The sequence below is a fragment of the Panicum hallii genome, chromosome 2 (genome assembly GCF_002211085.1).
Source record: "Panicum hallii strain FIL2 chromosome 2, PHallii_v3.1, whole genome shotgun sequence".
NCBI classification, from domain to species: Eukaryota; Viridiplantae; Streptophyta; class Magnoliopsida; order Poales; family Poaceae; genus Panicum; species Panicum hallii.
In genome coordinates this window covers 39,017,365-39,087,051 of record NC_038043.1, presented here as the reverse complement: position 1 = coordinate 39,087,051, position 69,687 = coordinate 39,017,365, and the positions used below count along the sequence as shown (strand labels likewise).

At 43.0% G+C, this 69,687-nt stretch overlaps 7 protein-coding genes, 1 long non-coding RNA gene and 2 pseudogenes across 14 annotated transcripts; 7 read left to right on the top strand and 3 right to left on the bottom strand.

Moving 5' to 3' along the window:
* Positions 1-15,993: 15,993 nt before the first annotated feature.
* On the bottom strand, positions 15,994-16,662 carry LOC112883090 (signal peptidase complex catalytic subunit SEC11C-like; the record flags this gene model as incomplete). Its single annotated transcript, XM_025948320.1, has 1 exon — positions 15,994-16,662. A coding segment is annotated over one exon (444 nt), but the record flags the coding sequence as incomplete, so codon positions are not given.
* A 54-nt stretch (positions 16,663-16,716) lies between these two features.
* On the bottom strand, positions 16,717-28,949 carry LOC112883088 (disease resistance protein RGA2-like). Of its 4 annotated transcripts, none has more exons than XM_025948316.1 (9): positions 28,510-28,949; positions 26,977-28,140; positions 24,504-25,763; positions 22,650-22,722; positions 20,997-21,328; positions 20,769-20,904; positions 18,347-18,483; positions 18,143-18,260; positions 16,717-17,460 (listed from the first exon to the last, which is right to left on the bottom strand). In XM_025948316.1, exons 1-9 carry the CDS (start codon positions 28,807-28,809, stop codon positions 17,009-17,011), a joined length of 3,972 nt encoding a protein of 1,323 aa, XP_025804101.1. In that variant the 5' UTR covers positions 28,810-28,949; the 3' UTR covers positions 16,717-17,008. The 4 variants fall into 4 exon arrangements, with proteins under 4 accessions (XP_025804101.1, XP_025804103.1, XP_025804102.1 ...); XM_025948318.1 differs by having other exon boundaries at positions 26,977-28,096; positions 28,510-28,646; XM_025948317.1 differs by having other exon boundaries at positions 26,977-28,121; positions 28,510-28,640.
* Positions 24,004-24,771, top strand: LOC112883091. Its single transcript, XR_003226755.1, has 2 exons — positions 24,004-24,130; positions 24,570-24,771. It is a non-coding gene; the product is annotated as an uncharacterized LOC112883091 (long non-coding RNA).
* An 829-nt stretch (positions 28,950-29,778) lies between the features above and the next one.
* LOC112879873 (putative disease resistance protein RGA1) lies at positions 29,779-36,047 on the top strand. 3 transcript variants are annotated; one of them, XM_025944295.1, is made up of 5 exons: positions 29,779-30,170; positions 31,120-32,376; positions 32,993-34,348; positions 34,436-34,601; positions 35,482-36,047. In XM_025944295.1, exons 1-5 carry the CDS (start codon positions 29,856-29,858, stop codon positions 35,688-35,690), a joined length of 3,303 nt encoding a protein of 1,100 aa, XP_025800080.1. In that variant the 5' UTR covers positions 29,779-29,855; the 3' UTR covers positions 35,691-36,047. The 3 variants fall into 3 exon arrangements, with proteins under 3 accessions (XP_025800080.1, XP_025800081.1, XP_025800082.1); XM_025944296.1 differs by having other exon boundaries at positions 29,780-30,170; positions 31,231-32,376; XM_025944297.1 differs by having other exon boundaries at positions 29,979-30,170; positions 31,224-32,376.
* Positions 36,048-36,208: 161 nt separating this feature from the next.
* Positions 36,209-38,939, top strand: LOC112879874. Its single transcript, XM_025944298.1, has 7 exons — positions 36,209-36,384; positions 36,537-36,675; positions 36,750-36,926; positions 37,157-37,279; positions 38,092-38,235; positions 38,322-38,776; positions 38,864-38,939. The coding sequence occupies exons 2-7, from the start codon at positions 36,553-36,555 to the stop codon at positions 38,865-38,867; spliced, it is 1,026 nt and encodes a 341-aa protein (XP_025800083.1). The 5' UTR covers positions 36,209-36,384; positions 36,537-36,552; the 3' UTR covers positions 38,868-38,939.
* A 530-nt stretch (positions 38,940-39,469) lies between these two features.
* Positions 39,470-40,576, top strand: LOC112881020 (WAS/WASL-interacting protein family member 3-like). Its single transcript, XM_025945731.1, has one exon. It carries the CDS (start codon positions 39,470-39,472, stop codon positions 40,574-40,576), a length of 1,107 nt encoding a protein of 368 aa, XP_025801516.1.
* A 1,160-nt stretch (positions 40,577-41,736) lies between these two features.
* Positions 41,737-45,056, top strand: LOC112881872 (putative glucose-6-phosphate 1-epimerase). The gene is made up of 10 exons (XM_025946771.1): positions 41,737-41,903; positions 42,007-42,123; positions 42,629-42,742; positions 42,822-42,873; positions 43,260-43,397; positions 43,534-43,632; positions 43,866-43,963; positions 44,327-44,434; positions 44,503-44,584; positions 44,707-45,056. The coding sequence occupies exons 1-10, from the start codon at positions 41,815-41,817 to the stop codon at positions 44,770-44,772; spliced, it is 963 nt and encodes a 320-aa protein (XP_025802556.1). The 5' UTR covers positions 41,737-41,814; the 3' UTR covers positions 44,773-45,056.
* Positions 45,057-45,265: 209 nt separating this feature from the next.
* On the bottom strand, positions 45,266-48,033 carry LOC112881870 (bifunctional protein FolD 2-like). Of its 2 annotated transcripts, none has more exons than XM_025946769.1 (5): positions 47,692-48,030; positions 46,762-47,081; positions 46,288-46,524; positions 46,033-46,200; positions 45,266-45,569 (listed from the first exon to the last, which is right to left on the bottom strand). In XM_025946769.1, exons 1-5 carry the CDS (start codon positions 47,960-47,962, stop codon positions 45,396-45,398), a joined length of 1,170 nt encoding a protein of 389 aa, XP_025802554.1. In that variant the 5' UTR covers positions 47,963-48,030; the 3' UTR covers positions 45,266-45,395. The 2 variants fall into 2 exon arrangements, with proteins under 2 accessions (XP_025802554.1, XP_025802555.1); XM_025946770.1 differs by having other exon boundaries at positions 45,434-45,569; positions 45,993-46,200; positions 47,692-48,033.
* A 7,318-nt stretch (positions 48,034-55,351) lies between these two features.
* Positions 55,352-61,888, top strand: LOC112881019 (annotated as a pseudogene).
* A 4,225-nt stretch (positions 61,889-66,113) lies between these two features.
* Positions 66,114-69,687, top strand: part of LOC112882272 — a 4,417-nt pseudogene continuing 843 nt past the window's right edge.

Below are 69,687 nucleotides of genomic sequence, written 5' to 3'. Positions count from 1 at the left end.
GTGTGATTGGACTTGCTGAGTACGTTTGTACTCACCCCGTTCTTACTTTACAGTGGAGGATCCCGACTACAACCCCGAGAACGACGAGTAGGGTCCCGTCCTGCACCCAGTCTTGCCTGTGGGTGAGGTCACCGTTGGAGCTCCGCATGGCGCAAGACTCTGATGATCCTTTGTTCGTAGCTAGTGTAGTTGTGTGGGTTCTGGTTGTAATCCTCGCGATAGTGGCGCTTCACTGCCCATTACCGCGTAGAGTTGTACGGTGATGTACCATCTGTTGTAATAAAAGTGTTATCAGCCTCCTGGGACTGATAAAGTGACACTTTTAAGTCTTCCCTGATGGGGGGACGCTTCAGGTGGTATCAGAGCCGTAGGCTGGCCGTGGGACGTGACCCTAGGAGCGAGACCACTTTTTAGGCCCTAGAACTTGTCCCGGTTTAGAAACTTTCTGCACAAACGCTCACCACTGATCTTTGCCTTGTTCCAGATGGCTGGCAATGGATGGGTTAGCGGAATCTGCCACGCAGAGCCCGGCCTCCCCAAGTTACTATTGCTCAGCCTGGAACGCGTTGGGGTTATGGAAACACCGGAGTACGCCTACCGAGAATACATCTCCGGTGGCACCCTTCGGTGCGACACGATGATTTTTGTGGAGAGAAGCACCCGCTATCCTGATGTGGACCCTTGGTTCATCTCCACCACTGGCTTCCGTTTCCCCGACACCTATCGAAAGGCCGCTCGTAAAGCCCTGCGACGACTGCGTGTGCTCTACAAGCACCACCTTCAGCGGACCCCTATGGGATTTTTCCCACCCGCTGAAAGAAGAGGGCGCACTTGGATTGCCCGAATGAGGGGACTTGGACGAGAAGAAGAAGACCTGGAAGACACGGTTTCCCACCTGTCCATCTACCTCACTGGCTTAGATGCACTCTGCAACGAGCAGGCGGCACAACTGAAGAAATTAATCCATGGAGTTGAAAAGATAACCCAGGAGCTGGAGGAACAACGGACAAGAGCTGCAACCGCCGAGTATTCCTTAGCCGCCCTCCAAGCCCAGATGCAAGAATACGAGACCCGCAACGGAATAGGTGGGTGGATCGAAAAAGAAGAAGAAGAACCCATGGAGACCCATTGGGACAAGGGTACTCAGACCGAAAACGAGATGGATCGGTTCCTTCCAATAAAGAAGCGCTCTATCAGGACCGAGGAAGAATCTCCATGATAGGATTAGCACCCCTAGCAAAAACCCTACCCTAATGATCACGTATCCATGAAAACTGTACCACCCTTGTTGTAATAATAAATATCATCTGCTCGCTTTTGCATCTGCACCAGATTGTTTACCCCGTTTCTGTTTCAGATGGCTGAGGAAGGATGGACCCAGGGCGATTGCCAAGCCGCACCTGGATTCCCCAGCCTCTTGATCAACACCCTGGAGGACCTTGGCGTTACGGAGCGCCCAAGGTACTACAGCCGAGAGTACGAGCACCATGGTACCCTCCGCTGCAGGGTGATCCTGGTCATCGCCAGGAGCAACCGCTACCCCGACATCCAGCCCTGGCGCGCGACCGCCACAGGGTTTAGACACCAAGACACCTACCCCTTGGCCATCAGAAAAGCACTCCGCTACTTGTGCCGGATTTTTGAAGAACACCTCGCCCCTACACCAGCGAAGTTCTTTCCGCCGGCCATCAGAACCCCAGTCTGGGAAGCACGCATGAGAAACCTGGAGCGACGTCGCCACGAAGAAGGCCCCCTGTACCAAGTGGCTACTTACCTAGCTGCCCTGGACCAACTCTTTGACGAGCAAGCCAACCTTCTGAGGGAGCAGACTCACCGAGCCGAGCAAGCAGAGCTCGCGGTGAGGATGCAGCAGATCCGAGCCGCCCATGCCGAGGCAAGAGCCGCAGCCGCGGTCAGTAGCGAAGCAGTCGCCCAAGAGAGCCTTAGGCAGGCCCGAGACCGGCGTATGCAAGATTGGACCCAAAGTGGAACACCAGTCCCGGCGATAGAGGAAGACCATGTTTTGCTCGGGACACCCGTCATAGGGTGGGGATCACTCTTTGGGAGCACACGAGCCCCACCTGAGAATCCTGAAAGTTCTGCTGCCGCCGACGAAGGAGATGCTGCAATGCAGCCCCTGACCGATGGGGACCCAGAAGACGGCGAGCGAGAACCTCTCACCCTGTCCGCCCCGGAAGAAGACACACCACGCAAGTAGAGTGACCAACGCCATCACAGTAATGCCCTCCCCAGCCTTTCTGCTTACGCCGTACCCTTAAGACAAGACCCTGGATGAGTAGCACGAGGCCTAGCCTTACCCTAAGTTGTACCCCCTCGCAGTAATAAAATGGTTCGTAATTGTTGTTTGTGATGTTGTGTACTGGTTTGTTGTGTGCTGATTATTTATACGAATACAGGCAGAAGGTAGATTCTGCCCTATATACGAATTAAACAACTTAAACATCACAACCCTGATCAACAGGTGACCCCCCGGAACGTTGCGAGGGCCTCCCGCGGCCGGAACCCGTAGCCGCTAGTGTCGGAGCACACCCCGTTGAACAAGATCTTCCCCAAGGAGAGCAAGAAGTAAGCCAGAACCGAGGGGGAAGTCAAGAAGGAGAACAACTACCACCACCCCCACCCCTCGGAGACCTGGCACAAATTATCCATAACCAGACCCTCATACTGGAGACTCTGGCGAACGCCCTCATTAACCGGCAGCCGCGAGGGCAGAGTATGAACGACAAGCTGACGGCCTTCCTAAGGACCAAGCCACCTACCTTCGCCGGATCCTGCAACCCGTTGGATGCTGACGACTGGTTGCGAGTAATTCAGAGGAAGCTCGAACCATTCGAATGCCAGGACCGGGATAAAGTCCTACTGGCAGCCCACCAGCTCACCGGAACGGCATTATCCTGGTGGGAAAACTATTGTGCTGCAGCCGAAGATGCCTCTACCATCACCTGGGGAGAATTTGTAAGGGAGTTCCGCCGCTACCACATCCCTTCGGCCACTATGAAGCGCAAGGCGGATGAATTCCGCGCACTACAACAAGGGAGCATGACGGTGGAAGAATACACCCACCGGTTTATAGAATTGGCCCGATACGCGCCGGAGGAGGTGAACGACGACGATAAAAAGCAAGACATGTTCAAGAAGGGGTTAAGCCCAGAGCTCCGGACCTTGCTTACTCCCCAGATCTATCCGGACTTCAACACCCTGATGAACAAGGCCATCCTCACAGAAAGGGCCAAGGCCGAAGAAAGAAAGGACAACAAACGCAAGTTGTTGGAAAGTAAGGCTCGCCAACAAGACCGTTTCCAGAAGCCGAGAAATTCTAGCTATACTGCACCAGGAACTCAGGCCCCAATGCAGTATAGAACTCAGTCCCAGGTGACAGGATCACAGGCCCCGCCTAGAAGCCAGAATACCTCGAGGGCCCCGCAAAGCAATGCAAGTCAGGCCACCCCCGACAACAACAATGTTAGGGCTTGTTTCAACTGCCGAGAGACAGGGCACTTCATCGCCAATTGCCCCTACGCCAAGAATAAACCGGCAACGTCGACTTTCTCCAACACGGTGAACGGGCCCAGACCAGCCCTGACCGGTGCCAACCGAGTGCCCGTCCGCAACAACGACAACAGCCAGCAAGTGAAGCAGCAATCATTTGGACGAGCCCGCGTCAATCACATCGACGCGCAGGAGGCTCAAGAAGCTCAGGGCGTAGTGCTCGGTGAGTACCTAGTCAACTCAGCTCTGGCGACAGTATTATTTGATTCCGGAGCATCACACTCGTTTATATCCTCGAGCTATGTGGAGAAACATAAAATACCTACAGTACTACTAAAGACACCCCTATTGACCCGGACGCCTGGAGGCGACATCAATTGCCAATTAGGTTGTTCACGGGTAAGGATCAACTTAAGTGGGGTAGACTTTCTAGCAGATTTGGTAGTACTTAAGCCTGGGGGAATAGACGTGATCCTTGGGATGGATTGGTTAAGCCGACACAATGGTCTCATAGGCTGTACCGACAAAGTGGTACACTTAACAAACCACGAAGGAGTACAAGTGGTCTGCCGTACCCGGGATAGTAAGTTTGATCCAATGGTGTTTAGCGTGGAAGCCAAGCCCTTAGAAGGAGTGCCGGTAGTAAGCGAATACCCAGATGTATTCCCCGAAGAGCTTCCCGGTATGCCGCCAGATAGGGATATAGAATTCGTCATAGACCTTATCCCCGGAACATCCCCCATAGCCAAGAGACCCTATAGAATGGCGGCCCCTGAATTGACAGAATTAAAGAAGCAACTAGAAGAACTGCAGAGGATTGGCTTCATCAGACCAAGCTCGTCGCCATGGGGAGCCCCAGTGCTGTTTGTCAAGAAGAAAGATGGGAGTATGAGGTTGTGCGTGGACTACCGAGCACTGAACGAGGTTACCATTAAGAACAAGTACCCTCTTCCCAGGATTGATGACCTGTTCGATCAGCTAAAGGGAGCCAAGTACTTTTCCAAGATCGATCTAAGGTCAGGATACTTCCAGCTCAAGATTAGAAAAAGTGACATCCCTAAAACAGCTTTTGTCACCCGCTACGGGCAGTTTGAGTTCACCGTAATGTCCTTCGGACTAACCAATGCACCTGCTTACTTTATGAACCTCATGAACAAGGTGTTTATGGACGAGCTGGATAAGTTTGTCGTAGTCTTTATCGACGACATACTTATTTACTCCAAGAGTGTTCAAGAACATGAACAACATCTGCGGGTAGTGTTGGAAAAATTAAGGATACATAAACTATATGCAAAATTCAGCAAGTGTGAATTCTGGCTGGAGAAAGTAGCTTTCCTTGGTCACATTCTGACCGCGGAAGGAGTAGCAGTGGACCCAGAGAAGGTTGAAGCCGTATCCAATTGGCAGCAACCGACTAACGTTAGTGAGATCAGAAGTTTTCTTGGATTAGCCGGATACTATCGGAGATTTATTGAAGGATTCTCTAAGATAGCCCGACCCATGACGGAACTTCTTAAGAAGGAGAAAAAGTTCGCTTGGACAGAATCCTGTGAGAGGAGTTTTCAAGAATTGAAGCGAAGACTGACAACCGCCCCAGTGCTGACCCTACCGGACATTCATCGGGACTTTGTCATTTATTGTGACGCATCCCGACAAGGATTAGGGTGCGTACTGATGCAAGACGGGAAAGTCGTTGCATATGCCTCCCGCCAACTCAGGACTCATGAGCAGAACTATCCGACTCATGATTTGGAACTAGCAGCCGTAGTGCATGCCCTTAAGATTTGGAGACACTACCTGATCGGAAATAAGTGTGAGGTTTACACCGACCACAAGAGTCTAAAGTACATCTTTACTCAGCCAGATTTAAATTTGAGGCAGAGAAGATGGTTGGAGTTGGTCAAGGACTATAATCTGGAAATTCAGTATCACCCCGGAAAGGCGAACGTGGTAGCCGATGCCTTAAGTCGGAAATCCTATGGGCCCACGAATGACCATCTGCAAGAGGAAATGGCACGATTAAATGTGCACATTATACCTCAAGGTTCCAGCCAAGTGCTAAACGTCCAATCAGCATTAGAGGATAAGATTAGAGAAGCCCAAAGCTCGGATCAAGAGTTAGTAAAAATTCGCAAACAAACTGGAGAAAACAAAGCACCGGGCTTCAGAGTGGACGATAAGGGAACATTATGGTACGAGGATAGGATTTGTGTACCCCAGGATGGAGATTTCCGGCAATTGATCATGGACGAAGCCCATAACTCGGCCTACTCTATCCACCCAGGATCCACCAAAATGCATATGGACATAAAGCAAAAATATTGGTGGAATGGAATGAAAGCGGATATTGCACGATTTGTGGCTCATTGTGATACTTGCCAAAGGATCAAGGCCGAGCATCAGAAACCGGCAGGATTATTGCAACCCTTGCCTATTCCGGTGTGGAAGTGGGATGAGATAGGAATGGACTTCGTAGTGGGACTGCCCAGAACACAGAAAGGACACGATTCCATATGGGTAATAGTGGATCGACTCACTAAAACGGCACACTTCATACCCGTACGAACCACTTACGGCGGGGAAAAGTTGGCAAAGCTTTACGTGGAAAATATAGTAAAGTTACACGGAGTGCCTAGCAGAATTGTCTCAGACAGAGGGACTCAATTCACCTCTAGGTTTTGGAAAAGCCTACATAAAGCCATGGGCACTAAGTTGGATTTTAGCTCCGCATACCACCCACAGACGGATGGTCAAACCGAGAGAGTGAATCAGATCATGGAAGATATGCTGAGAGCATGTGTCCTGACCTATGGAAATGATTGGGAACAGAGTCTGCCTTATGCAGAATTTTCATACAACAATAGTTACCAAGCCAGCCTGGGCATGTCGCCATTCGAAGCTCTCTATGGGAGAAAGTGCAAAACTCCCTTAATGTGGTCGGAAGTTGGGGAACGTGCGCTAGTAGGGCCCGCACTTATAAAAGAAGCAGAAGAAAAAGTAGCGGAAATCCGCGAGAAATTGAAAGCAGCTCAGTCCCGACAAAAGAGCTATGCAGACAAGAAGAGGCGGGAAATAAGTTTCAATCCGGGAGATTTTGTTTATCTCAAAGTCTCACCCATTCGGGGAACACGAAGGTTTCAAGTACAAGGAAAGTTAGCCCCTCGATACATTGGACCGTATCAAGTCCTAAAGAAAGTCGGAGCCGTGGCGTACCGACTCGAGTTACCAGAAGAAATGTCAGATATACACCCGGTATTTCATATCTCGCAATTAAGAAGGTGTCTAAGAGTGCCCGAGGGAGAACATGTGCCGGTGGAAACAATAGACCTGCAGCCGGATTTGCGATATCAGGAAGTGCCGGTCAAGATTCTAGATACTGTCACTAAGAGGACCAGAAACTCTGAGGTGCGGATATGCAGGGTTCAATGGAGCCGACACGGAATAGAAGAAGCAACCTGGGAACGCGAGGAAGCGCTAAAGAAGGAGTTTCCCCATCTATTCAAGAATCAGCCGAATCTCGAGGACGAGATTCATTTAAGTGGGGTAGGTTTGTGACGTCCCGAAAATTTCGAATTTAAATAACGCGTTAAGGTGCCCTGACCGAAAAATTTACCCGTCGTAAAATCCTGACTCCCTCCGTTTCACCGCCTCACGCACGCCGTCACATTCCCCGCCCTGTGCCGCACAGCGCCCGGCCTTCCCCACGCGCACCGCCTCGACTCTCGCCACTACGTCACGACAACCGCGCGCGACCGCTCCCCGCGATCAACGCCGACGCAACCCCCCCTCGCGCTGCGCGCCTTCCCGCGCGTGGCCGACCGGCCGCGGTCGCCGCCGCGACCGGCGCCGGCACCTCTCCCTCCCTCTCTCTCTTTTCCCTCTCTTCTCCCTATTTCTCTTCCTTTTTCTTTTTCTTTTCCCTCCCCTTTCCCTTTTTCCTTCTTTTCTTTTCCCTCCCTTTCCTCTTCTTCTTCCCTCCTTCCTGTTTTCCCTTTCCCCTGCTCCCGAGCACAGTGGCCGCGCGCCGGCCCTGTGCGTCGCGCCCGCGCTACCCTGGCCGTGCCGCGTGCACGCGCCCGCCCCCGCCTGCTCGCGTGCCCCGCGTGCCCGCGCCCCGCGCCGCGCCGCTCGCCGCCGCGCCCTGGCCCCGGACCCGCGACACGCCGCGCCGCTCGCGCCCTGCACCCGCGCGTGCCGCGCCGCTCGTCGTCGCCGCGTCCTGCCCGCGCACGCGCCGTCGCTTCCCGTCCCGCACCCGCGCTGCACGCCACGTCGCGACGGCCGCAAGCGGCCGGGACGCCATTAATGGCGCCCGCACCGCCCGCCGGCCGCCTCATTTCCCCCACCTCACCGCCCCTCCCCTCGGCCTATAAATAGGCCGCCCGCGTGGCTCACCACCACCACGACCACCTCCACCACCCGGCCCCTCGCATTCCCCAGCTCGGCGCCGCCCCCACGGACGCCTCTGCCCGCCGCCGCAAGCCCCCGTGGGCAGCCCCCCTCGCTGCAGCCCGAGCCAAGGTGAGGCCGGGGATGGGTTCCCCGCGCCCCCTCCCTCTTTTCCCCCACCCCCGGACCGCCGCCGTGCCCTGCCGGCCGGGATTGGGCCGCCGGCGCCCCCCCCCAATCCCTCCTCTGTTTCTGTCACGGGGGAGGAGAGGAGGAAGAAACCATTTTGCCCAAAACCCCCCTGCTGTTTTTCTGTTTTCCAAAGAAAACCCCCCCCTCTAAGAGTACCCTTATCCGTTCCCGTTTTACAAATGAAACCTCGCCTGTTTTGTATTTCAATTCAAACCCTCCAATGCATACATCTAGATATACTTGACAACCTTTTAGCATGCCTAGAATATTTTTAAGATTCGCAAATAGATCCCTACTCTTTTCTGATATTTACGAACAAGCCCTCGAACCCCCGTTTGAGCCCGGAAACCACCTTTAGCGCGTCATTTTATGTGCGAAACGACCTCCGATTGACCCGAAACTGTACCACGCCCTTTCTAGTATAGTTTTAGCCATGCCATTAAGAAACCACCCAGAGATATTGCCCCTAACTCCGTAACTAAATTATTTCCGATTCAAGCCTATCGGTAAAAGCTTTTAGTTCTTTCGCTTGATTGTGTGTCTGTTTGTTTGCGTCGTAGGACACGGAGTAAACGACGAGGTTCCCGACCGCGACCAGGCAACTGAGGACCAGTACTGCGACCCCGAACCCGAAGGACAGTGCTTCGATCAGGACTTCCCGCAAGGGTTTGACGATGGCAAGTTCAATTCCGCCCTTTGATGCATATTTCTGTCCTAGTTTTTATAAACACGACCCAATGGCCTGTTTTATAAAATTGCATTGTTTTGCGTGCTGGAAACCCGGTAGGATAGCCACCCTTGCTTGAAATAACCATACTTTGACCGCCTGATTTATAAAGAAAATGCGTGTGTGTGGGAAGGGATACAATGGGGTTTTGAAAAGCGAGTTAGATGAGATGGATGGCATTTCTGTGTGAATTGCCGCTGATGTGCTCGTACCTGTGTGGTTGAGCGTGGATGGGAGATATCCATCTTGTCACCCCTAAGGACCGAGTTGATGTGACATCTCACCTAGCTTCTCGTAGTGCGAACCACTTGACCGTTGTATGGGCAACGGCTTGGCTCAACCCCACTAGTTAGTCTGATAGCCATCAGGAGAGCTGGGAGCAACGGGTGATCAAGGAGACGGGATAAGCTCTGTGTGACTTATGCCCCGGTTAAACCTCGGTGTAGGTCGAATGACCCCTTGATAGATCCCGTGATGGCTAGTCAGGTCTAGCTACGGTGGGTAAGGGCTTCGATGGGATCTGCACCGGCACTCAGGTGTTCGTGCTGTGGTACCCCACCTGTGGGTAAAGTTGCACACCTCTGCAGAGTTGAAATCTATTCGAATAGCCGTGCCCACGGTACTGGGCAAGTTACGGTGTGGTCACATAACTAGTGTTTCTCTCTGGGAATGGTTGATCCAGTGTGAGTTGTTTGGAAAGTATCCGGCAGTGGTGCCGAGTGCTACGGCGGACGGGGAGTCTGGTAGCAGTTTTAAACTAGATCCTGTGTGGATCAACACCGTGTGCCCCTCGATGCTTAACGACTTGTTTTTTGAAAAATGTTTTAAAACGAACCTTTGCATAAAGTCGAGTTTTCCGCAAATGAACCATAACCTTATCCTTGGATTATCCTGTGCATGTAATTCTGTGATAACCCCTCCGTGGGTGTGATTGGACTTGCTGAGTACGTTTGTACTCACCCCGTTCTTACTTTACAGTGGAGGATCCCGACTACAACCCCGAGAACGATGAGTAGGGTCCCGTCCTGCACCCAGTCTTGCCTGTGGGTGAGGTCACCGTTGGAGCTCCGCATGGCGCAAGACTCTGATGATCCTTTGTTCGTAGCTAGTGTAGTTGTGTGGGTTCTGGTTGTAATCCTCGCGATAGTGGCGCTTCACTGCCCATTACCGCGTAGAGTTGTACGGTGATGTACCATCTGTTGTAATAAAAGTGTTATCAGCCTCCTGGGACTGATAAAGTGACACTTTTAAGTCTTCCCTGATGGGGGGACGCTTCAGTTACATAGTTAAAAATGATGTGCCGATTTCATGGAATATCATATATGCCGATTTGTATGTTTTCAGCATGTCTACTGATTACAAAGGTTTTACTCTAGACGAACAAATCCTGAGAGAAAAACATTTGACCCTTCAGATATTTAAATTAGATAGATTACTTATTGTATCAGCACCCTAAAGACTTAATTTTTAATTTGAGACTCTTTCAAGTCTTTTTATGCATTTACAAGTTTCCAAATTTTAATGTTACAAATTGTGTTGTTGTAAAATTGTATGACATTCAATTAAGAATTCAATATTTGAACATTTAGTTCCTTCTATTGAAATTTTTTAAAATTTTCAAAAATTTAAATAAGTACTTTTATATTTTTTTCACCTTTTAGACTTAGCAGATATTTGTGTCATTGTCCTATTCCTTGGTGTTCTACCTGCACTATTCCCTCTTGTATGTCCCGACCTTCTAGGTTTTATCTTGAGAATAGAATTCTTTATAAGCAATTTCATATTAAAATTTAAAAACACCAATATTATTAAAATTGAAGGGATATGAGGCGGGCTACGCTAACGAGAAACAAAAATGTTCACCGCATAAATCAGGAAAACTGCTGTTATAGATTACGGAATTACCACTAGATGCGCGGGTGCGGAACTTCTGTAGGGTGTCGGGATAGTGCAGTCGGTCGCTGCAGTGCAGTTGCAAGACCTCCTCAGGTGCGGCTCGTTCTCATGCAGCAGATGTAGCATCTCCAAGGTATCCACAGGTACGGGGAAGAAGCATCGCACTCCGGACCGCTAGGACCGCGAGGGCAACCGTGGGCGCGGGCGTGGGAGGCGGCTGCCAACAGGCGTGGAATTAGGGTTGGTCCCTCCATGCACCTCCACCCCTTCTTTTATAGGCACCCACTAATGGGCTTGCTAACTGAGGCCCATTAGTGCACCTAACCCAGTCTAATTCGGATCATATCCTCATCAGGCTTCCAGCCCCTTAAGTGTGTGACCCTATGGGCTCACGCGCGAATAGACATGGCCCGAGTACTCCTACTCGACCAATAGTTGACAGCGGCCTCTAGCAAGACGTCTCAACTGCTATGAGCGCGCAAAGATCATATCAGACGAGCCATCACAATCTCATATACATGTTATTCCCTTTGCCTCACGATATTTGGTCTAGCTCCAAGCTGACCTCTCTTTCTCGATGCCGTGATCCGGAATCCTTGGTTAACGCTTAACCCTAGCACGGCCATACATTTCTTGATCTGATCACTCAAGGGTTTAGAGATATCTCTCTCAAGCAGAGAGGAGCAAATCCCATCTTAATTGACCATATCTCACAACATGCTTCTTGATAAACCCGAGAACCACATTTATGACTACCCAGTTACGGAGTAGCATTTAATATCTTCTAAGTAGGTCGGTTCACATCTTAAGTACATGTGACAATCTTAGGTCTAAGCACACAGCGTACACATTGTGTAATGAGAAATCATCGAGTTGGGTCGATCGAGCCTCATGTCATACATGCGCCCAGATTATTAGTTTGACATCTCCATATCTATGACTTGTGAAATACAGTCATCAACTAATACATGTGCTAGTCTAATATTTATGTGTGTCCATACATGAACTCCGACTAGGAACAACTTTAGAACAGCCATACAAGTAAAGAGTCTCACAAACAATTCATATAATTGCCAATCAATACAAGTTGCCTTTCATGGATATTCAATGAGCACATAATACATCATGGATACAACAATATATGATCATCTCTATGATTACCTCTAGGGTATATTTCTAACAATCTCCCACTTGCACTAGAGTCTAATCTAGATGATATCTAATACCTGTAGCTCTTGTGTGCGCTTCATGCTTAGGCTGTGGAAGAGGCTTTGTCAAAGGATCAGCAGCATTCAAATCCGTGTGTATCTTGCATATCTTGATCTCACCCCGTCTGACGAACTCCTGTATGAGGTGAAACTTCTGCAGTACATGTTTGTTCTTCTGGTGATTCCTTGGCTCCTTAGCTTGTGCTATTGCCCTATTGTTGTCACAGTAGAGGTTCAACGGGATGGACGCATTCGGAAATACACAAGCTCAATGAGAAACTTCCTCATCCAAACACCTTCCTTTGCAGCTTTCGAAGCTGCAATGTGCTCGGCTTCCATTGCAGAATCAGCCACAGTATCCTGACTGGAACTTTTCTAACTTATAGCACCACCATTCAACGTGAACACAAATCCTGATTGCGACTTTGAATCATCTTTATCGATTTAGAAGCTAGCATCAGTGTAACCCGTTATAGTGAGGTCCTCCTCACCTCTATAGACTAGGAACACATCTTTAGTCCTTCTGAAGTACTTAAGAATGTTTTTCACCGTTGTCCAGTGACTTTCACCTGGATCAAACTGGTACCTGCTCGTAGCACTTAGAGCAAATGAGACATCTGGGCATGTACTTATCATCGCGTACATGATAGATCCAATTGCCGAAGCGTATGCAACCTTACTCATGCGATCCAGCTCATCAGTCGTCGAAGGACACTGAGTCTTGCTGAGATGTATACCGTGTGACATAGGCAAGAACCCTTTCTTTGATTGTTCCATGCTGAAATGTTTCAACACCTTGTCAATGTAAATATCTTGGCTTAATCCAATAAGCCTTCTTGATCTATCTCTATAGATTCTTAAGCCTAGAATGTATGCGCCTTCCCCTAAGTTCTTCATAGAAAAACTATTTGTCAGTGAAGTGTTTACGGATTCCAGCATAGGAATATCATTCTCAATCAGCAATATGTCATCTATATACAGGATCAGAAATGCAACAGAGCTCCCACTTTTCTTCTTGTAAACACAAACTTATTCTTCATTCTGAAGAAAACCAAACCCTTTGACTACTTCATCAAAACGAATATTCCAACTCCGAGATGCTTGTTTCAACCCATAAGTGGATTTCTGAAGTTTGCATACCTTTCCAGCATTGGTCGGATTGACAAAACCTTCGGGCTATATCATATATACGTCCTCATCCAGGTTTCCGTTCAGGAAAGCTATTTTGACATCCATCCGCCATATCTCATAATCGAAATACGTGGCTATTGCTAGAATGATCCGAGTAAATTTAAACATCGCTACAGGAGAGAATGTCTCGTCGTAGTCAACTCCTTGAACTTGTCTAAACCCTTTTGCGACAAGTCGAGCCTTATAGATGTGAACATTTCCATTCATATTTTTCTTCTTCTTATAGATCCATTTGCACTCTATGGCTTTAACACCATTAGGCGGGTCAACCAAGTTCCAAACTTGATTGTCTTCCATGGAGTATATCTCGGATCTCATAGCACTTTGCCATTTCTCGGAATCTGGGTCCATCATCGCTTCTGCATATGTCGCAGGCTCATCACTGCCCAACAATAATATCTCACGCGCTGCGCAGAACCTTGCCGACCTTCGTGGCTGCGGTGGTGCTTCTCTTGCCACGGGTATCTCAACTTGTTCTACTACATTAGCATCACTTGTTGAATCTTGCCTGATTGGCTCATCTTGAACCTCTTCAAGATACACCTTTTGTTCACTTTTCTCCTTCTTGAGAAACTCTTTCTCTAAGAAAACACCATTCTGAGCAACAAACACTTTGCCCTCTGATCGGTTGTAGAAGTAATACCCTAAAATTTTCTTTGGATATCCCACAAATATGCTCTTATCCGATTTGGGAGTTAGCTTATCCGACTGAAGTAGCTTGACAAAAACTTCATGTCCCCAAATTTTCAGAAAAGACAAACTGGGAGTCTTCCCAGTCCATATCTCATATGGTGTCTTAACTACGGATTTAGACGGTAACCTGTTTAGCGTGAAAGTTGCTGTTTCTAGAGCGTAACCCCAAAACGATGGCGGTAGGTCCGACTGGCTCATCATCGACCGAACCATGTCCAAAAAAGTTTGATTATATCGCTCAAACACACCATTTCTCTGAGGTGTTCCAGGCGGCGTGAGTTGTGGAACAATTCCACAACTCTTTAGATGATTGCTAAACTCATAACTCAAATACTCGCCTCCTCGATCAGATCGCAAGGCCTTAATTTTCTTGCCACGTTGATTTTCAACCTCATTCTGAAATTCTTGAACTTTTCAAAGATTTCAGACTTATGCTTCATCAAATAGATATAGCTATATCTACTCAAATCATCAGTGAAAGTTATGAAGTATTGGAATCCTCCTCTAGCCGTCGTGCTCATTGGTCCGCACACATCAGTATATATGAGTTCCAGCAAGTCCGATGCTCTCTCTGGAAAACTTGTGAATGGTGTCTTGGTCATCTTGCCTAGCAAACAAGCTTCGCATGTCTCCTATGATTCAAAATCAAACGAAGTTAAAAGCCCATCCGAATGGAGCTTCTTCATGCGCTTCTCATTTATATAACCCAAACGACAATGCCACATATAGGTAGGACTCAAATTATTAGGCCGAAGCCTTTTAACACTTACGTTAAAGATAGGTGAATCATCAAGATTTAAAACAAACAACCCATTCTTAATAGGCGCAGAAGCCACAAGCATATCATTCTTAGAGATCATACAATCATTATATTTTCACTTGCAAACGAATAACCATCCATCATCAAACATGAAGAAGATATAATGTTTCGACTCAAACTAGGAATAAAATAACAATTATTCAACTCCATAATAAAACCAATAACATTTACTCCAAAAATCGCCCTTTGTGCACTAGGGTTCCATCCCAATTTATAGGGAGATACAAGGGACTTTTTACATGATCACATTACCCTCACTCATCTAATAAATTCAAACAATATGATGTACAAAATGATCAAAAAGGTAAATGTATACAATTTTGTTTCTTCGTTCAAAGTCACGTAGAACATGCCTCCTTCCTCTAAACTTTCCAAGAGACAATCTTTGGTCAATAATTTTGGGATTTCCATATGAAGCTTTATATCCTTCCCGGTCATTCGACTCCTCGCATGGTGAAGTCTAATGGGAAGTTATCTCTATCTTTTTTTTTGTTCTCATCCTCCCTCTCCTAACCTTCAAAAACCAAGTTCATCCTCGTATACTATCAAACACAAAAGAAATCTAATTCCTTTGTTGAAGGTCCAATGAAAGTTCATCGAAGGCCGACATTAGTTTCAAAAGAGTCCACTCTATCAGCGCTGTATTTTCAACCCCTAACCTTGTGTGCTTTAGGTTTTGCAATAAATTTTTGGAAGTGACAATCCTTTTTGGCGAATCCATACATGCTCTAAATCAAATATGTTCATAATCTTTACTTAACCACCTGATGGTTTTGAACAAATCACATTGTTGTAGAGTCATTCAAAATGCAAGTATTCAGTATATTCAAATACTACCTTATTGCTACATTTTTCTCTATTCACGGCTATTTGGTTTTTCTTACTATTCATGAGAAACATTCATTCCTACCTTTGAATTCTTCAATCTATGAACCACATGATTCTTCTTGTGATTTTGTTTCCATCAGTTAATCATACAATCTACCTCTTACCATTCATTTTTTGGGATGTTAGTAAATTCTCATGGCAACACATGGGGAACTCCACTAATCTTTTTGGGAACCGTTTTTTCAACTAGTAATTCTATTATATTGGTATAATGCATAGGTGAAAGCAAGTGTTAACAACATTAATGTCACACTGTCAAAGGAATAATCGATGACATGGTTATATTAGGGGAGTATGTTTCTATGCTTCATCAACTACAATTATGGTGATTATAGGATTCGTGCTCCCTTCAGTACTACTGCTTATATTTCAAACATTCAATGCATTTTATGAAGTTTCTATCCTACAATCTAAATATCTCATACTTTAAGTGATTGGCCTAGAACTTTAGATATCTTAGTCATGACTCTTTAGCCTCGTTGGCCTAAAAGATATATATATTTAGAAAAATCAAAATGGGATGGAGGAAGTATATAGTTTACAAGGTCATCCAATCAATCTACAAACCCTAATCAGCACATGATTTCTTTTCCCCGCTTGAAATTTACACACGTTATATATTCTAGAATAAATACAATTTCAAGTGGCCACAACCGGATCATTGTTGAGTTGCAGAATCATCAGGTCACTTCCGTCAGCATCAGTTAAAGAAGTGCAGTAACTAGCACTCCCAGTCCCAGAACTCCAACGACGACTTTGCGAACTACTGGCTTCTCGTCAATGGCAACGCTCGGCCAGCCAGCGTTAGGCAAGTACCCGACCGCCTTCGCCATGACATGGTGACGGTGCAGCCACGACCCGCGGTACAAGAACTCAGAATCATCGACGCCATTGTTGTCCCCTTTCGTCAGGATGTCGACGCCGCCGCCGCCGTCCTGGCGCTCGCGGACCTCGATGACGCGGTGGACGACCGGGACGTCGCCGTGAGCCGGCTTGAACAGAACCACGTCGCCTGCTCGGATGGGGTTGCCGCCGCCTTCACCGCGGTGTAGGCCATCAGTGCGTGCGCCAGCAGCACGCCGAGCAGGATGAGCTGGGACAGGGTTGGCATAAAGCTCTGTATCGATGCTTAGCTTCTTCAGAAGAATTCAGTAGTTTTTGTTATCGGCCAGCCCCATAGCTGGTTAGCTCACAGTGGAATATGATATGCTGTGCGTATTGGATTCATACGCCGGGCATCGATCGCAGAACCGTTTTCTGTTCATCTCTTGCTTGCTTCGTTGGCATTAGTGTTGAGATCGATTGAGCCTGTCCTACTGGAAGGCTCGTCACATGAAAACCCTGTTCTTCAGTGCAATCATCAGATTCTAAATTGGATGGTGAGCCGACCATTATGTGCACCCCCAAAAGTAAATGTCTCGTAGAATTGCTTGAATTTATGCTTTGCCGGCAGTCAGTTTGATTGCCTTTGCCTGCATGTACGAACATTTGAATTTATGTATGAACATGCCTGGTTGTTTGAGCCGAGCTGCCTTTTAACCACCGGGAAATTCCCTTGTTCTTGCTGGCCGATGCGGGTTCCCCCCTTGTCTTTCCTTTCGAACCATAACTGAGGGATGTCTTCTTCTCGGTGTTCTTGGCATCCTGTAGCTGTTCTAGGACCTCGACCACCTGCTCCATGGAAGGCCTTTGCATGGGATCAACAGAGAGGCATCGGGATGCTAGTTTTGCAGCCTTCTCGGCCCCGGGAAGCGAATAATGCACCCCCAGACTAGAATCCACGATGCTCCTGATCCGGGGCTTCCTTTTTTCAAGGTATGGCCTGGCCCAATTTACTAGGTTCATTTGATGTAACAGCCGGTTAGTGTTCCATGCACGTTTTCCTGACAGCAATTCTAGGAGTACAACTCCAAAACTGAAGACGTCGCTCTTGGCGGTAACATGACCTTCACAATGTGAAAGAAAATCAGATTAAATGAACAAACTAAATCCAAGATGCTTCGGGCTTAGTAGGAGCAACTCCAATAATAACCTCTCTAAATGCTAAATAGGAGTTGCCTCAATTTCTCAAAAGGCTTCTAAATTTGCTTCAACTCCAGCAATAGCTCTCAATTTTAATTTATAATAAAGAGCGCTTTAAAGCCTTATAGGAATGGATGCTGGAGGAGGAAATTTGGAGACCTTCCTAAAATAGAGGGTCTATAGTAGAGGATCTGCTGGAGTGCATCTTCTTAGTTTAACCCTCTAAATTTGAGATAGAGAGAGGGTTTGCTAGAGTTGCTCTATCTTTTATTTTCCGAGTAGCTTAGACCAGTCTCGGTGCATAGTTTCATGGTGATAAAACTCCTCTCACATCCCATAAAACTCCCTCCTTCTCTCTCCTCACCATGATAGCAAAATTGATGATGTGGCATAGAATTTCATGCCATAAAACTCTCCATGAAACTCTATTAAACTGGTCTTAGTGTGTTATCTCAATTAATTCTGAAATTAAGCTGACACACGTTATGCGGAACGAATAAGTTCTAGCAAGAAACCGTAGTGTGTTTATTTTGCAAGCCTCAATATAGTAAGCCTAGATACGAGCCTACGAAGACTGAGCTAGGAAGGAAGTAGAATACATAGTACCTGTCGTAACATATTCCGGGAGGGTGTACCTACTCACAGCTCTCTTGGAGACATGGCTCTCGTCTCTGATCCACCCATGCTTCACCAGCCCAAAATGAGAAATCTTGGCATCATAATTCTGATGAAACGATCCAACTATCAGTTCAAACAATTTTATTATTTGGTCAGTCCAAAGGGGCAAAAATATGGAAGACTGCATACTACCGCGTCCAGAAGGACATTAGTGGCCTTGAAGTCAGGGAGAATGATTTCAGCATCCTGACTGTGGAGAAATTTGAGCCCCTCTGCCGTTCCAAGGGCAATTTTCATCCGGGTGTTCCAAGGAAGCGTCTCAAAACGACCTGCGCATTGAAGTATATTAGAATAGTTCATGTCCGATATAAATATATAAAAAAAAACTTGGCTGGCGGGGAAGGACTGCCCTTTGTGGTATTACAACTGACTGGGAAGGAACAAGTAACACCCATGATGCGTGATGGTCAAAATACATTTTCTTTATGTGGGGATGCGTAGGATCCTAGAATGTTTGACCATACACTTTGAATGCTTTTCTCTCTCCGTTCGGTTCTTGAGTTTATAGGGTGCATCCTTAGATAAGTTGTAAGGCTAATCACAATGGGGGTTTCATGGTGAGTTTCACGGCATTAATTACCATGACACATCAACATTTTTGATGATGTGGCACTGATTTAATGAGGGAATAGAAGGAACCAGTTTCATCCCCATGACACTCTGCTCACTCGTTTCCAAGACGTTGGAAATAGCGTGAAACAACCACTGTGACCGCCGTTGTTTCATGGGGATCCTGTTTCATGGGAAATGGTGTGAAACGACCAATAGATCAACTAGCATTTATTTACACTGGTTAGCTTTGGAAACAGTGAAATGAAACTCTCCATTGTGACATAGTGTTTCATTCATCCCCCAAGCTGACTTGGCATTCTTGGAAACAGTGATATGAAACTCCCCATTGTGATTAGCCTAACAAACACTACTACAAAAGTGATTTATAGAAATGCCCTATTTTTTTTAGGGGCGGGTTCACACAAAAGAACAGGTTACTGTAGCAATTGACCCGCTCCTGAAAACACCTTTTTCAGGGATAGGTGATGGTGTCACCCGCACCTGGAAATGAACTTTTAGGGGCGGGTGGGGACGTCACCTGCCACTGAAAATGATCCCCATTTTCAAGGGCGGGTAACACCCCCACCCGCCCCAACAAATGATTTTAAAATTTATTCCGAAAACTCGTTCAACTCATAAAAATATAGCAAAGCATATAAAAAAGGTTTTTTTGATGAAACTTGTACCATAAGATAATTATGACTTATAGAAAAGGAAAAAATATATATACCAAGCACATTTCAATATAATGATTAAAGAGTGTGAAAATCTCAAAGATATAGCTTGGTGTATCTAAATTTAAATTCGATCCGGAAATTAACATTCAAATCAGTGAATTTTTTGGCGGGCACAATATTCTCAGGGGCAGGTCATACCCTAACCCGCCCCTGTAAACAGCATTTGTAGGTGCAAGAAGTAGGGACGGGTTTCACGCCAGCCCCTACAAATGATGTTTTACCTGTCCTAGAAACATTTTATGTAGTAGTGAAAAATTTGTGGAGGTGGAGTTTGCTTTTGCTTAATGAACTTTTGTGTGGTTCTACTTTGTAAGATGTTTCTTTTCCCTTAAGTGAAATCTTGTCTTATTATTTAAGTTAGATCGTTTATGTTGCTTTCGCATGTTCTATTTTTATCTCCTTCATTGCAGTCTTTTTAATCATGTGCGTTTTTCTTAGCATAGTGTAGTAATCTTCTAGAATGTGATACATAACCTTAACCAAGCTGGTCAAGTAAATTCCTGAACCTTGGTTTCACCCTATAAGCTTGCAACGTAACCTAGGTCAACCATGACCAACTGGACTCGCAACCACAACTACCCCTGGTAGGGGGACCCAAACTAACCATAGGTGCTACCAGCCGCTATGCCACTATTTTTTGTTTGCCACAACAAGGTCTTGTTTTTATCAATAGGAATTGAACCCTAGTCATTGTCTCCTTAACTAGAGAGCTTACCGCTACACTACAAGAGTGATATCCGATATCTAGTGAAACTTCAAAAACACTTCAAGTTTGGTAACAAATGTTCTAGACAAAACTATAGACAGTCTACAGAAGCACATTTCAATCTTGACTTTAATTTTAATGCTAAAAGAGACAAAATAGAAAGTTTGCACCGACTTCTTCTCTCCCCTTGTTTGAGAAAGGACCGAAGTCCCAGCCTTTGCTTGAAGGCATGCCAGGACCGGGGTTCAAGCCCCGGCCAGCTGGCTCCCAGCTCTCAGACCGAGCTGCAAGCTCATCTGCACCCCCCCCCCTCCCCCCGTTTCATCTTCCTTTGGATTCAAGTGTCGTGATCTTTTAGAAAAAAGGAAAAGTTCAAGATTAAATTTAAACTGTGTTGACTGTTAAAAAAAGCTTTTCAGCACTTTTCATGTCAGTTTATTGCCAAAAAACCAAAAGGTTTTTTTACATTTCTTTTGATTTTGTGGTTTCTGTATGATATTTGACTTGTTTAAATATGCAATGAATTTCAGTAGCATGGGACCAAAGTTCATAGGCTTACTCCTGAATAGATGATCGTCCAAACTCCCACAGGACATGAATTCATAGACGAGTAGACGTTGTTCGTCTTCAAGGCAGTACCCGATGATCTTTACAAGGCGTGGATGTGACAGCTGTGCAATGTACTTAACTTTAGCCTGTGGAATCAGACGATCGAATATAGCATGTCAAACAATGCGAATCTGACATAAACCTTGAAGAACTTTATAAATAAATCAATGCTACTAACCAGCCACTCTTGATGATCCATGTAATAAGCATTCTCATTGAGCTTCTTGACAGCAACGACCATCCCTGTGCCTTCTTTAGCTGGGGCAAGCGTAGTCTCATCAATCCACCCCTTATATGTCGCCCCTAAACTACCCTCACCTAGCATAGTTTGTGGGCTGAAGTTTCTCGTGGCCATCTTCAGCTCATTAAAAGTGAAGGCCTTAACATTCACCGACTCCAGAATCTCATCCTTACTCCGTGGGTAGAGTAGCGTGGATACTGCAGGACCATGGCTACTGGAGGTGCGTGGATTGAAAATCGCATTCCAACCTGCGAGCTTGGAGCTTTCCCCTAAACAGTATCCCAAGACCGTTAATTTACGGATACTTTCCCATCATGTTTTAGCCGGATTAAGTAGCTGCTCCTATTACTTTATTTGATTTCCATAACATAAAGTACATGCAAAAGCTCAAATGTCACATGAGTGTGAATTTTCATATTAGCTTAGAAATTAAATTAAACTTTCACAGGATAGTTAATAACATTGAAAAGAAATGCAGAGATTAGCTAAAAACTAGCATCAATATTTGAACTTTCCAATCTATCTGATTTTAATATCACACGATAACTAATATCAATAGGAAATCAGACAAAGTTCGATGTATACTAGCATTTATTAGTAACCTTGCTCTAATACACTTGAAAATGAAAGACCCATTCTTTACGCATGAAAAAGCATCCAATAGGACAAGTAATAGCAGAGATAGTCTTTTTAAATATGTACAAACTACAAAGTCAGGAAGCCCAAAGTATATATTTTTTATTAAAATAAACCCAACATTCTCAACATGAGTTGCAATGTCAATGCACATGGTATTGTTTTAAGCTAAATCTTTCTTTGTGAATCTGCATATCCAGTCCAGAGAAACAGAGTAGGAATCCCATGCCAAATCATGATTTTATGAGGCATAATTATCAATCAAACCCCGGCATGTCCCTTGTAAAGCTGCCAGGCTGGCGATAAATACGCATATTCAAAACTTGCTTACAGCTTCCACATGGAACGTGTCTAAATACAAATAGTACATCTTTTACACTTTCGTTTTCACCTCGTGTAAGTTGGTTTATGCACGCATGTTCCACGTGGGAGAGCTCCTAAGCAGATTTTGGATGCATGGCATTACATTCTAGGAGCCAATTGACCAAAATGTAACTGAACTAAATCAAATAAAGATTATCTTCTCACTGATTACCAAAGTGCATGTAAAATGTCAAATATTTCACAAATTTTGTATTGTAAAGCTAAAAAGTAAGAATATTCACAATCATAACCATAAAAATGGAAATCTGCGCTAGTGGGAAGGCATCAGCCATCAGACTATGGGCGTGGTTGTGATGGATTTGAATCATGCAACGCTTGAGTTGATTACTTCTTGGTTTTACCCAACAAAAATCGAAACAAATTCCCAAAGTGTATATGAAAAATTCTGAAATTACCAATTACCCTAAAATCTTGGTGGGCCCACAGAAAAAATTCTTATCAGATTTTTATCAATATCTTTTATGCTATGTAGTCAGCTTGATTGTTTAAAGGGTATTACATTTATCATCTAAAACCAATATAAAATAGAGTATATGCACAGAAATGTATGAGCAAAATTAGAACAAGTACCAGCTGAGGAGTCGGGGCAAAAAGAAGCATGTCCACCTGAAGATGCAAATGAATCCTCAACCTCAATGATCTCCTGGAAAAGTCATATTGTTAGGAATGTACATGAATGATTTCCACACAACTACTAGTCTTGAGAAAATTTATCTGTTGGGAAAGAGTTTTGATCCTTCTCATTTCAGTATCGATCATCTTGAAATAAGATTTGTTGTGACCACCTAAATCACAGTACATTGCTTTTTTTTTTGTCAAGCATGTGGTATTCATGTGGATATGAAATACATCTATAGATCGTTGGGTTGACACATTTAAAATTACAGCACCAAGAATAAAAGCATTTATATAAAAATAAATATGTACTATCATGTATCATCTACCGTAAGCTGTATCAATTCTAACCTTTACATTATCTCAACTCCGAAGGCTTAATATATGATGGTGTTATATCCAAGATTTTCATTTCCCTAGAAGAGTAGTATTAGATAGATATGAAAAAAGGTCATACAATGCATCGTTACTATCGTATTTATTGATTCATAGGCCAGACAATTAATTGTTTTGGTGTTTGTGTCTATGACAGTGGACAATAGTATGAATATGATTTCTAATCATAAATATCGAGCCCAAGTTGTATATCTATTAAGAAATAGGTATTGTTTTAGCCTTTTTTACAAAACAGTTAATGTTTTGCAGTTTTTAGGCCATTCTCAGTGGCCAGTTCCTATTTCTAGATGTCACATTACCTAGAATGGGATGAGTCTATGAATGAAATAAATCTCTACGATGCAAAGATTTTGTTTCACGGTTTCATATGCTTACCATAGCTTTTAAGCATTGCATGGTGTTGTGAATTGCAACATTCTTAGTGGAGTTTCACTCGGTTTCCGACATGTGGGGATGAGATGAAATGCTCTCAAAGTAGTTTCATTCGATTTCCAATATGTTGGAAACAGTATACACATGATTTAATCTAGATGAAAGCATATGTTTGGTTGTGACAGAGCGGGATGGGATGGAGCAATCCCACTTCATCCTACGTTTGGTTTTTGGAACATGAGGCAGGTCCATGCCTATAAGGGAATACACCCTCTAGTTGCTGGATGCACCCATCCCCTCCAGAATGAACCGATGGGGGCGTACCACTTCGTCCCTGTCACGCGCCTTCTCCCTCCATCGCGAGCTGTGACGGAGGGGAGGGGAGCGGCGGTTGGCATAGCTCGGCGAGCCGCGGGCGGAGGGGAGTGGGCCGGCGAGCCGTGGGCGGAGGGTAGGGGAGCAGCTGTCCCGCAGATCGGCGAGCCGCCGGGCTGAGGGGAGCCATGGCTGGCGGAGACCGGCGGAGGGGGGTGGGGTGGGGGGGGTGGTGAAGCGGGCCGGCGAGCCGCTCGGGCGGAAGGTGAGGAGGATGCAGTGGAGAAGATAAGGCTGGGAAAAAAAGGAAAGAAAGGGAAATCGAGCAGCTATCATTCTCGATCAAACACAAGGTATGACGACTACATCCCTAAAAACTGAGATGGGGTCATCCCACCTCACCTTACAACCAAACACATATTGCTAACTAACTTCTTTATCATTTCACCAGTTTTGTTGATATGCCAACTTGTTTAATGATAATGAAATTCCCACAGTCCTGCTGAGAATGTCCTTAGATAACTTTAGCCTACTTCCACCTTTTCTATTGTTCCTCATGCATGTTTGAACTGAGGGAAGCTTTAGAGAGTATTAATTGAGGGTGATAACACCCATCAACCAGCCACAATATCAGTGGTAGAGATAGAGGGGCAAATTGTGAAAGAGTTTGTACGAATAAACAAGAAAAACTTATAGCATGAGTTTTTGGAAAGAAATAAAGCGAACCTTACTATCATTGATGGAATCATCAGCATACACATCCTGTGTACCCTCATTTATTTCTTCATGCAGATTCACCTCCTGGAGATTCGTCGGGTATAGGAAGGTTTGCATTGGCATCAGATTTGCCCCCTCTGGAGCATAAAGAGATTCTCCTGTTTTTACTATGTTTCTGATTTGAAAGGACTGCTTGCCAAGATTTGTGGACCACTGAATGTGCTGGGATGTGTAATTTTCAATATTAGAATCGTCAGTCAAGAGCAATTTAAGATTAGGCATATTCTGTATAATGCTTGAAAATGCTGCAGCTGCGTCTGATGACACTGGTAAACGATATCCAGTGATGTCCAACGTGTGGAGCCTCTCCAGCTTGCTAAGATAGTTGGGCAGCTCAAGGAGAACCTGTGCCAGGTTCAGATACTGCAAATTTACAAGACCTATAATAGACTCTGGCAACTGATGAAGCTCAGAGCAACCTGATAAGTTCAAGAACCGAAGAGAAACAAGTTTGCCGAAAGATTCTGGTAGAATCTCCAGTCTAGAACAACCTGACAGGTTTAGATCCTCTAAGTTTGTTAGGTCAGCAAATAAATGAGGAAACTGTTGAAGCTCAGTGAAACCTGACAGATCCAAGGTTCGAAGTTTATGGAGTCCACAAAGATATTCTAGTACTTTATTACTAACTCCAGGACAGTGTGAAAGGTTAAGATATTGTAGTCTTTTGAGATCACCAAGTGTTGGAGGCAAGTTTTGAAGTTTGTCACATCCTTGTAGGTTCAGATATGTTAACTTCTGATAAGAACCAACAAATGCGGGTAACTCCTCAAGAGATGACTCTGAGAGATCCAGGACCTCAAGTTTTTGTAAACTACTCATCTGATCCAGTACTGCACGGATCTTCGATCCAGAGCAATCGAGGTACCTCAGGTGTTTCAAATAGCAAATGGAACCTGGCAGTTCCACAATATGACAACTGGCAAGATCTAAGACACGTAAGTGGTTCAGTTTCGAGAACGCATCTGCACGAAGCTTCGATGCCGAACTGTTTTTGAATGATACTGCTCTTGCCTTGGTGAGCAACTCTTTCAGGGATGTTGTTTGTCCAGTGTCATTCATCGCAAGCACATAGTTGTAACTGATCTTTTCAGCTGAAGGGCTAATTGACAGGTTGCCACCATCCAAAATTATGAGATCATTACCAGCAACATATTTTGCAAATGCATGCACCATGCTGTGCACTTGGAGTGCCATAGTACTTCGAGAAGCCTGACAAACATACAAAACAGAATATTAATCGCTAGTATGCTAAAATAAACTGCCTGTTTAATCTGGATTAACTATTGACTGTTTAATATGAGAGACTTCTGTTTTAAAATAAACAAACCCATCCTTCAGAGCCGTATTGACGGGGAAATTAAACCCTTTCTTTTTGTATGTGTGGTTGCAACTAAGGCAAGCTAAACAGGATCCGGCACATATTGCACCAATATTTGACGTGCATGCCGCAGATGATTAGTGCCCTAGTTGCTGCAAAAATTTCCCACTCTTTTATGAGCCTCAATTAGATTAGCTTACAGACCAACACAAAGTTTCTTCCTGCTGAAAAAACAAAGTTCACAAGATCTTGTTTGCCAACAAACACTGAAACGTGCATAAGAAAAGGTACAATTGCAAATAAAGAAAAGTATTTTATAAATAAATTCCCATGAGTTTAGCATAACAGACAATGGAAACTCTAGAATTTGCATGTTCCAATCACTTGTAAATTGTAATGCAAATAAATGGAGCTAAATAATGTGATTTCCTCATAGTTACACATGTTGCAGAGGACTTTAGATCATCTACTTAATAATTTCCATCTTTAAAAGAAATATATTCTTAGAGCACATCACTTTTTGCTTATTCAAAATGTTCAGCCAAAACACCACGTGCGCAATCAAGACCAACACTGAAAATGACCTGTAAGTTAAGCAATTTAATAATGTGTTAGTCCTTTTAAACCAAGGTGATTGTACTAGGAGCACAATCATGATGAAAACTAACATACTTTTGCTTACGCATGCAGGTAAACTCTTGACATGGATTCATCATTTGATTTAAAATTTATACTTCTAATATTCTGAGGAGTATATTGCTGCCATCATTTCTTCACTCTAGTTCAAGGAAGTAAAGTCAAAGAAAGAGTAAAAACACAACCACACACAAAAGGTTACTTATTATGAGAGCAAATTGCACAAACTACGAGCATTTGAGTAACTTCATAAGTTAATATTGTTCTTGCTTCCTTCTTTCACTTCTTGCTACCACCAGGACAATACAACTTGTGGCTCTTTGTGATAAAATGCACTATACTTTTAGTTTGGTGTTACAATTAATGGCCGGTAGTTTGTGCAGTTCCTTCAATAAATGTATAATAAACAGTAATTAGCAGAAGAAAATATTTAATATTATGTTGGCAAATTTAATTTGGGTAACTTACAGATGGCATATCTTGAATTTGCAGGAAATATATGGATAAAAGTTCCTCAATGTACATCTCTCCCTGAACATTAGTAGGTAGCGTCCCATGTTTGGACCCAACCATGTCTAGTGCCACCCACTGCTGGATAAGTTTCTCCTTATCAATTATAGATCCTCTAGGGAAGATGGACAAGTAAGAAAAGCATAACTTCAATGCCGATGGCATATCATAATACATTTCGCCGAATGGTGCGAGCACTTCAACCCGATCGGAAAATGTGCTTCCTAATTCCCATATTTCCTTGCCACTTGCCCATAACCAGGCACCCTCATCCTTGTTACGCACCAATGAACCAAGAGAATATGCTACTGCTGGTAAGCCTTCACACTCCTTCACAATTTGCTTTCCAATTTCAATGAGATTTGTGTTTCCATCTCCATTATCAAATGCACTTTGAGAAAATATTTTCCAGCAATCAGCTTCAGATAAAGGACCCAGCTTATATGGTGGAATAGTGTGCAATAACTCTGCAGTTGTTTCACAGGAAGTGGTCACGATGATCTTGATGCACATCCTTTTACCCCCTAACATATCCTTTAACTCGGCTAGTTGGTTTTCATCTGTGCTAAACAAGCCATCCAACACAATCAAACAGCGCTTGTCATGAAGAAACTCTCGGAGGTGTTTCTTTATAGAGTGAAGATTGTTTCGAGTTTGATCATTTGCGGTAACTTCCGAAATGATAATTTCTTCTGTTTGGTTAACACGTGAGATTATACCACTAGCAATTTCGTTAAGATCAAACTTCCTCCTGCTCAAATCGATCCAGATACGTAGATCAAAATTCCACCCTTCTCCAGCCTGGTCATAAAAAATTAATCTTGCTAGAGTCGTCTTGCCCAAACCCGCAAGGCCAACAATAGGAATGATGGTTAGATTATCTCCATCATTCTTCAAGAGCAAAGTTTTTATAATTTCTTTGTCATTATCCCTTCCGATAGTGGCAGTTCCGTCAAACACTGGCTCCTTGCTAGATGGCTTGTGATCGCATAAACAGGGCTGCATTAAACTGTACATGACAGAATCTTTCACCGATAGATCTAACTTCCTTCTGAGCACCTTCATCATTTGTTCTCCACTATGATGCATCAAAAAGGGAATTGCTGAACACAATGATTTTGCCTGGAAAATTTACAGTGAAACTGTCGCACAGAGAGATCCATTTTCTGCTACTTATTATCATAAATTCTAACAGAAGTTCTAAAATTATGATATAGATATACTAAGAGAAATGTGGTGTCAGAGTTGCAATAGCTCATCATTGATCATGCATAGGCATAGAAGGATGTTTTAGCATCAACAGAAGTCTATTATGAAAATCGATCTCCAACAAAGTTATTTTTGGAAAAGACTGCTTCGTTGCAATAAAGGGAAAACAATATAGAAGACTGAATAATACTAATATGCTACGCTCTCACTTAAAAAGTTATGCAGAATTAATTCCTAGTGAAAGTAGCATCTCGATTTCTTCTGAAAATGAGTTTATCATACCCTTGCTATCCAGGATCCGCTCTTGGGAGATCTGACGATGCCACAAGGGTCTTCGAACTCATCCAGGAGATCTTCCATATCATAGGCGATCTGCTTGATGTCCCTCATCCAATCCTGCGCCTCCGCAGGCATCTTGAAATACAGCCTCTCCAGGCTTCCCAGCACATCTTGCAACCTCGACATAGTGCGGCCCACATGAGCCACGTCATCAAATTTGCTTGATGGCAGCTCCAAACGGCGAGCATCGCTCGAGGCCAGCCGGCGCAGGAGTCGGTCAACGACGGCACCAGCGGTGGCCATAAGGCATGACGGTCTCGAGTTGTTTTTCTTTCTAGGCCTGGAGGGGATGGCGTTTTTCCTTTTGATGGAGAGGACGGTGATTCTGATGCTTGGTTGGAGGCCACACGAATAAAGACGAAGACGAAGACGAAGACGAAGACTGCTTCATTTGTATCCTTCTACGCACGCCGTGAGAACGGCACCTTACCTACCACCGCCGTGAGCACGACACCTTACCTACCACCGCCGTGAGCACCAGGGCACATGGACAAGCGACAACTGCGCCAAGTGGAATTGAAGCAGCTTTGCTATAAAAAATGCAGTACTCCTTGCGATCACAAATAACCATTTTTATTTTAGTTACATTGCAGTCACACACATTTAAACTTCGAATGATAATATCACCTTAGTATTTTAAATGAATTTTAAGAACAGTATCGCTATATTTATCTTTAAAACTATACTAGTAAAATACACGTTCGGCATGTATGTGGTTTCAAAATAAATCTAAAGAAACAAAGATTTATATTTATACATTAATGAACTGCCGATGCTATGACGAACTGGGGCAGCGAACCCGGAGAGGAGCAGCTTTTTTGCATTGCCAAAATTAGCTGTCAGTCAAATGGAAATTTTCAAAGCATGGGCAAAATTTGGCTTACTATAAATCAAACATGCCGGCCAAATCCATAAACCAACCAACCTTGGAGAAGAGCTCAATCTTGCTAGAGATAAAGGAGAGGGGAGTGAATCTTACTAGAGTTGGATTACAAGTATAGGGTATATAGCTGTTCTAAAGAGGTATTAATAGTTAAACTATAGGATTAAAGATAGCACATTTCTATACCATACATTTCATTTTGCAAAAAAAAAGAAATTAAGTTTTTTTATAATGAAACAAAAGTGGACACGAAGACTTGGATAAGTCAAAGTCAAGAAGCCAATCACTGTTAGCCCCATCCCAGCTGTCTTCCACATTTCCAGCAACTCCGCTCTTGCTCCTCATTCATCACTTTCTCATATACTGTCCTCCTCTCTGCCCACGGCCAACGGGGCCAGGTCCAGCCATGGTTGGCCCCGAGATGCTCGTGGCCGCGGCGGTGAACCAGGTCGCCCGGAAGATCAACGAGGTCATCGGCGCGGCGCAGGGCGAGGTGAAGCTGTGCTGCAGCTTCAGCGACGACCTCGAGAGCATCAAGGACACCCTGCAGTACCTGGAAGGCCTGCTGAAGAACGCGGAGAACAACTCATTTGGGAGCGAGAGGGCGAACCTGCGGCACTGGCTCGGCCAGATCAAGTGCCTGGCTTACGACATCGAAGACATCGTTGATGGGTACTACTCGTCCAAGGAGCAATATGAGGGAAGCAGCTACGCTCAGAAGGTAAAACGACTTCCCCTCTTTTCGTTTTCTTCCTAACTATGTAGGCAATTTCTGCTGTAATTCCGACTAAATGCAATGAAATACTTCTATGGGTAAAGAAGATAGAGTTATCCTTTTGAGAAGTAGACCCTTTTTCCCTCAAAAAAAGAAGTAGACGACTCTTCATTATTCGCATTTGATTTTGGGATCTAAATGCATACACCAGTACATTGATTGATACTTGCCACCGAACCATCGATAGGGACACTTGGGGTTGCAATCAACACTAATGCAGTTCTGTAGTTTGACTTATTATTTAGAGAATGTCCTGAAGTTAGATTTACAGAATTATTTGCTATACTGCTCAACATTGTGATTGGGAATATAGTACTATTTGGTACATTTTTAAAGAATGCTACACCAGTAACCACGCATGCCACACAGTACCTACGGCTGAAATTCAGTTGTACAGCTCCAGTTAATTTGCATTTATAACACGGCCCTTTGTGTTATATATAATTAAGAAGAAATTTATAATCAATTATACAAGTCAAATTTTTAGCCCATTTTGTAGATTTCCATTAGTCAAGGACGACAATTACAGCGGTTTGATGCTCATTTGCCATTTGGCTACAGGAATTTTGTTGGTTGTTTTGTTTTTCTCCTCACTTATTGACCTGCTGTGGTAGTTTGGCCTGCAGACTCTTCCTAATTTGATGACAAAGTTGTAAACCTTGGCAAGCTATCATCCGCTAAGTTTATGACCTGGCGACCTGGCTTAAGAATAGCAACAGTTGCATAGCCTAACAATGTTTAGGTGACTTGTTTATGTTGAGTTTCCAATGTGATTCTCCGGGGTTTTGAGTCATAACCTGCGGACTACACTAATATAGTAGTAGACAATAACCATTTATTACCAGTCTAAATCTAAAAATAATAAAATGACCTAAATTTTCAAATTCTAATACAGCTGAGCCTTGGGCCTCTGTTTCTAAATAATTGCACCAAGACTTCTTCGTTGTGTTTTGCTTCCCACACAGTGATTGCAAACTTACAGAGTAATGTGGTGGTAAGTTTTCAGGGATCATTGCTCTGCTCTTTATCCAATCCGATGCTTTCAAAAGTCAGCATGGTTTATAAGATGAAATCCAAGAGGGAGTTGTTGCAGACAAGAAAGGATTTACCTACCCAATATCATTTCATCTCACATATTAACTCAGTGGTAAATTTTGATGAGAAGCAGACAACTTCATACAGAAATAATGATATCCAAATTGTTGGGAGGGATCATGAATTGGAACGTATTATGGGCATGTTAATGCAGATAAATGAGAAAGAGCTTACCATTATTTCCATAGTTGGGCCAGTGGGTCTTGGGAAGACAAGCCTTGCCCAACTTATATTCAATGATACAAGAGCAGAGACATTCAAATTCAGGATATGGGTTCATGTTTCCATGGGCAATATCAACCTTGAAAGAATTGGGAGAGATATAGTTTTGCAAACTACAGAAAGGATTGAGGGAAGCATGCAGATGCAATCAATCAAGAATGCTGTTCAAGACATACTTAATAGGTATAGCTGCTTAATAGTGTTGGATAGCTTGTGGGGCAAAGATGAAGAGGTGAATGAGCTGAAGCAGATGTTGCTTACAGGTAGAAAGACAGAAAGCAAGATCATAGTGACCACTCACAGCAGTAAAGTAGCTGAGCTGATATCCACTGTGCCACCATACAAATTGTCTGTTTTGTCAGAAGATGATTGTTCAAGTATATTCTCTCAAAGGGTAATGACAGGTCATAATGACCCACTTTTCAGGGAATATGGAGAAGAAATTGTTAGGAGATGTAAAGGCATACCAGTGGTAGCCAACTTTCTTGGATCTGTGGTGAATGCTCAAAGACAGAGGCGTGAGATATGGAAAGCTGCAAAGGATGAAGACATGTGGAAGATAGAGGAAGACTACCCCAAAAACAAAATTTTGCCATTATTTCCATCATTCAAGATAATATACTACAGTATGCCCCATGAGCTAAGGTTATGCTTTGTATATTGTTCAATCTTCCCTAAAGGATATGCCATTGATAAGAAAAAACTTATTCAACAATGGATTGCACTTGACATGATTGAATCCAGACATGGAACCTTGCCGCTTGATGTTACTGCTGAGAAATACATTGATGAACTTAAAGATATTTATTTCCTTCAAGTTGTAGAGAGGCCTCAGGTAAGTTTATATTTCTTGTTTTCTCTTGTATAATTTACAAGCGCCACAGTAACATCCATCTTAATAAGTTTTAGTAAAAACATTTCCATGAAAGAAGGTTAACATATTAACGTCCTGTTATGAACGATAATGGATATGAACGATAATTAGTACTGTTGAGATGGACATACACTAAATATCTATGAGCATTCATATATTTGTACAGATAAGATAGGACAAACAACATCACATATATAAAGTTCTTTACTCAGGTATCATTTTGCTTTCCTTCAAACTAATACCTAAAAAATACCTAAATTGTGCTATTTGCATTCAGGACTTATGTTGGTGACCAAATCATGCCCATTTGGTTTAGTTTCAAGCTTTGTTTAATAACGTTTCCCAAATTTGATTAAATGCGCAGTATAACATTGGCTTTAATAATTTGAATAAACTGACATGATATTGATACATTTGAAATAAACTCTTATTAGAAACTGTGCATTTTTGTCTTTTGAGTTAGTTCATTTTTCAATCCTTTATTCTCCCTGTAGATCAACCATAATGTTATTGCACCATGGCAATTTATGCGATTTGGTTGAGTAAGCTAGCTAACTAACCTCGTTTTCATTTACAGATTAATGAAGGAATATCCAATAATTCTGATGAAATGCTCTGCATGGATAATTTGGCACACGATCTTGCTAGATCAGTTGCTGGTGAAGATATCCTTGTGATCTTAGATGCCAAGAATGAACGCTGCCATAGAAATTATGATTACCGTTATGCACAAGTGTCCGCTTCTAGCTTACAATCAGTAGATAGCAAGGCTTGGCCTTCCAAGGCAAGGTCACTAATTTTCAAGACAAGCGGTGCAGAATTGCAGCATGTCAGTGAAGTTCTTTCAGTGAACAAATATTTGCGTGTTTTGGATCTCAGTGGATGTTCTGTTAAGGAGTTACCTGCTCCCGTTTTTCAGCTGAAACAACTGAGATACCTTGATGCTTCAACTTTGTCCATTACAGATCTGCCTCCCCAAATTAGTGGCTTTCATAAGCTGCAGACATTGGATCTGTCAGAAACTGAAGTAACAGAGCTACCAGCCTTCATTGGTAACTTAAAGATGCTGAAGTATTTGAATCTCCAAGGTTGCCAGAAACTTCAGCAGTTGAATAACCTAGATTTGCTGCACGAGTTACAATATTTAAATTTATCATGCTGCCCTGAAGTTAGAAGGTTTCCTGCATCTCTGGAAAATCTCAGGAAACTTCGTTTCTTGAACCTTTCGGAGTGTTCTAAGCTTCCAACATTGCCTGATGAATTATTGCAATCATTCTCTAGCTTTTCTTCCATTGTGGATTTAAACTTAAGTGGTTTTGAGTTCCGAGTGCTCCCTGACTTTTTTGGCAACATTTGTTCACTTCAATTCTTGAATCTGTCAAAATGCTCTAAACTTGAGCTACTACCCCAATCATTTGGTCAGCTTGCATATTTGAAAGGCTTGAACCTTTCATCCTGCTGTGATCTTAAACTCCCAGAATCTTTCGAATACCTTACTTCTCTTCAGTCTCTGAATCTCTCACACTGTCCTAGTTTAGAATATTTGCCATCTTCTTTTGACAAACTTAGTAATCTGGAGTATCTTAATTTATCACAATGTGTTGGACTCAAAGCATTGCCTAAGTCACTTTCAAACCACAAAAAGCTCCAAATTGAGGTTTTTGGGTGCCAGGATTGTATAGTGCGGTCCTGTTCTCAAAGCTTTGGAAGTTGGCAATCCCATCAATGGTCACAGCAAGTTGAGGAAGTTGGAACAAGTAGTGCTATTTCAGATATCACTCCTGAGGAGCCTGCAAACAGAGACAAGGAAGAAGGAATAAGTGCATCAGATGTTGATGAAGTTGATTATCCACGAAATAATATGAAGAAAAAATTGGCATTTGCTTATCATATGGATGAACAGAAAAGTGAAGAGCCTGAATTTATTAACAAGGTAAACTCAATGTATCACCTAAGTTTATTTCCATGAAATTATCATAGCACATGATAGTGGTTTACAATGTTCTTATTCTTTTTGTAGCCAAACTCAAATGGAGAGAGAGTACAAGTAATCCCTGAACAACAGTTCTCATCCTCTCCATCTCGTTTGTCTTCCATTGCATCAAGTTCGAGTGCAGTGTTTGCATCTGGCTCCTCTTCGGATGTCTCAATAGCCGACCATCCATTGTCCAATGATGAAACAGCAGGTATGGTGCTCAGAAAATCTAATCATCTGAAGTTCTTAATGAAAGGTTAGTTTTTTTTTATTTTGAAAGCATCTTAATGTGCAAATTGGGATCACCTTCAGTTCAAAATACTCTTCACTATCTTAGAAATGCAACTTTTACTAAATATATTTTTGAAATATGTAATTTGCAGTTTCAAACTTAAATGTGTAGTCTGACAAATTAATAACTATCTTCAAAGTTTTCAAAATTTTGCATGTTGATTAGTGCTCAACGAAAGTAGTTTTGACGTTTCCAAGAATATGACGTGTTTCAAGGTTTAGAAGATTTAGAGCAATTTTCCCTGCTATGAAAGTAACAGCATCACAAGTGCGGATATATTTACTTTTCCCACAAATATAAACATTTATCAATTAGGCAAAAAAATAGATATTTATGAATGGTAACTGGTCAAAGTTATACAAGTTCCATGGGCACCTATGAATCAAAGAGGAAGATTCGACCGCATGAAGATAAGCGCGAATAGAGCACAAATTGAGTTTAAGGCTTGTGCATAGCAGAACCTATACTATACTATACTATACTATACTACTAACTATGGTCCAAAATTGATGCTGTCCCTTTATTTCAAAAAAAAAAAACGGATGTTGTCCCGTACTGCATGTAGTCAAACTTTTGAACTTTTGTCACTGCTGTTCCGCAAGAACACTTAGTTTTGTCACATGAAAATGATAATTCTTCATCAGAAATACTTATAATTATGTCTCAGAGTTTTACTTAATAGCATATCAGAAGAACATTCGAGCATGTACATTAGAAACTTTAATGTTGTAATTAAACTACAAGTAAACTGGGTCCATGTAATTTTTAGTTTCTTATGTTAGCTTTGGACTTTCAATAGGTTTACATCCCGAAAAGAAATGCAAGGAACCTCAAGTGCCGGCAGAAGATGACCGGATTTCTGAACATCAAGCATCGTCATCACATATGCCGGCGCATCCGCATGAAGCGACCGCTGCCAAACGAAGCATTGACAACCATATTACTGACTACAGTGGAGAACGCCACTTCAGTGTGCAGTGCAATGGGTCCAACCAAGGTGTTGTGTGATACAGGAAACCAACTGGAAGATACTTGCCATGGATGGAAGTTCATGCATTAGTCGCATGAGAGAAGAGTCGTTGCTTTTGACAGAGTTTAAGTTGCCTGCGGTGGAGGAGCAGAGTAGTCTCTTCTTAAGTCACGTCGTTGGAAATGCATGCGTCTTGACGGACTCCCTGACCAAAAGTAACAATTAGAAAGAAGAAAAAGAATTGCGCCCGTGAGCAGGCAGGAGAGAATTATATGTATTTTCGTGATTTCCCCTCTTTGTTGTAATTTTTTTTAGGAACCCTCTTTGTTGTAATTTATAAACTTTGATTCCTACTTGTACATCAAAAGTACATATACATATCATCAGCATTCATATGTAGCTGTAATAATTTTCTGCATGTTGTGTCACATTATACATCAGCATTCATCAGGCCTGTTATGTGGGGGCCCAACACGAATCAGCAAAGCCCATCAGACTCTACAGCTTCGTCGGAGGACAACGCCGTAGCCGATGGGTTGAGATTGGACTTTAGAGGAAAACTGGCCGAGCTCGCCGAGACGGCGCGGAACCTTCCTCGTCGCTTCTCGCGGCCTCCATCATCTCCGCTTGGTCACTCACTCCTGCTCCCTTCTGTCATCGCCTCAACGGCCCTCCGGTCCCGGAGTCAATCGCCACCTGACACGCGCGCTCCAGTTCTTCCATCTCTCCGAGGTTAGATCTTCCCCCTTCTACCCCGCCATCAATTTTATGAAACTTCTCGCTCTCCTTTTCTTTACTGCTTGCGACTCGAGCCGCTGCGTCCGTTTGCTTGCGATGCCTCAGTTTTTTTTTCAATTCATTCATGTTCCGGTGACTTGCTCCAGGGCATTGGGTTTCTTGATGGGAGACGGTAGCAGGCAAGAACCGGCCGTCTGGCGCATAGCGGATGGCTTGCCGCAGAAGCCTGCGCTGGGGTTCAATAGCTTCTGGCAGATTCCTGATAAGATTCAGAACTCTCTCAAGGTTGGTTTCTTTAAAAAAAATCGAGATGCACGGAACTGGTTGTGCAGATGTGAATTGGTTGGGCGTTGCAATAGGTGCATTTTGGGCGTTTCTTGAAGAAGGATGCTGCTGGCCGCGGAATGAATGCTGAAATGTCGTCAGAGATGGGGAAAGCGTCGTGCACTGCTGCTGCTCCTGAGGTTAGCTTGGACAGGCAGCTCCAAGCTTGGAGGAACAATGCTAGTTGGACTGACGAGCCGCCAGAAATCAAGGTATCCACGATAATTTGTTGTTGCACACTTCTCTTTCAGCATCAAGAGTGATTGTTTACATATTCCCTCGACTCATGTCACCGTTGAAGATGCATTAGAATTCCCTGCTATTCTGGAAAAGTTAGCCTTTTGTACGAAATTCCAGTGATGAAAAAATGTATGTGATAGTACTCCCGAGATTGTTCATATAATTTAAGCATTTAACATTACATGATCAATTTTTTTTACAGGTGACTGTACCAGAAGGTTCCCTTTGCAACCTCAATCTAAGATTCAAAGCAGGATTACCACCGGATGCAGTATACAACATCATAATTGACCCAGAGAACAAGAGGGTGTTCAAAAATATCAAGGTACGTACATGTGTGATTTTACTTCTTATGAAGATTGACTAAGCTGGAATGTTCTTCTGACTGCTTAGGGTAGCTTAGAAAATACAATAGCTCTGTTTTCTTGGTACATGTGTGTTGGGAGCCAAATCTTGGTACTTCCATTTTCTTTTTCTCTCGAACACGCAGGAGAGCTGCGTGTCTTTGTATTAAGAGGAATCTTGGTACTTCCATGAAGAAAGCAATCCGCATAGCCGGAGTCCAGTTGGATAATTCAGGCTACGGAAGAAGGCATGATGCCATTTCTATTATCGATACAGGCCCTGAGCTTACATAGGAGAACTGATCCGTCAATGGCTTTTTCTTGTGTAACATTGTGTGGAATGTAATAGTTCTGTGTTGTATTTTGTAGATAAAGCATTAACCCTAAACTTTTAGATGATATTCATTCATCTTATATTTCTTGGAGGTCTTTCCAGTTTTAACTTAGCAGGATCTCACTTGAGTGGTAGGGCAAAACAATTCTTTTGTCACTTTGAATTAGTGACATAATGTGATATTCAGCGCTCTTGCAAAGTGCTAGGTTGTTCTGTAATACTGAATAGGGAATGGAACTTTGAATAGTGTGACATAAAATATGATTATGAGGTTATTCCATAAAAAAATGAGGGCCAGGCGTACTATTTCTTGCATAAAATTGGGGGGCTGTACAAAATATATTCTCATTGTTAATAATAGTAAGCCAAGGAATTTTCTCATAAGAGGAAAGGAACAAGGATCTCACCCTAGAGGCCTAGAGGCAAGTATCATGACACGGAATTGTTTTGCTTTTTCAGGAAGTAATATCAAGAAAAGTCTTGCTTGACGAAGGGTCAAGGCAAGTAGTTGAAGTGGAGCAGGCAGCAATCTGGAAATTCCTCTGGTGGTCTGGCATCTTGTCAGTTCATGTTTTTGTTGACCAGAGCAGAAAAAATCATACTGTAAAACCTTGAAACACTGCCAGTCCTTTTGGTCAACACATGTTATATGTTACCTGATTCGTGTCTTCATGCCATACCTTTTGCAGGTTAAGTTTAAACAAGGACGAACAGGTTTTATGAGAAAGTTTGAGGGTTGCTGGAGGATAGAACCCATATTTGTTGACAAGGAAGTATGCCTTCCTCTTCATCCATGCACTCTGGAAGAATATGAATCCTGTACTGGTGGCAGGGGCAGAGTTGCATCTGCCATTACCTTGGATCAGCTTATCGAGCCTGCCCTTTTACCCCCGCCACCCATCTCATGGTATTTGAGAGGGATCACTTCAAGGACAACTGAGATGCTGGTGAACGATCTGATAGCAGAAACTGCTCGGCTGCGAGGCTTCTCAAGCAATGCAGATGGCAAACAAGATGTTGAAGAAATAGGCGGCACGAGTGAAATTCCACCAGGAAGTGAGTGTGGTGACATTAAGGAAAGGTGGCGACAGAGAAGAAAAAGAGGACGGCATGGAAACTCCCTTAGATTAACAAGTCAAATGTTGTAAGATAAATGCTATGAATGAATGATCATTTTAGAACAGGTTTAGTTTAGGGCCATATCCTAATGTTCAGATTTTTGTTGTTGTAGATGATATGGCGTAAGATGGCTCTTTGTGAACATGTACTGAGCTGGTTGTTCAACAGTATATATGTCTGATATGAATGAAATTTTACTTCTGTTGAGTTCAAAGTCGACCCCTCTCCAGTGGTTCTGATTGTCTTTTACTCCATTGTGATCTTCCTTAACACTTCTCTTGACGATCAACTGCCTGAAGGACAACTCTAGTTGCTTTAACTCACGGTATACCTTCATCTGCAGCATGAGCATGACCATTGCAGCATCATTATTTGATATTGTGGAACATGTAAATTGAATTTTGGTGAAAAATGCCGATGGTTAAATGGCTATATACCAATTGCTAAACCTGGCCCAATCAGATGCCCTGTCCAACTCCAAGCCAGTTAACAATCAACCGGTTCATCCTTTCTCCAAAGCTGCAAGCCAAGGAAAGCCCCAATTCCTTACCTTTCTTGGCATGCTCAAAGCAGCACCTTGTTGCAAGCAATCAGCAACCAGAGGATAATGGAAACCTATGAAACTCAGCAGTACATAGCTTCATGGCCAATGCAACGCAAATACCAACAAATCGTTTCGTTTCCATCAAGGCCATTGACATCGACCCCCGAAGCAGCCATGTCTGGCCAACGGCCACCGTCGTCGTTGCCGTCGCAGTCGCAGCCATTCCGCTTCTGGCTTCCCTACAGAAGCAATGTGGGATCGTGGCGGCAGCAACCACGGCCGCCGGCGCAGCCAATGCCATCGTCGCCTCGACCTCGACCACCTACGCCGCCGCCACCAACTCCGGCAGGTCCTCCGCCGCAGCGGTCGGCGCCACCCGCCGTGGTGGAAGATATCCCTCTCCAAGCCGAGTCATCCGATGAATCGGGCACGATCCCAGTCCAAAGTTCAGACTCGTCGCAGCTGCGAGGAGGCAGGCCGTCAGTGGCCGACCTGGAGCTGACGCTCTCCGGAGAACCGCCCACCGGCCAAGAACAGATCTCGGGCAGAGTCGATGCCAACCGCGGCAGCGACACCAAGATCGCCATCTCCGGCTTCCCGCGGTCGCGCCTCTTCGACGGCGCGCGCGCGCCGTACCGGCGGGAGATCGAGGACGGCCTCAAGAGCCTCGCCGCGCGCGAGACGCCGGCGCCGCCGAGGCCGGAGAGCGGCCAGGGGTACCGCGTCGTGACGCTCGCCGGCCACAACGTGGGCGCGAGCATGGTGCTGGGCAACGCGCCACCGCCGAGCACCGCGGAGCCGGAGCCGCCGGGCTCGACGCCGAGGGTGGCCGCGAACGTGAACAGCAACGTGCAGAGCGTGAACAACTCGTCGATGGAGGGGAGCACGCTCAGCGCCGGCAGCCCCGGCGTGCACGTGGACATCAAGAACGCGCGGGAGGAGCCGGAGGTGGCGACGCCGACGCCGGCCTCGAAGGAGGAAGATAAGCCAAAGGAGCCCGCCGTGCGAAGACCGCCGCTCGTTGTGACGCCGCGGGAAAAGAGCGCGGCGGCAGGTGGCGGCGAGGCGGCGAGGCGGAGGCGGAGGCAGTGCCTGCGCGCGCTGATGATGGAGAGCGGGAGCGACACGGAGGCGCCGCGGAAGCCGAGACCCGGCGCCTGCCGGTTCCAGTGCGTAGCGGATCATGCACCGCCGCTGGCGACGGCGAGCAACGGCGGTGGTGCTGGCGGTAAGAGCGCGGGGGATGGCGGGAAATCAAACACGGAAGAGGCAGCACGCTGAACTGTGCAAACGATGGTTTTATAGAGAGGATTGTAAATTGTGACGGATTTTGTGAGTGTCTGAAACGACAGATGAGGGCAACGAGCTGTTTGACATAGTCAGATGCGATTGTAATCTAGAAATCTAAAGCGTGAAGAATTTAGTATCATTTACTGTATAATTACTCATTTACTCTCTATCAAAATCTAAATTATGAGGGAGCAGGTTTGGATTACAACAAAATGTTACTCCAGTCAGTTTCAAACTTGTGCTATCTCGACTAGTTGAATCCCATTCTAGTTTCAGTTTCGTTTTGGCCGATGCTAAACCTGCCGTGGAGAAGAATCATAGAATATGGAAGAGAGCAAGAGAAAAAAAGGATCAATGGAAAAGGTATATGCATTGAGATGTGCTCCTTCCATGGCGAAGGCCTTTCAGTGGCTCAAAGGGCATTGGAATAGCATATCCCGCCCAGAATAAAAATTTCTCGCAAGGGACAAGCACAAGCTGGGTTTTGTACCATCCTCAAGGCCACAAAGTGCCTCCGGCGAAACAGCTCGGATCGGTTGTGTGGCAACAGACTGTAGCCTCCTTAGTCCTTTCTGTGCTTGTGTTCAAAAACTGTTCATGCAAGTGTACAAGAACTCAAGAGATATGATAGATAAATGCATGGGCAATAGAGTAGACCAGCTTGGCATTTGCAAACTCTGTCTGTCTGCCATAAAGCTTAGCTTCCAAGAATTCATGAAGGTGGAGTCAGGATGTACTGAGGAGTAGTCATTTTCGTTTCCTTTTGGAATAAGAATAGATATTTAAACCAATTTTTTATTTAACACAACGATGTAAACTATAGAGCCCTGCGAGATGGGGACTTCGCACCTTAAGAAACAGCTAAAACAAACGAATAAACACTTCTTCCTCCCTCTAAGCACCTAGCAACATGTGAAGTGATTGGACAAAAAAAAGTTTTGTAGTAAGGGGATTTTTCTTTCGGCTTTGGATCTTGAAAATCTGGATTGTGGATATCTGAATTAAGGAAAGCAACATTTCTAAACATCTTCGTTAGCATGTATCATGACAGCCGCCTGGCTTCTTTGATTAGGCACTAAGCACGAATGACGCACACGGCGCTCTCCCGTGTAGAAGATCCTGTGCACTTGCCACTCTAAACTAGGCAAAAACACCACCGCAGTCTCAGCTGCTCCGAGGAAGGGGCGCACGAACAGGCATCGCATCTTCACCTTTGGGGCCAAACAGAAATGGCGGCTTCTTGCGCCTCCACCCTCCCTTCACTCTCCTTCGTCTCCTTCTCCTCCTCCTCCTCTTCCAATTCACCTCGGCGGTTCAGGTACGACGGCTACTAGTCTGCACGTGTCTGAATCGATCCATATGCGTATCGGTGTGAACTGACGATTCTCGTCGCCTGCATCGGCTTCGGTTCTTGAATTCAGGCGCTCTACGGTGGTGGCCATGGCCAGCGTGGGGCAGAAGGTGTACGCGCCCGGCGTGGCGGTGTCGGAGGGCAATGGCGGACTGCAGAAAATCGACCTCAAATCCCCGCATGGAAGGTAATTCTTTTTATTTTATTTTATTTTTTTCTGGGAAGAACATCAGGTGATCAATCTCGGTGTGCATTCTGTATGTGATTCTTGAGGGGAGTCAGGGGACTGACTAGTTTTAGTTTAGGAGATGAGTTTTTACTTATTAGAGATAGGAGCTTGGCTGGGGATATTAGGTGACGGGAGGGGAGCATTGGGTTGCATCATTGCGTATGCAGCACGAGTCACAACACTAGATTGGGGGAAATATGAGACAGATAGTCAGAGTTGACTAATTATGCATGCTTTTCTTCGGTGGTTTACCTAGTTATTATGATTTGTAAATAGTGTTTACAAGATGTGTTCCTGTGGTAGGATTTCCCTTGGCAGTCCTAACCTGACCTTGGTACATTTGCATTTAGAAACTTATCCTGAATTTCACTTTTTCCATGTGATTAAAAATGTATATTATCATTCACTCTCAGTTCTTTTTCACTTTAGTGCCAACTAATTGTATAACGTTTTATGCATGAAGCGAGGCTGAGATCTATCTGTTCGGAGCATGCGTTACTTCTTTCAAAGTCCCTAATGGCAAGGACCTGCTCTTTGTTCGACCAGATGCAGTGTTCAATGGGCAGAAACCTATCAGGTTGGACTGAAACCATATGCCATAGAACATCAGGTGTTTACCCAGTAAGCATGCTAACTACATACCTTTTTGAAAGCAGTGGCGGAATTCCACATTGTTTCCCCCAGTTTGGTCCAGGTCCCATGCAGCAGGTTTGTGAAACCATTTTTCTTTTGTAACCATGTGGACCGGAAAAGAAAGTAAATATGACAAAAAAGCATTACTCCTAATGGATCTTTGGTCCCAAAAAGATTAATTGTAATTTTTTGCTGATGCCACATTCAAATATTAAATGTCTTAGCAAAATCAACCAATGGACCCCAAGTTAGCCTTAAAATTTTTGCATTGAGGAATTCCTTCACTTCTACTAGGTTGGAGAAAGTATCATAGTAGCCATTATCTATGTTTTTGTTATACCAAATACAATGATGCAGTTATGTAGCATAATGTTTACCGCATTTTATATTCTGCTGCACGATAATGATACGTGTGTCCAGTGTACTCTTTGTATTTACCTAGGCTAATTTACTTTTGACAGCATGGGTTTGCACGGAATGTGAATTGGTCCATCGCAGATTCAGAAGTCACCGAAGGAGATCCAGCTGTAACTTTGGAACTTAAAGATGACTCTTACAGCCGTTCTATGTGGGATTTTAGCTTCCAAGCATTGTACAAGGTTAAACTCTGCTGAGGACTGTGTGGCTTGATGCTTTCTGTCCATACGGATGACCTTTCACAACAGAAGTTGTAGCCTTGCCTTTGCTGCATATGGGTTTGAGTATTTGTTTTTTTTTCTTTTGAAATATTTGTAGGTTTCCCTGCACTCTACAAGCTTGTCAACAACTCTAAAAATAACAAATATGGATGACAAGCCTTTCTCATTCAACTCAGCACTCCACACTTATTTCCGTGTAAGTCGCAGTTTTCTTGGAACCACTTTCTTTTTTCCTTTCTGAAATACCATGCCTTCTTCTTAAGGCATCATAGGCGATGCCTAGGTGACAAGGCATACCCAAGGTGCCACTAGGACCTAGTTATGCCTTTGTCGCCAAGGTGATAAGGTGTACTCAAGGCGTCACAGGATGCTATACCGCCTTAAGAACAATGATTCCATGTATTTTCCGTTCGCACATTTGGTTTACAGGCTTCCATAACTGGCGTTTCTGTGAAAGGTCTGAAAGGTTGTAAGACTCTCAATAAGGATCCTGACCCGAAAAATCCTTTGGAGGGCAAAGAAGAGAGGTCAGTTTGAATTTTGGTCAATAGATATGAGGACATCACTACACTCACCCTCTTATGTGTGAAAAAATAAATTAGACTCTTGTTTCTTGTGTTACCTAATTGAATTTACCCATCTATGCCCCAGTATTCACAAAACACTGTTAGCATTTAGGTTTCCTGCCTTGTCATTGTATTTGCATCTATACACTGTATGTGACTCTGTGGGAGCAGAAAGCAATATTGCATTTATTCTCACTTTTGTGTAAGAGATGTTCAGAGCTCTTGCATCACCTATTAGATATTTGTGCTGGATGCACTCATTGTGGCAGTAAGTATGGTGTATGCTGCTGAACATAAGTTTTTGAGCCACTCAATACCATATAGGGAGGAGGTGACTTTCCCAGGATTTGTTGACTGCATCTACCTTGGTGCACCGAGTGAGCTCATCCTGGACAATGGATTGGGTGACAAAATTGCCATCTCAAATTCAAGGTAGGTGGATATCTGTGAATTGAAGGACTATGTTTTGACATTGTTAAAGTTGTTATTTTGAAATGCAGTTGGTCAGATGCAGTGTTGTGGAATCCTCACTTGCAGATGGAGGCCTGTTACAAAGATTTTGTCTGTGTGGAAAACGCAAAGGTACTACAACAACTGCTCAACTTGAATTAACTTTTGTTGACGTTTCCTGATTGAAATCATGGGGAAGTAACGTTGATAATTGTGTGAATTTGGCTGATGATATGATCAACTGTCCCATGTAGATTGAAACAGTACAATTGGAGCCGAAACAATCTTGGGTGGCAGAGCAGAAAATTGAACTGGTCTGAAGATAATGCCTTGCTGCAACTGCATCAAGCAGTGAGATGCAAATTGCATTCCCCCTCACCCCCCCCCCCCCCCCCCAACCCCCCAATGTAATTCTTCATGGCACATGTCATCACAATAGTTGTGCACCCAAGTTATCCAATGTTTCCTATAAAAAGGAATAAGTGATGCAAATCAGGATGTTTTTTTGGCAGTATGATGTTTACTGCGTTGCAAATGTACAATTCAAACTACACGGACTCTGTTGAAATGGAAGCGAGTGCCCATATTGATCTTTGACATATCATCTGCTACTGAAATACGTTTTCTTTTTGCTGATTAAGCATTGTGCTTAATCATTTGATAATGTTAGATGGGGCATGAAAGCCAATATGGTTCTGTCATGCCTGTTTCTGACCGAAGCAAAAATAAGAGGAACCGTGTCTTAAAGTTAATTTCTTGCTTTTGTTTGTTGCCTTGTCTCCAAACAAAATATATTTATTTAGTGTACACTGCTAAGCATACAATATTTATTGAGAAAAATATGGTACATCGCAGCCCTCATACAACTAAAATAGAGAGCAAAGAAAAGAAAAGACAACTAATTTACAAAGGGTAAGTGTGGCAGAAGTACAGTTCAGGGGATTCAGTCACTTAGGCCGTAAAACCGTTTAGCTGAATCAAGTGTGTTGCCAAGAAGCATCGCAATTGTCACTGGTCCAACTCCGCCAGGAACTGGAGTTATAGCAGAGGCCACCTTCACTGCTTCTTCAAAGCAGACATCTCCAGTTAGGCGATAACCATAATCACTGGTAGGATCCTGAAAAATAAAAGATATCAGAATTCCCGTTGGCTAGATGCTATAACACGAAAAAAGGGTTCAAAACTCATGGCTCCAATTCGCTAAGTGTTGGTGAACTAGTGATGCCTACAAACACTCTGTTTGCAAAAAAAAAAAGGTGAAATTTTAATTTTACAGTGGACAACCAGTTAAACATGCCATGATTGAATGAAGATGATTCATTGTGTTCTGCTAAAGGAGTAACTTCAACCCTGGACTACACATTGTTCCTTTTACAAAAATAAAAATAAAAATAAAAACATCAGATCATAACAGCATTTACTGGACTTTAGAAGCACTCAACAAGAGAATCATTTACACCATTAATTTAGATATCATTAATTAGAAAATAAGCTGGTGATGATGGACAAATAATATTAGGCACAACACAGAAAAACATACCTTATTGAGCGAAAGTACAGTAGAAAACTACGGTCTTTACCTCGATTGGATTTGTCCCCACATCAATCACAACTGCACCTTGCTTTAACCAACTTCCTCTTACAAGATTGGCCACTCCAGCAGCTGATATCACAATGTCAGATTCACGGGTAATCGCCTCTGGATTTGTTGTGAAGGCATGGATAACACTGACAGTGGCGTGATGCCTCTGGAGAAAAATAATGTCAATATACTGTTCTCATATGGTAAAAAGTGGGTAAAAATAATAGATGTGACTCAATTGTGACAACTTAACCTGTAAAAGTAAGGAAGTGGGCAATCCAACAACTTTGCTTCTTCCAATCACAGTCACATGCTTTCCCATGAGTTCAATCCCAGATTGGAGCAACAACTCAATGCACGCCTTTGCAGCACAGGGCAAAAACAGAGGTTTTCGGCTTCTGAGAGCAAGATTTCCAACATTCAAGGGATGGAAACCATCAACATCTTTCTCTAGACTGATGGCGCTCAAAATCCTTTCCTCATCCATATGCTGATTGATACAAATTAGCCCAACAATACAAAGACCAACAATGTATTATGTTCAATATCAAGCATAATGTAGCAATGCTTGTTGTAAATTAAGATGAACCTTGATCAGACAGATACATAAAATGGAAACTAATAGTTTTCTCTATTGGGTGCAAATGGATTTTTTTCCCATGATATTAATCTATGAAGTAAACCAATGAGCATGCCTTTTGAAAGCGGCAACAGGAGAACATGTTACCTGTGGTAGAGGTAGCTGTACTAGGATGCCATGAACAGAAGGATCTTCATTAAATCTTGACACTGAATCCATCACTTCATCTTCTGTACAGTTTCCAGGCAACTTTGCTAGCAATGATTTAATTCCAACTTCCTCACAACCTTTTGTTTTGTATCGCACATAAGATTCAGAATCTCTTCTATCACCAACCAATACGACAGCTAGACCAGGCACATGTCCGACTGCACTTTTCATTTGACGGACTTCTTCAGCAATATGTAACCTTATGTCCTCTGCAATAGACTTGCCATCGATAATGGTTGCGGTGTAACCATAATCAGCTACAGAAGACAGAAATGATAGTTCAATGCATCAGATTTTAAGCATAAGATGCTGAACAATAATAAAATAGATGATATCCACGAATTGGCCAAGAATCAAAGGTGTTGACTTGAAACTTCTATACAGCTGTATGCCAAACATATATTTACTAAAAGAAGCTACCAAGCAACAATAGTACACTAAATCAATTTCCTGTTTGCATCAGTTAGAACTTAAATTTCCCTCTGAACCTTCCACTTGTACTGGTGCTTAAACCAACACCCTAGAAACTTCTAGTTCTAGCTAGCACAGGAGCTACTAAAGAACCCCAACTCGCGTTTCATTTCAAGTTGCATTCTCGTCCAGTCGTCCATCAACGCTACAACCATTAGCAACACGATAGTTTTCTACACTGGGATACTATAGGATCTGAGCATTGATTATGCATGAATAACAAGAACCGATCTCATACCACAAGCTAACTTGATGAATCAGAAGACCTAAGCTCCACCAACTTATATCCATTTAATTACACTAACATCTAATTTCTTTTATAGAAATGGTGGCACTCTCAACGCTCGCTTCCCCGCCTTCAACCCAAGATTTACCAAACCAATAATTCCCACTCACCTCCGCCGTCCTGCGGAGGCGGTGTTCGCGATGCAGCACGCGGTGGAAGGTCCCAGGTGTCGAGGAAATCCGGTCCAAGCAGGAGGCTGCTGCTGCTCCTCCGCCGTCGCCGCCGGCTCCCCGCCCCCGCCTTGTCCTCCTCCGCTGCTGCTGCCGCCACTGAAGCGTCGTGGAGCCCACGCACCACCCTGGTGAGCAAGGAGGCTAGCGGGGCACGGTTTTGGCGTGTGGCGGTGGCGGCGGCGAGCACGGCCACGGCGGCGCCACCCATCTCCTTCGACGCGACCCGCCGCCGCTCGCGTCGGAAATGAGATTTCGGTAGACGTTTGGGCCTTTTGGGCCACGTGGGCTCAGCAAGGAGATATTTCTGTCGCATATGACTCGGACCCATTGACGGGCCCACTTTGGCGCATTGTTTTCCTTGGAAATGGCAGAACGGGGAGGAAATCAAAATGACATAGATGTAGGGCCCGTTTGGTTCTTCACATCTGATTCTAATTTTTGCTGAATCTCTGAGAGAAATAATTCTATAACTGAAAATAATTTTCTTTGATTCTCTAGCATAAACTCTTAAATCAGGATGGAGAATCACTTCATAAAATTAAGAGAAGTTGTTGTTTTCAGCTCTCAGACTCTTAGTTCATTTCACAGAATCACTTCACAGAATCAGCAGAGAATCACTTCTTCATGAAAAACTGTTTGGCAGAGTTTCTCCTGAATTCAGCAGAAAATCAGCTCTGGGAGCTCTGCCAAACGCACCCTAAACTTTAGTCCCGTCACATTGAATGTTTGGACACCAATTAGAAGTATTAAATATAGGGTAATTACCAAACTCATTGCATAAATGGGGGCTAATTCACGAGAGGAATCCACTAAGTCTAATTAGTTCATAATTTGACAATATTGTGCTACAGTAAACATGTACTAATGATGGATTAGTTAGACTTAATAGATTTCTCTCGTGAATTAGTCTCCATTTATGCAATTAGTTTTACGGTTAGCTTATATTTAATCTTCCTAATTGACATCTAAAAGTTCGATGTGATCCGGATTAAAATTTAGTTCCTAGATCTAAACACCCTGTATATGTACATGTGGCAGATTTCTTGGTTTGTTGTCCATGTCGTGGCGTATTCTCTGTCAATCTTGCCTGGTTGCTAATGCCTTAAAATTGATCGATCGGGTCATTGTCACCGGATGATGAGAAAAAAACCGCCGCTGATCTCATCTATCCAGTGATTTTATAGCCAGTATTCACATTGCAGAATGAATCAGTTTATGTGAAAAATAAAAATAAAAGCGACTCGTATAGAAACCTCAAAGCTAGGCTCGCTAGAATTTATACGGCCTTCATTTTAAAATATATGGTTTTTAGAAAAGTTAATTAAGTAGCTGGTTGTGCAAGTACAAGAGATATGTTTTGAAAGATGACACTAGTACCACCCATATGTTGCCTCTTATTGCGCTATCGAAACATATTTTTATGGTGTCATTGGTGCACTATTTTACAAGGTGAGAATATAGAAGCTGTTTGGAATATTAGAGGATGTTTGATTCGAGAAATAGGATGGTCTGTCATTTTCTAATTCTTTATATTTTAATTGGTTGACATAACCCTCCATTTCTCTCAGCACATTGTTAGCTCAATAACGAGGAATGTGTTCGTCCCACAAACAATTCATGTAATGACTGTGATGAATCATTTCATTCTATATTAAATAATTCTTTAAACTAAACACATTCTTAATTATATTATTGAAAGCTTTGTCGAATATCTTTACGTTCTAAAAAGGCTATTCTTTAAAAAAAAGTCAGACACATTACTCATCTTAAAAAATAACTTTAGCGCATATGATTCGGACCCATCGTACGGGCCCACTTTAGCGCATTGTTTTCCTTGGAAATGGAAGAACGGGGAGGAAAAATCAAAATGACATAGATGTACATGTGGCAGATTCCTTGGTTTGTTGTCAATATCATAGCATATTCTCAATCAATCTTTGCCTGATTCCTAATGCTTCAAAATTGATCGATCGGGTCATTGTCACCGGATGATGAGAAAAAACCGGTGCTGATCTCATCTAGTGATTTTATAGCCAGTATTCACATTGCAGAATGAATCAGCTTCCATGAAAAATCTCATTATGTAGCTAGTTGTACAAGAGATGATGTTTTGAAAGATGGCACTAGTACCACCCATACATTGCTTCTTATTGCGCTATCCAAGCATGTTTTTATGGGGTCATTGCTATACTATTTTATAAGGTAAGTATAGAAGCTATTTGAAATATTAGAGGATGTTTGATTCGAGAATTGGGATATTCTATCATTTTCTAATTCTTTATATTTTAATCGGTTGATCCATAACCCCCTATTTCTTGCAACACATGGTTAGCTCAATAACAAAGAATGTGTTCGTCCCACAAACAATTCATGTAATGATTCTTCCATTCTATATTAAATAATTCTTCAAACTAAACACCTTAATATCATTATTGAAAGCTTTGTCGAATAGTTAGATTCTTATATCGAGTTAGCAACTTAGCTGTAACTATAAAAATACTATGGTAAAAGTACATGGATTGTGAACCTTGTAAATCCACGACTATGATGGCAAATGGTCTTATACATTGACACGTAATTTTAAAACAACCTAATAGATAAATCCTACAGCGAAGTGTTTCATAGTAATACCATATTCCATAATTTTATGAGAGGAAAAAAGAAATATTATAAGTTATATGATAATAATTTGGAGGAATTAGTCTATTAATACTAAATTTTAGATTATGAAATTGTTGTTTCGTGAAACAACTATTCTCTTCTCTCCTTTTGTCTTCCCTTCTTCTCTCTCCACCTACGTCCTGCCCCGACATGGAATCATAACAACCAACAAATAACCACAAAATAAAAGGGAAAAAGAGAGAAAGAGCAAACAGGAAACAAGCCATGTTTAGTTCCGTTTTTTTTTTAAAACTCGCTTATTTGACAAAGCAAGTTTTCTGGTAAGATGGAGAATCCGTAAACTAAGTGTTTGAGAATTCCGATTATTAGAAACATGGGTCTCAGACTCTCAAACCATTTATGAGTTAAGCGGAGCTTATGTTGTTTTCCTATTTCTATAATAAGCGGCTTCTGTGGGGTTTTTAAAGGGAAAACAATCTGGGGTCAAAGAAAGAGAAAATTCCCTATATAGCACTAGATAAAAATCTGATTCTCTATATGATACTGCAAAATTTTACCTCCCTTATTTGACATTACAATTTATATTTTGTTCTTTTCTTAGCACTGGGTTCGTGCCTGTACGTTGCTACAGACAAAATAATTTATTGTTGAATATAAAAACCTTGCAAATGTATTTATATTCAGACTAAGCTTAATGAGTCGTGTGGAAATTTAGTTAAGTATAATCACATTTATTCTAAGAATATATCGATACCCATTCATTGCTTCAATCGAGAATGAGCATCAATTTTCATACAGCAACAAAGACATATTCTTTGAGGTGAAAAACATTCATGCACCATGTTCATGTTCCAAAGTAAGCAAACAAACAGTTAGATACATGATACAATAGAATAAAAGTATAAATCGGTGCAACTTTATCGCTTTTTATCTTGCTTTCTACTTTATTTCACCTCCCCAGGAACAATCCCTATTTTTTACCTTCTTCCACTGCCCCAGTCGTTTGCCAGAATTCTGCTTTGGCTAGTTCTCAGTAGCAATCTCCTTGCCTCCCATTGCTCGGCATTGGCGTGATGTCAGCTGCACAGCCAGTGAACTCATCATCATCTGCTAAAGAGCAAACATAACTTTTAATTGTAAGGGGACTGATCAAAGGAAAATGCAACAAAAGAAAACTCACATGATAAAAGAACCATAATCCCTGAACATAAAGCCTTCCAAGAGGGAACCGGTGCTCCAGTTGAGCATCCATTGTCTGATAATCCTGATCATAGTTTTCATTTATAAAGAAAGAGAAAAGAAACACTAAATGACTTTTGTGTAAAGTGCAAAATTTACATATAAGCACCAATATGGCTACACTGATGTAGATCACCCCCGAAATTTACTGATAAGCACCAATACAGCTATACTGACATCCCTGGTGATAATAATTAGTGACTTAAGAAGGTTGGTGTCTTATCAATGGATTATCTCAGTGAGAATACACACAACTCAAAAAAGAATCTGTGTCACAGTATAACTGAACTCTAGCACATGATACAATTATTTTTATATTCTTTCTGGTTCTATCACTTTTTCAAACAGAAGAGTAGATTGAGGGCATGATTTGCAACCACTCAGCGTCCTCCTAATAAAAGTAGAAACAACCGTACAACTTACCTGGCAAAAGAGCATAGAAGCATTATTCAAATTTTCGTTCTACAAGCAGAGTTGTACCAGTAGGAATGTTCTTAGAGCTGCTGCCAGAGCATGGTTGCCTAGACCTCTCTTGAAATGTGATCTGGACTCCACAAATTGGCTTACCAACACATAGTCCTCACACAGAAGGGAAGATTCGCAGAATTAATTTAAATACTTACATAACAAAAACAAGTTATGGGCATGCATTAGGCAACCAGAAACGTAATAGAAGGAAACACAAACGTACAATAAGCTCATCGTACCTTTGTGTGCCACCAAGATAAGAAAATGGAATAATTGATGATACAGGCGAGGTATGTATGTTGATGGACATTTCAGACTTTCAGCTCCCTATAAAAAAAAATGAACAATCTAGAGAATTCATATTAGCAGGCAAGTAGTATATATACCTTCATGAGCGTTCAGTTTTGTTGTGGATCAGAAACTCATAGCCATCCACGAAGTGCTTGACTCTCTGAATCTACACATCACCAATCATAGCAATGAAGCACATGAAAGAAACCAGTAGAAGGCGGCTCTGTATAAGGTTCAAGGACTACACGTGTGCCAAAAAAAAGGAGTTTCATATGCTGCAACAATTTGTCAGGTGTATGGTTGAGAGAAATTGAATCTCATGGAGGAATAAAACCTTTCATATTCAGAATAAAAGTCAATAGTTCAACCACACAATGTGATGAAGTATACATGCTGCTCTGAGACTGCATTAATTAAGAACCGACAAGCAGTGATATGCAAATTCTTGTGCATCACCATATGGTTGGTAGCATCTCTGCAAACTTTCTATCGCTGTAGTATTCCTCCGCAAGTGAAATGTACATCATCGACATGAACCATTTTCATCAGAAGGCAAAACAAAATGCGAGGCAGAGAATTCATGGAAACTTAAAAGAGTTAATATTCCAGTTTGAAAGGACTATGCTCTATGAAACATTTCATTATGATTATCAGACATGACTGCACATTGAGAACCAGTAGATATAACTAAATGGAAAAAACTGAAAGAAGCATTTTCTTTTGGTTTTATCATTTGGTAAATCATAAAATATGTATTCCTTTATGTGGTGAAGAAAGTATGAATATTAAGTCTGCAGTCACCAAGCGCCAACATTATGTTTTTAACTCGAGTCCAGTTCTAGCACACATAACTGAAGTCTCCAATCTAAGAACACCACACACAATGGGGTACTTTTTGTAAACTACAGTCCAATATGAAAGCGCATGCTCACCTGAAAAGAGATTCTTTGCTACCTGATCAAAATCCGTTGTATAATCCTTTCTTTTACTATTATTTCCAGATAGAATTCTTGAAGCAAGGTGGGTGTAAAGAATGATTAACAATCTGATTTGAAATGTTTTGATTACTCCCTCCGGTCAATATTTATTGACGTGCTTGCTGCTGCTTTTGATTGTCTGAAACGTCAAGCTTTGGTGACCTGCAGTATTTCATAGCAAGTTTTAGCAAGGATAGTTGGATACCTATTTGACTATGCAGCAGAATTAGTATTTCACAGCAATTTTCAGCATGGATACCTATTTAAATATGCAGCACAATTTTGTATACATGGTTACCCATTTGAATATGTTGACATTCTAACAAATAGTACTTATTCATAGTGCCCAAACAGTCTGATGAGTGCATGTGTTGCTATTTGACTACGTAATGGATCAAATTTTCTACCATTAATCAAGGCATGCGATTCTTATCTATTGCACGATCTGCCATGCCAAAATTTAATTAGAAGATCACAACCACAAGGAGTAAATTATTCCCAAATCGGCAAACATATTTAAAACATAACATACCTTAAATGAACATTGAGACACGGGGTTGAGCTTCATACCTTAAATGAACATTGAGACACGGGGTTGAGCTTCTCTGGCAGCAGGGCTGGCGACGAAGTCCAGGATCATCATATCGTCCAGCAGGGGGCTGATTGTTACTGTTGCGGCGGATGACATCTTTGCACTGCACGCCTGCGCCATGCTGGTCCGCTACCTGCTGGAGTGGCCGTGGCCATGCCTCGGCGACGACGTCCCCTGCACGCAGCCAAGGGAGTGGCGGACTCCTTGCAAATGGATTGGGTGGCCGATTTTTTATTCTACTCTCGCACCTCCGGTGCCTCGGCGTGCCCTCCTGATGCCAAGGAGTGAGGATCGGAGGGGGCGGAGGGTAGACGAGTGGCGCAGCCGCGTGACGTTCCGCGAGCCTCGGTGTGCCCTCGCGATGCCGCCGAGAGAGGAGGTTGTGCTGCGCAGCAGCGCAGGCGAGAGGCGCGGTGGTGGCTTCGGTTTGTGCGGCCCGAGCCGATGAGATGCGCTGATCCGTCTATTACGGCGATTGGAGAGCGGAGATGCGGCGGGATGGCGGAGGTTGTAATCTAGATGGGGGCAATGTTGGGACGGCGCGATGGCAGCGGCGCGGCCGGACGGCGGAGGGCCCAGCCTGGAGCGAGCGCGGGGGCGGATCGAGGTGAAGGCAGGGGCGGCACGGCGGGATGGCCCGGCGTGGCGACGGCGGAGTCATTGTGGCGTCGGGAAGAGCACGGCGGCAGGGCCGGTGAGCGGGCGGGTGTGGATCGGGCAAGCAGGTAGGGAACCGTCGGACGTGGAGAGCGAGGGGAGGGCGACTAGCCGTTGCGAGAAGGAGGGCGTCAGGGTAGGGACTAGGGAGGCGAGCGCGGGTCGGGTGGGAGGCGTTGATTGCACAGGGAGAGACGATCGAACGGGTGAAGTTTGTAGTTGGCAGACGGGATTGAGAGGTCAAGGTCGCACTAAAAAATTATTCTCTTAGATAAATCTCTACTACTAATAAGACTGCGGTGTCCACATCGCACCCCGTGGCTCTGCCTCCCTGTGGTTCTACCTCCCCGCCGCCCCATACCTCGTAAAAAAAACGCAAGTCAGCACTCTCGCCTCCTCCTCACGCTCGCCGCCGCCTCTCTCGCCTCCGGCAGCTTAGGCCCAACCCGCGGCGCTCTCTCCCCCTCCCGCTGCTGTCGTCGCTCCTTGCTACCGTCGCCCTCCCCCCACCCTCATCGCTGCCGGCGTGCTTGCCCCAGACGCCACCCTGGAACCGGCCTTGCTGCCACCACCGTACCCGCTTGCCCACTGCTTGCAGCGTATCTCTTCCCTTGCTCGTCAACGAAGGCCCGACGCGTAGCCGACGAAGGCCCGCGCCTCTCTTCCCCAACCCTCAGCTGCCCTTGCGAGGGGTCTCTTTCCCCCCATCCGCGGCCAGCCCTCGCTCCCCGGCGTCGTCCACTGCCCGCCGATGAGGGCCCACCGCGCATCTCTCCATGGAGGTGGCGACAGGACCAACGAGCGCACCGAGCACCGCTGCCGGGATCTTGGGCTCCTTGCCACCGACCACCGCGCTCTTTTCGTCTCCTCTGCCCGAGGCGTCTCCGGCTGCTGCGCTGCCACCGACGTCGGTGCCTATGCGTGCTTCGGCATTCACGTTGACTGCGCCGTCATCACCTCCACTGCCGCCTCATCCTCCGCCGACAGCGCGGGGATGCGGAGCGGATCCCACCTGCTCCTCCGTATAACTTGCACATGCGGTAGAGCCACGGGCGTGCTCCTCTGAGGAGCGGAGGCAATGCCCGCGGCCTAAGCTGGTAGCGGTGTGCGCTGGCGGCGTATGCTCCCACGACCCACGGCACGACGGGACGCGCTGCCCCGAGGAGCGGCGGTGGCTCCGTCTCCTGGCAGCCCGCTGCCACTGCCGGAGGAGGCTGCTAGGCGACGGTTGCCTCGCTCCTTATGGCTGGATAGAATTTGCAAGCTGACATGCACATCGTCGCAAAGCCAGCCTGCAAATTCAATGGTGAGACATGTGATTATGTTATTAACATTCCATTTGTGATTTGGTTCATACGATGGGCCACGAGGGTAGGTTCTAGAACTAGTATCTGAAGATGTTTTTTGTCCGGCCCTCTCGGGTTTAGCCAATCTGATTGCTTTGCTATAGAATTTTAATCTTATTCTCTTGGTTGGTTCAAGGGAGGAAGAGGTGACCCAATAAGATTAGAAGGAGCGGCCGAGAAGCGAGGGAGGAGGACGATGACAGAAACAAAAAGAGAAGGAGAAGCACGGCAACACTGCAATTGGAACAAAGCTGAGTGAAATTTCTGAGTTCTTCAATTTTGTTAATGTAATTTGGTAATCTAAGATACTGTAGGTTAACGAATTCTGCTAGCTCTGTATGCACTATATTATGTTAAATAAATCTTTGCTAGGTTTTGATTTTCTGTGTTTTTGTGTTGACAGAGAGGGATTCAGAGGAGAGTTATTTCAAAGAGAAGGACAAGAGCAAGAGAAAATTGATGCAGTAAGTTCATTATAGTGATATATTCTATTTTCTTGGACGTTACTAAGTAAATGGTTTACTTGGGATTGGTTTTGAGTCCACAATGAATATTGATATGAAATAGAACCAAATTAAGGAAGAACGCTGGTTTACCTTATAAGTACAAGCGTAGATATTGGACATCACCGAATAAATAGTTTACTTGGGATTGTTTTTGAGTCTGGTAGTGGACATTAATCTGAAATAGAATCAAATTAATGAAGAGTGATGGTTTACCAAACAAGCACAAGCATAGAACCAACCTTAGAGCAAGTATATCTCCTATATTACAAGGTAATATCAGTTGCTCATTTAGGAGCAGGCAAGCAGCTATGTTTTTATTTTCTTTCTCTTCTCTGAGAGTTCTGTTCCAAGTTCCAACCATTTATTCCAGTTAAACGTCTTATTGGGTGGCTATTTTGCTTAGTACTCCCAACTCAAAAATTGAGGTCTCTCATGGTATAATTATTTCATTTTCTTCATTCCTCTTTTGGATTCAGTGGTGAAAATGGATAGACAAGATAAATAGAGGACAATAGAAAGTATTACAAAGAAAATATCTTTATCATGGGTAGTCTTTCTGAACTCAAAATCTATCCTTATTGCTTGGCAATGGGATGATCGGGCTCTTACCATCTAAGTCATCTTCTGCAAGTTGCAAAATGTATGGTGCGTAGTTTGAGGTTGCCATAACATATGAGAATCAGTTTGTTGGAAAATCTCTACTGTACAATTCCGTGTAGAGATAGATAGAGAAATGACTATTAGTTTGATAGCAAAGTTACCGTCTAAAAGCAGTTGAGCTCTCTCGATAGGCATTTGGCATCGGATACTTACAAAAAAGCACTAAGATCTGTGAACTTATAAGCCCATACCATACATATTCTTGGTTCTTGACATCGCTTGCAGCTAAAGGTCAGCCAATGGTACTCAAACACATGACCAGTTTAAAAAGCTAGATACATTTTCTTAGTCATACCACAGGAGAAGTAAAAAACTCACATGACAACATGATATGCCAATGTAAATACCCATCTTGGAGTAGCTGAGTTTATCGCTTGCAGATACAGTTAGGTGCTTTGCATCATCAATATCTGAAATGTAAATGATAGAACCTACGGGCCAGAGAAAATAGGGAAGAAAATATTCTGAATGCTTTTAAACTCTTCAAAACCTAAAATACTATTTTGCTAACTACTGATCTTGTGCAGAGCCACTTTTGATAATTTATACCATCATGTTGAATTGAATCCTGTCTTGTATGATCACACATTCACTACAACAAATCCATTGCATTATATGTAACTATTAGATGTGCCACCATTTAGTAGGATAACATTTTGCGCCATACTAGTATGCTCAATACCAAATATAGTCGTTGTACTATAGTCTATAGAACTCACCTCTTAGCTTTTGTGGCACCTTTTTTTGTTGCCACAAAGGATGTGATATGCTTGGTGCCATCGCATCCATGTTGCTTTGATTCTATGATCAACATCTTCTTCATCACCAATTACTGAGGGCAATGTGGAATTTTAACCTGCAAATTTATGGGGAATTCACATATTAGGGGATATAGATGGGGAAGTTCTATTCTTGTTCCACATCCCAGCTAGCAGTTGTAGCCCCGATATACACATGCACACTCCCACAAGAACCCAATTTGTGCTCTACTTGCTTCATGGTTTTATGGCATTCTTTTTACAATAATACATTTTATACTTTGAAATGGATTGTTTTTATACTACTCGGTGTTTGTTTTAGCTTCTGCTTTAGCATTCTGTCCACAAAATCTGAAACAGAAACAAATCAGCCTATTCTAGTAGTCAATTCTCAGAACCTTAGTTTACCTCTGCAACTAGAACCACAATCTGGTATGGTGGTGCTCTCTGCTCTGTGATTGAGGATGATAAGGTTTCTACCTAATGCTCTCCACATCAAATCCAATCCAAAAGGTAGGAAAACGGGTGGCAGGAGCTTTAAAGAATTACCTTCTCCAAAGCCACAGACTAGAATCATTTGCCAATATGTGGCCGCAAACCGGACAGGATACAATCATACAACTCCTGTGGCCACTGGCACGAGGTGCCATGACGTGAGGAATTTGGCAGAGGATGAAGATGAACAGGAAGAGTAGTTACAGATCATTTTCATGCCTTGCTTGTTCTGGTCTTTGCAATTTAAAGACTTCATTTGGTGCTCACTACCTAGGTCTGTGAGAAACATGGCCCTATTAGGTCATGATTGTGATTTTGGTGATTGTGTGACAACATAGTCAATGGGACTAACGAGTTTGTGAGCTCAAGTTTGTAAGATTTCTAGGTCATATGGATGGAGTCCAATCCATATACAAGATGGTCCAAATCGATGTTAAGATGTTCAAGTTGTAGTGAAAATGCAGAGAATATTTTAGGGGTGTCCAAATGACAGCCGAGATGATTTGGACAAGATTCAGCATAATTACATGAGTCGGTTAAACTGATGGCATGAACTTATAACGGGTTGGTGCTTTGGTGAGTTGATATGGCGATCAAGTGAATAAACCACAGTAGCACCGGTTGAACCGACGCTATAAGAAGGGATGTGTCCGTGCAATGAGGAGAAGGCATGGCGATCAAGTGGAGAAGTGCTAGAGGCACCGGTTGAACAATGCTATGGTACAGAGTGTCGATGCAATGGTCGTTTAGTTTGCCCAAGAGGTTTTGGAGCTGAAGGGATAAGAAGGTCTTCAGCACCGGTTGAACCGACGATGCGTCGGTGCATACGTCAGTGCAATGACGCAAGCAAAAGCAGGCGTGGCAGATAGGAGAGCAACGGCTAGTATGCAAGTTCAGAGTGATCGGTTAAACCAACGGCTATGACCGGTTTAACCGACGCTTTAAGCTTTTTGGTAGAAAAGCAAGTAACGGCTAGGAGTGGATCTCTAGCCTATATAAGGCCTCATCCCGGGTCATTTGAGGTTTTCACACTAGTTGAACCCTAGTTGCACATCTAGATAATATATTTTAGCATATGTTTTGTGCTAACTAGCTTGAGATATAGATTAAAGTTTTAGAATTGCCTAATTCACCCCCTCCTCCTTTTAGGCTACGAGCACCGATTTCTTTCAGGGTCCCACTCCCACAGTTGTTGGACTCAGTTGTCAGTCAAAGCAGTGCCCTCCTCCATCACTGGTGTTACATACAATTGAGAAACCAATAGTTATTCTGGTAGCGCTCAGCAAAAGATATCTTGGTGTCATTGGAACAGTAGACTACCAAATTTTTTTGCCTATGCTATTTATGATTATACAATTATTACTGATGCAATTTCTCTGGGCAGGTGGCTCTTCAACGACCTCCTCAATATGCTTGTGGATGTCTTTTCATTCTGTCAGAGGTCCTTAAGGCAAAGTCGCCATTATGGTATGTCATCAGTTGTTAATCAAAACATGCCATTATGTTTCAGGATGATATAATTTTAATTTAAATCTTCAGGGCGATTGTGCTCCAGAATGAATCTGTTGATGATGGTGATGAGCATTTTGAAGATATTGTAGAGAGTCCTAAGGACTCTTCTCTTGCCTCGGCAGCGCTAGATAAATATACTGACAAATCAGCTTCTCATGAGAAATGCAACATTGATGCCGCTGATGGTTCCGATAGTGTAAAATAAATGGAATTGATAGAAAGGGATGAAAATGGTGAAAACAATGCATCAGCTAAGGCGTCGAGACTGCATGAATTATATGATCCACGACACAGAGAGCCTTCTTACTGGTATTGTCTATTTAATCTCATTTATTTTGTATGGTTCATATTAGTTCTTTGCTATATATGTTGAGGCTTGAAATATGTTTATTTGTTACTCACATATGCCCCTGAAAATATATGGGTAATATTGGTTTCCGTTATTGGTTGAATTGGATGGATGTTTTCTATTCTTTGAATTTTGTCTATTTGTTAGTGTATGCTGTTGTTTTTCTTCATGTTCTTTACAACTGCAAAGAGTTAGTTGATCATATGTACCTTTTGCTTTGTCAGCAATGCAGATTGTGTCAGTTGGTGGGAGCTAACAGTATTGGCTTCACATGTGCACCCTTCAGTTTCTACTATGGCCAGAACATTGCTATCTAGCAACAATATTGTTTAGTGGTGATCCACTGACAGACCTACCACTTCCTGCCTTCCTTGACAAATTCATGGAAAAGAAACCAAAAGGTTACCGCATCGCTGAAGGAAGATGGCATGGTGGATCACAAATTGCCCCAGCTAAAAAGGTTAGCCTTCGTTACTTGGATTGACTTCGTTTACTCTGAATGTTTTGTTTGTGTTGTTCCTTCAATATTGAAACTAGGTCCGAATTTGTAGATGACCTGTCTAGTATTCCCTCCAGTAACATTTGACACTTTGGAAAAGATATGCTCAAACTTATGAAACTTTGGCTTAAAATATCAAGTTTCAAATGTTGAAAAATATATCTGTAATCTGTAGATTTTTCTTAACAAATAATTTCATATTTTCATGTGTGTGTATTGGATTTATAAATATATTCTAGTAGAAAATAGCGGTCAAAGTTTCATCAGGGACCATTTCATTTGCAAAATTTCAAGGAAGTATCCCTTCCCCTCCTGATATTGTCCAAAAGAAAGAGCAGTCATGTGTCCACAGTACGACATAACAATAATGCATTAGGTACAATCTGTTTCTTCAACTGGGTGCCAGGCATGTATCTGATCACTGCCTTTTTGTATAAATGCCGAACACTTTTTTGAACCATTGCTGACCTATGTCTTTTCCTGCAGCTTGACATGAATCATCGTCTCATCGGAGAAGATTCTAGAATTGGCAGAGAATGAAGTACCTCCTAAAGATATTGTTTTCCACCGTTTCTATATGAACAAGTCTGGTCCTATTAAGCCTAAGGCAAAGAAGAAGGGTTCAGTTCTTGATGAAGATACTGGGGAGCTATTAGCTGATAACGCAGATGATGCTAATGACGAGAGTGGAGATGAGATGTAGGATCTGGGAGATGGGTTGGCAGAGGATGGAGAATATGACTATAACGACCTTGACTCTAATGCATTTGATGAGAAAAAGGATTTACTTAGAGATGACAATGATGTTGAGTTGGATGACATTTTAGATAGTGCTTCTATGGATGGTGGCTCAAAAAACGATGATGATGACATTGCTAGTTTTACGGGTATTGGATGCTGAAGCCTTTGAGGATGTGGGTGATTTAGATGGCAACTCTAGTGACGAGGAGATGGTTGATGCTGATAATGATAGTACCTCCTATGCAAAGAAAAAGGTGGCACTGCAGAAGCGGAAAAATGGTGGAAAGAGTGGTCGATCTCCATTTGCAAGCCTGGATGACTATGAGCATCTGATGGCTGGGGACGCAGATGAGACAGCCTTGAAGCGGAAACGAAAGGCAACAGGGAGAGTTGGTGGCAAGAAGAAACTTAAGTCCAGATAGAAAAACAAGAGGCCGAGGAGTTCAAAATGAAACACCTTTTAACTTATTGGAAATGTTCACCACAGTGGTGCTCATTGCATTTTTGTAGTTCTGAAAGTTACAAGGTTGAGTAATGGTAATGTTAAGCCGAGAAGGTACTAAAATTGGTTTATACACATGCTCTCTTCAATTTCATGCTCTTGTCATCTCACGCATTTATACAGGCGAGCCAAGCACAGCACAATCCTAGAACCAACCAAATACCGGGGCGTTCCTTATAAGAAAAAGAAAAGAAAAAAGAAACGGGGCGTTGCATGGAAAACATGGACCTTTACCTATCGAATCTGTAAATGTAATGCTAAAGATCAACCGAACATCCCTACAGCTGCTATGTTATACGATAACCTCACGAAGTAAGCACTTGAATTATCTGCTTCTCTCTTCCTACTAGCTAATCAATGATCTGATCAAAACGTACTGATTGAAGAATTGGTGAAGTTGCATGACTTAATAAGATACTCTCTCCATCCTAATATATAAATCGTAACCACTTTCTACTCAAGTCCTATAATATACGGCGCGCCTCTATATACACGTACATCGATGCAGTAATACTAATGTTGATATAGAGAATTAAATATATTCCTTGGTTTTTAAACCAGAGGTGGTTACACCTATACTAGGACGGAGGGAGTAGTACTCCAGTAATAATCCCAGCTATAGCTTCTAAGTCTTTTTCCTGTTCCATGCCCAAACACATTTGAGTGACTGATTTAAGTGACTAAAAATTTAAAAATGCTATATTTCAATATTTGACTGTTTGGAAACATTTTCCCGAACCATCAAATTTCTCCACGAAAATAAGAAATCAAGTGATAACCGATAAGGCATGGTAAAGTGGTATGCTTATGTTATTGGCTACACAAGGGCTTAAAGTGTAGCTAATCTATACTATAAAAATTAAAAATAATTAAAAATATTTCTCATTCATATTGGGCACGCCGTACCCTTCACGCTGGACCCACCTGTCGGGATCGAGTGAGGTGGGTTGAAGATAGACCTATAGAAATAGCGAGTTGGAGGATGTTTCTCCCCGAAAACCAATTATTTTTTTTGGGAAACATCCGATTTATACCCTCGAACTATCACAAAAATCTGATTTTCAACCTTCAGCTACAAAACCAGATAACATAAACCATCCAACTATCAAAATTAGATAAATTCTAATTAGAAAAATATGAAACTAGTATCAAAATTTTTCTAAAAATGTAACCTATCTATTATTGCTCTATTGAATCTTATTTATTTAAAAATAATAGGCATAATTACAAGCAGCTAAATATTAAATATTATGAACATAAAATTGAATCCGAATAACTGACAAGTAGAGTGTCAATAGAAAGGTTAAACTTTTAGAAAAATTTTGATACCTATTTCATATTTTTTTATTTAAAATGAATTACTTATAAATTTTTTACTTTAAATTTGAATATTTTTAATGTTCACAAAATGAAAAACCACTTTTGAAACCACCCATAAGACCAAAATTTTCCAGCTTCAACAGTTGAATAGTCTATATTACCCGATTTCGTAGTTAAAGATAAAAAAATTAAAATTTTAGAATTGTAAACCGAACTTTTCCATATTACTTTCACCCGTCCCGGTCATACCCGCCCCGGTCGTACTCGCCTGCATCCCGACTCCCTCCGCCATGGTAGGAGGCTGATCCCAATGGCCAATACCAAGTGCGAAGGCTGCGGTGAGCGGCGCAACGCCTGGAAGCGGAAAATGGCGAGCAGCTGGTTGCGCGCCGCGCGGAGCGAGCAATGGTCAACCGTGCGCGGAGGCGAGCTGAGGCGGCGCGCGATGGGCAAGCGAGAACGGCGCAGAGGGTCAGCGAGGGGCGAGGAGGTGAGCGTCGCGCGGAGGGCCGACAAGCGGCGGGCATGCAAACGCGAAGCGAAGGGCTGGTGCGCGCTGCACAAAGGCGAGCAGAGGCAGGAGCACGCTGCGGCAACGGCCGCAGTGCAGAGGCTAGCAGACACGCCAAGAAATTGCTACATCCGCCTACAAAAAATACTAATTTCTTTATCTTTTGCATCAAACTTGGATGGTGGTGAAACCACGAAGACTAGAGAGTCGATCCAAGCTAAAAAGTCAGCTGCAGCAATAAAATAAAGAAAGAAAGAGGAAAAATCAAGGTAAAATAGGCAATTTGATTCTCAACTTTATCCTTATCCCGAGGGTCAGGTTCGTCTCTCAACTTTTAAATTGACTAATATAATCTCTTAACTTTTTAGATCAAATTCGTAATTGTACTGATATTACACCCTATAATAACATGATATAAATGCAAAAGGTTCTTTTTACCCTTGATTTTTCGCCTGCTCAATTTTCATTGTTTTGAGTCACTATTTCGCTCAACTTTCCACAACATTTTATATGGTGGTACGTGATTATGCAATAAGTAGATTTAATTTTACTCTCCATACGTCTGCAATATAATACGATGAATGGATAAATAAAATTCTATGTTTCAAATTAAACACTTGTAATGTTCAGCTTTTAAATGAATTTAGAAGGGAATAAGATAAGGGTAAGGGTAAAGAGGATTTTTTATAAATCTTATATTATTATAGAGTATAATATCAGCATAAGGATGAATTGATGAGTTTGATCAAAATAAAAGTTGAGGGACTATATTGGCCAAACTGAAAGTTGAGGTTGAGTGACTCAAACATCTATTTTGCCAAACATGAATGTATCCAAACTTGGCCGCAGGTTTCGATTCACCAGCGAGGGGGCAGCCGGCTTTGATTCAGCGGATGACAGCTCCGATTCGTTCCGATTGAAGCTGGATTCGATGGATGCGGCGGCCAAGCAAATCAAACCGGAGCTCAATTTCCTTCGTGCGGGCAAAGAACAAGCGCCGGGGAAGAGAAGGGACAACAAACGAGGGGAAGAGAAGGTAGGGTGTTGATGGACTGACAGACGGACCCTACAAAACGCTGGCCAACGGAGCTGTTATTCCATCTGTCCCCATCCCTAAGCCGTTGCATTGGATTTGTGTCGACCTAAGCTACGAGACAGCAGTAACGTTTATCATTATACATATTTTTAGAATTTATTTTGAATATTAACTTAATTAATACTTTACTCAGTACACTATTGAATAAAAATTGAATTAGGCTTCTTAAACTACATTCATGTCGCACTGTGCTAGTAACTAGTTAGAGTAATAAAATTTACAAAACTACATTAAAGTTGGACGTACAAACACAAAAGTTAAACTTTTAAAACCCGCTTCATAAAACTATACTTCTATCTAAAGAAACCTATACCACCAAGTCACACTTTCGAGAATCAGGTGTAGAAAACTACGTTCCTATTGCCATGTCCTATCGAAAAACTAATGCTTATTGCCATTTTATATAGCAAAACTATATTTTTTGAGATATAAAGAAAGTACACTCCTTCCCTTTCTAATCATAGGTCATTTTATTTTTTCTAGATAAAGCTTATCTACATTTACTGAAACGACCTAGAATTTCGAACAGAGTCAGTAGTTTTATGAAATAAATTAAGATTTATGAATGATAGGGTACCTATTACTCAAACAAAATAAGATTTATGACATAAACCAATAGCCACGATGTAATTTTGTGAACGTGGTTCTTGAAAATGTAGTTTTTTTTCCACAACTGGTTAAGAAAACTTAATCTTATAAGAGCTATTCGAACTATAGGGTAGTTTGCAGATTTGCTCTTATTCTTATGCAGTTGCCATCGTTTGCGGTATTGGATGCTACATTAGTAGTCATACGAAAAATGAAATCATCTTTTTAATGGATGTCAATGGTTACTAGGGAGCTGGATACACATTAATTTAATTGATTAGATTTCCTGTGGTGGAATCTAAAATTCCGGATTTGAGCAGTACACTTAGGAGGAGCATTCATAATTTTTGTAGAATTCATTTTAGGAATAAAACAATGCTAAATTTTTAGGGATAGAGTTCCATCATAAGGAACATAACCAATTAAACGTCTCTGCATCGATTCGAGACTAAGCTAAATTAAAGAGAAACATTGTTCTCATCCAAACACCTCGATGCCACGATTGCCCTTCTAAAACTAGCCACAATTCGTGTTAACACAAAAAAACTAGCCACAATTTGGGGCATATACGATCCTCTGATCGCTCTGTAGCAAAGCAAAGCACGCCTCGTCAGTTCGAAAAATCCACCCATGCTCCCTTCGCGCCATCTCCGCGCCGCCGCGAGGCAGCGAAGCCCCCGGCCCCCGGCCGGCGCCGGCGGCACCTCATTCTCCGCGAAGCCCGACGCGGAGGTGATCCGGCGGAACAAGGCCATCACGGCCCACATGCGCGCGGGCCGCGTGCCGGACGCCGAGCGCCTCTTCGCCACAATGCCACGCCGCTCCACCTCCACCTACAACGCCATGCTCGCCGGGTATGCCGCCAACGGCCGCCTCCCGCTGGCACTCTCCTTCTTCCGCTCCATCCCGCGGCCCAACACCTTCTCATACAACACGCTCCTCCACGCGCTGGCGGTCTCGTCGTCCCTGGCCGCTGCGCGGAGCCTGTTCGCCGAAATGCCCGTGAAGGACTCCGTGTCCTACAACGTCATGATCTCGTCTCACGCCAACCATGGGCTCGTATCGCTCGCGCGACACTACTTTGATCTTGCATCGGAGAAGGATGCTGTTTCGTAGAACGGCATGCTTGCTGCGTATGTGCGGAATGGAAGGATTCAAGAGGCAAGGGATGCTTGAAGAGGCCAGGAGGGTGTTTGATGCCATGCCAGAGAAGAATGCTGTGTCGTGGAATGCGATGAGGGCAGCATATGTCCAGCGGAGGATGATGGAGGAGGCGAAGCTGCGAAGGAGTTGTTTGATGCCATGCCCTGCAGGAATGTGGCTTCATGGAACACAATGTTGACAGGGTACGCTCAGGCTGGGATGTTGGAGGAGGCAAGGGACATTTTTGACATCATGCCACAGAAAGATGCAGTCTCATGGGCTGCAATGCTGGCTGCATATTCGCAAGGTGGTTTCAGTGAGGAAACCCTGCAGTTGTTCAAAGGGATGGGGCGTTGTGGTGAGTGGGTGAATAGGTCAGCATTTGCTTGTGTTTTGAGCACATGTGCTGACATTGCTGCACTTGAATGTGGAATGCAGCTGCATAGTAGGTTGATTAAGGCTGGTTACGGTGTGGGCTGCTTTGTGGGAAATGCACTCCTAGATATGTACTTCAAATGTGGGAAAATGGAGGAAGCTCACAATGCATTTGAGGAGATGGAGGAGAGGGATGTTGTTTCATGGAATACTATGATTGCAGGATACGCACGGCATGGTTTTGGCAAGGAAGCTCTTGAGGTTTTTGATACAATGAGGAAGACTTCTACCAAGCCAGATGATATTACTTTGGTAAGAACATTCTTTCTGGACACGGAAAGCTGTCCTTTAAGTTTGTTGCATGGACAAGTTACACTAGATGCAATTAGTTTCGCTTTAGGGATCAATATCTACTTCATGATACTTTAATACTACCTCCGTCCCAAAATATAACAACTTTTAGACTTGGTCAAAGTCAAACATTTTCATCTTTGACCAATAATATCTTCAAAAATAATTACTTTTAAATAGAAAAAGTTACACATTATGATAGTTGGTTTCATTATGAATAAACTAATATTATTTTTATGTTGTCAATCTTTATTTTTTTTACCATCTACTATCAAAGTTTACAAAGGTTTGACTTGGAGAAAATCTAAAAATAGCTATATTCTGGGACGAATGTAGTATTTATCTATATATCTTTCTTTGTAGTAAAGTCATGTACTATGATGTCTGCATGTGTCTTCTTTTTTGGACAACATTAACTGAAGAAGCCTACAGGACGTTGGCTAGGTGTAGTAAAACTTAAAATCAATAATAGATGTTCTCTTGTGATCTAAAGTTTTTGGTTAATCTGACTTTCAGGTTGGAGTACTTGCAGCATGTAGTCACTCTGGTTTGGTTGAGAAAGGCATTTCATACTTTTATTCAATGCACCACGATTTTGGTGTGACAGTGAAACCTGAACATTACACTTGTATGATAGACCTTCTTGGATGGGCTGGAAGATTGGATGAAGCAGTTAATCTTATGAAGGACATGCCTTTTGAGCCTGACTCTACCATCTGGGGTGCGTTACTTGGTGCTAGTAGGATACACCGCAACTCTGAACTAGGCAGGAGTGCAGCTGAGAAAATATTTGAGTTGGAACCTGAAAATGCTGGCATGTATGTCTTGCTTTCAAATATATATGCATCCTCTGGCAAATGGCGTGATGTGGACAAGATGAGAGTTATGATGTATGAGAGTTATGGTTCCGGGATTCAGTTGGATTGAAGTGCAGAACAAAGTCCACATTGTCTCAGTGGGTGATTGTGTACATCCTGAGAAAGAAGACATATATGCTTTCCTGGAAGACCTTGACATGAGGATGAAAAAGGCAGACTATGTATCTGCTACAGATATGGTTTTGCATGATGTGGAGGAGGAAGAGAAGGAGCACATGCTCAAGTATCATAGCGAGAAGCTTGCTGTTGCTTATGGTATTCTTAAAATTCCTCCTGGGAGGCCCATCAGGGTGATAAAAAACCTGAGAGTCTGCGAAGACTGTCATACTGCTTTCAAGTATATATCTGCTATTGAGGGCCGGCTGATCATATTGCGTGATTCTAACCGTTTTCACCATTTTAGAGATGGTTCATGTTCATGTGGTGATTACTGGTAATGATGAGTAGATATACGTGCAAAGAAATTCTAAAGGAAATATAGTGGACTGTGGTCCTGTGGATGTTGAAATCATGATCATGCAATGCAGACTACAGACAAACATAGGGGCATCCTGTTGTTTGGACCTGGCCATGTTAGCCACTAGGCCTTTTACTTTAGTTATGGTTTGGAAAGATTATCCTGGTGATTTGATACGTTACTTAGGGATTTCAGTTTATTTGTGAGTACTGAGATCCATACCTCCAGATGGAAAACACAAAAGGTTTCTAGAGAGAGAACAAATCTACAGAGTGCATGTTCTAGTCTCACATGGACTGTACCTGGACAGTTATGCTAGCATTTGTCTGTTGGAGAAACCTTGGAAAACAAAGATGCATCCCTTGTAGTTTGTCAATAGGTAGAGGTCAGAGGGAGAACCATCAGCTTAGGTGTGAAGTACTGAAAAACAACAACCATCTTGTTAGTAATTTTCTACGGATGAAGAATAAAAAAAAGTTGAAACTACTTGCTTTCCTGTTATCAGGTGCATTGGAGTATTCAAAGGATGGTGCTATTCAGTGAAACATTCTCCATTGACTTGAATATAACTGGTGTCGGCAAACCAAGCCAGAGAATGCAACTGCAAGAATATATTGTCATGCCATTTCTGTCAGAATGACTTTGATGTCAACACGAATGGTTCTTCCATCAGCTCAGGTACGCTTTGCATGATCAGTCAGGTGCTGCTATCTGGTTGCAAGGAGAGTATGATGTGAAAACACCAATTCATATCATGCATCTGATCTAGTTACCTGCGAGGAGCAGGCAACTCTGTGGATTCATGGAGCTGAAGTTTTTTTTTGTTCATTCTACTGGATGGATCTTCAGAGCCTGCACATCTTTCTGTGATGTAAGTTGTATTTCTCTGCAGTCCTTCATATCAGTTGATAGCTACTACATAACACATAGTTTCAGGGATTACATGACAACTTGATGATGAAAGCCTTACAACTAAACTAAACCTCTTCATGTTTCAACG

Coding starts and splice junctions, on each gene's coding strand:
- LOC112883088 (XM_025948316.1), bottom strand. CDS start 28,809: ATGGCCACCGCTGGTGCCGTCGTTGACCGACTCCTGCGCCGGCTGGCC. Junction 28,141..28,509: donor GCGGATCCTGGATAGCAAGG/GTATGATAAACT, acceptor TAAATTTTCCAG/GCAAAATCATTGTGTTCAGC. Junction 21,329..22,649: donor TTGCCCCGACTCCTCAGCTG/GTACTTGTTCTA, acceptor GATACTGTTTAG/GGGAAAGCTCCAAGCTCGCA.
- LOC112881872 (XM_025946771.1), top strand. CDS start 41,815: ATGGCGGCTTCTTGCGCCTCCACCCTCCCTTCACTCTCCTTCGTCTCC. Junction 42,743..42,821: donor AATGGGCAGAAACCTATCAG/GTTGGACTGAAA, acceptor TTTTGAAAGCAG/TGGCGGAATTCCACATTGTT. Junction 43,633..43,865: donor CACTCCACACTTATTTCCGT/GTAAGTCGCAGT, acceptor TTTGGTTTACAG/GCTTCCATAACTGGCGTTTC.
- LOC112879873 (XM_025944295.1), top strand. CDS start 29,856: ATGGTTGGCCCCGAGATGCTCGTGGCCGCGGCGGTGAACCAGGTCGCC. Junction 34,349..34,435: donor AGCCTGAATTTATTAACAAG/GTAAACTCAATG, acceptor TTCTTTTTGTAG/CCAAACTCAAATGGAGAGAG. Junction 34,602..35,481: donor GTCCAATGATGAAACAGCAG/GTATGGTGCTCA, acceptor GACTTTCAATAG/GTTTACATCCCGAAAAGAAA.
- LOC112881870 (XM_025946769.1), bottom strand. CDS start 47,962: ATGGGTGGCGCCGCCGTGGCCGTGCTCGCCGCCGCCACCGCCACACGC. Junction 46,201..46,287: donor CCACTTCCTTACTTTTACAG/GTTAAGTTGTCA, acceptor ATTTTTCTCCAG/AGGCATCACGCCACTGTCAG. Junction 45,570..46,032: donor TGGGGACAAATCCAATCGAG/GTAAAGACCGTA, acceptor TTTATTTTTCAG/GATCCTACCAGTGATTATGG.
- LOC112881020 (XM_025945731.1), top strand. CDS start 39,470: ATGTCTGGCCAACGGCCACCGTCGTCGTTGCCGTCGCAGTCGCAGCCA.
- LOC112879874 (XM_025944298.1), top strand. CDS start 36,553: ATGGGAGACGGTAGCAGGCAAGAACCGGCCGTCTGGCGCATAGCGGAT. Junction 37,280..38,091: donor GGGTGTTCAAAAATATCAAG/GTACGTACATGT, acceptor TTGCTTTTTCAG/GAAGTAATATCAAGAAAAGT. Junction 38,236..38,321: donor AGAGCAGAAAAAATCATACT/GTAAAACCTTGA, acceptor TACCTTTTGCAG/GTTAAGTTTAAACAAGGACG.